Source organism: Bradysia coprophila (genome assembly GCF_014529535.1).
Source record: "Bradysia coprophila strain Holo2 chromosome X unlocalized genomic scaffold, BU_Bcop_v1 contig_173, whole genome shotgun sequence".
Taxonomy (NCBI): domain Eukaryota; kingdom Metazoa; phylum Arthropoda; class Insecta; order Diptera; family Sciaridae; genus Bradysia; species Bradysia coprophila.
The window spans coordinates 309,188-381,276 of record NW_023503302.1 but is presented as its reverse complement, the minus strand read 5'-3'; the positions used below and the strand labels follow the sequence as shown (position 1 = coordinate 381,276).

Sequence of the window (72,089 nt, the reverse complement as noted above, 5' to 3'; positions counted from 1 at the left end):
CAAATTTCGTTCTAAATATCTAAATTTTGAGGTTTCAACGATTTTAAAATCATTCTAATTGAATAGAATGGTGACACAAGCTGTTTAATAATCTCTAAAAACATATCTTTAGTTTCCACTAAAATTGACTGAATCAATGCATAATATACTTCACTGAACACACTGCCTAGACATCGTTTAACATCGACAAAAATTCTACGCTGCAAGCGCATTTCATCTAATAATAATGAACTTTCAAGACTGATTTCTTTAATTAACATTTAAATGATTTGCACTCGATATAAACCTCACACATTATGCATTTGTTATGCATAATGTTTATATTGTGTATCCATATACCATCGATCCTCGCACAGTGGTATGGCATGGTATGGCACTATGGTATGGCTGCGATATATACCGCTCTCTTCATGAATAAATAATGCAGAGCTTTCGAAATTATGAAATAAATTAGAGTTTATAGCTGAGTGAAAATTGTTGTGCTTAAAATAATGTTCGACAGTAAATGTTAAAACTTTATGTTTTTGCAACAACTCTGCAATATGAATGTATAAACTAAAAACGAAAATTTTACTATACAAAGCTGACATTACAACCAGCCAGTCAGTGTATAATGCATTATGGCTGCGATGTATATATACTTCGAAGTTTTGCATCTCATCTTAATATTTTTCTTGCTCGGCTCTTATGGTTTATACATTTTCTCGTCTTTCGCTTTCCAAATTCGTTGCAATAAATTACTATCTGTTTCAACGTTTTTCTTTTTTATTTTAAGAATTCAAAGCCAAGGATCTAGGCGCATTTGAGAAGTCGCCGGTCGATACCATGGTCTCAATGTTATTTTCCGGCGGTTGGGATTTATGCAATCTTACGTTAACCGATCCAGCTGTGAGAGCCTTATTTAACCATACCTACGACTTGGTTATCGTTGATATTTTCGGCACCGAATCTTTGATAGTATTGGGTCAAATATTTAACGCACCAGTCGTTGGTTTCTCAGCATACAGTACGGCAAAATGGACAAATCTGCTCCCAGTGTCATACAAGTTGAACTTTTCGAACAGAGTAGCTTCATTGTTTCATCGTATACATTACAGTATATTCCATATGTACGAATCAATTACGTTAGCATACTTGCACCATCCATTACAGGTAAAGGAATTTGTGAAACAATTTCACAAAATTGAGTTTTACATTCTTCTTTCAGCGTTCCGTGTACATTAATGCATTTCCGAATGTTAAATTATCATATGATGACGCTAGAAATAATGTTGCGATAACATTTGTGAGCTCACATTCCTCTTTGACCGAGCCAACGACCAAAGTCTGTATGAGCTTACCGCTTACATTAATCATTTAATTTTAAATTCTCGTTGGTAGGTACCGAATGTAATTGAAATCGGTGGAATCCACGTCGAATGGAACGGGTTTAAAAGACCAGAACGTCCATTATCTCAGGTAAATAAAACTACAAAGGTCGGTCGACACTTGTCGATGAAATCAAATATTTTTTCAAATTCAATTTCGACTGGAGATCGGAATGTCAGAGGATCGAACATCATTTGCGACTTTTGTAATAATTCTCTTATCTACGATGGGAACAGAAAATTACACCTCATAATCCAGTCAAATTGGGGAGTAGCAATATTTAATCGACATCAATTTGACTTCAGGATATCAAACAATTCATTGACACAGCCACTGATGGTGTTGTGTACCTTTCATTCGGTTCCATTTCGAAAGGTAAAGAACTTCCAACGAATAAACGAGACACTTTCATCAACACCTTTGCCAAGCATAAGCAAAAGTTCATTTGGAAATTTAGCGAACCTACAGTAAAAATGCCGGAAAATGTTTTAGCTAAGAGTTGGTTTCCACAAGCAGGTGATTATTTCTATAACACTCACTAAACCAGAAGCTTGTACCGAATCAGCTACAGCTGAACTTCACCAGCTGATCAACAAAAACACTCTACTTGTATAATATACAATCAAAACACATTCTAAGCAAAGAGTTTACTACAGTCATACGTGTTATGTGCGCACACAGATGACATCAACATATGTATGCACTGTAGCTTGCCTTTGAATTGTTTTCAAATGAAGTTGTTCAGCTGTAACTGATTCGGCAGTAGCTTCTGATCTATGTAGGAAAAATATTTTCGCTTGTGCTCAAGTTTCTGCAACATCTGCTTCCAGATATTCTTGGGCATATGAATGTGAAGGCATTTATATCAGACGGTGATTTGTTGGATTGTATTGAAGCTGTTTATCACGGTGTACCTATCCTAGGAATACCTCTCTTCATCGACCAAATAAGAAATGTTAAACGAGCCTCGGAAACTGGGTGGGCTGTGACACTGGATTACAGCAATATCACTGCAATTTCTGTCGAGTGGGCTTTGAATGAAATTTTACAAGACAAGTAATTATCAGATCTGAAGTCCAGTAATGTACCGACGGTCATGTTTATTTCATTATTTTGTTAAAGATATTTGGAAAAAGCTCAATCAGTGTCAAAACATTATCGTGACCAGCCGATGACCCCAATGAACACCATGGTTTATTGGTCGGAATATGTGATTCGGCACAGAGGAGCACCTCATTTGCGTGCACCGCGTATCGACTTGAACTATATCCAATACCATAATGTCGATGTTTTCGTGGCAATATTTTGTTTCATTATGCTTTATGTATATGCGGTGAAATGGACGATGCACAAAGTTTTCTGGCAAAAGTCTAGACTACGAGTGAAAGTGGAAAGAAAAGAGCAATAAAAAGATACATTTGAAAGTTGCAATAAGCAAAAGATACGAGGAGGGCATCATAATCATTGGAATGATAAGAAATATAGCGATTTACGTTCGCTGAATCATTGTAGGTAAAATGAATTTTGGAAAAGTTTTTTTTTATTTTGAAAATAATAACGACAGAAAAGAGGTGTCTTTAGCAGACACCCAACCTTGAATTGTGTACTGAGTAAATATTTTTTTTATCCCCATCAACAAAGAACGCTGACACTTTTGAAGATATAAAATAAAAATGAAATTAATGTTAAAAGAACAATTTGTAATTGGTTTGACTTATCCCTCTTGATGAATGCGTAACTGTGGAGTCTACAAAATGTAGACGGTGAATTAACGGTTTACAAGCAAAGCTGTATCGGCGTCAATGATTTTGAAACTTGATTTGACAAGAAGTGGTTACTTCATGTCGTGAGATACAGTCTGCCCATCGTTGTTGAAAACTTTAATGGGAAATAACATTTTCAAATGGAACGAAAACTTCGCGCTATACTCGCATTTGAATAATTTTGCTGTAAAACAAACTGAATGCAGTGCAGAACAGAAACACCACAACATAAAATTCGAATCTACCAACCAACGTACACATAATACCAGCATTTATCAAATTGGATATATTGCCAGAATTTGTTATTACATTAGTATGCAGAAACCATTGCCGTTGCATTACACAAAATGGAAATCTCCAATGCATTTGGGCAGCGTCTAGGAAAACCGATTTATATCCTTCAACATTTAGACTCGCTGGAACGAAATTTAATTAATTTAACTGAAACTCTATTATGCTAACCATCGTTTATTGAATTCAACTTTAAATTGGCTTTGAAGTAGTTGCTTGTAGAACATTTTTAATGTACTTGTAAACAAACAGAGCGATTCTTCTGAAAAACAGAAGACCGAAATCGGACGCATTTTCTATTGGAATTTTTTTTAAGTACCTAGAAAGGTATTCGACCCCAGAAGCCAAAACCACTTTCAAAAAAATTCTTCGAAGATTGTGTGACTAGTGTGAGGTGATCGAAAAATGAAAACTTGCACTTTTCTTACAAAAATTTCTCCAGTTACACGAGCCGTACAGGATCGTGTGGGGTGTCATTAGAAAGTTAATTACATGTACTTCCGGGGCAAATAGGGTCTTATTTGGTTTGAAATTCATCTACACTGAAATATGTACAGTTGAAGTTTTCAACCGAAAAAAGACTGAAAACTTACACTTTTTTTACAGAAATTTCTCTAGGTACACGGAACGTGCATGGTTGTGTGGGGTGTCATTAGAAAGGTAATTGCATGTTTTTTCTACCAGCCACAAAAGCTTCGAAGAATTTTTTTGAAAGTGGTTTTGGCTTCTGGGGTCGAATACCTTACTGGGCACATATAAAAAATGCATCCGATTTCGGTCTTCTGTTTTTCAGAAGAATCCCTCACACTGTTGTCGCATATATACTGTAAATAGTGGTAAGCTGTATTGGTGGACGTTCAGTATCATTCATTAGTTCAGTGAGTGGGTTATCCAAAATTAAAAGGAACCCGACCCGAAACCAGACCCGCTTTTACAGTTTCACACTTTTTTTTACCGTTTTTTTCTTCTTCCGATGAAAGAAAAAGTTTCCTTCTAATTCTGAGAAAATTAACTCATTACACTACTTTACCGTTGCTAACACAATACAGTTATTCCCTCAGAGTAATCATACCTAGAGAGGAAATTACGAACAGAATTACGTAAAATTTGTGGTCCGACATGAAATACGTAATATTTGATAGTGTGAGTTTTTCCCTACTAAAATTTAAATGTGCCTAGTAGAAGGATTTTAAATTTTTTTTTAACAATTTTACATACAGTTACCACCGATATCAACAAACACAACGAAAATAATAGAAATTGACCCGTGTTGTTTTGTGCAGCAAATCAGTTGTACAATTTTACATTACACAACCGAAAAGAAATGTCTGAAAATTGCTTGCATCGAAAGATTTAAAGTAATAGATTTGATATGATGGGACTATAGTCTTGGGAACGTTTTAATGAAATAAAACAAAACTTTAGTGTTACTTGCACGCACAAATTTCCTGTATATTTCGTCTTTTACTTGTTACCCGAAAAAAATGAGCAGGCATTTCCCTTGACTCCTTTACTTTGGCATCCCTTAATGAAGCATGTTTGCACCATATTTTATGTATAATAATAGGTAATTATTGCGAACGAAACAAGAATTTCAAAACGCGTTTTGGAAAATACAAAACTGACAACTATCAAAATTTTCAACGCCTACATGTGTTAGTGAAAATCTCTACGTAAAATTGTACGAAATGTGAATCTTAGACAAACTGATGTCGAAACCACATTTTATCGTACGAAATACCTGTCTAGGTATGATTTCTCTAAGGTTATTCCACACAATGTCGCGACCCTAAGTTTCCCACTATATCTTTATAACCAGTATAGTCACTCTAGAATAGCGGGGTTAGTTTAATTTATCGTCTACAGCTATAACGTATGGCAAACTACTGACATTTCTAGCACCACAGATATGCTAAAATTGAAATTTTACGAACGGGACATTCAAGTGTGGAATGACTTTAAAAGTAAATCATTTTAACACGTTACGAGTCCTCAGCGACCTTTGACACCAGAGATAAATGATTATTTCAGTGCGACAGTTTTTAATGCATCTTGTGTAAGAGTCTCTGTACTGTATGTACGTTTACATAAAATAAAATGTAAACATTCCCGTTAAGGTAATAAATTTTCACATTTCATATGGCACGGGAATAGTTGGTTTTATGAGTTTTTAGTTTGTTTCTTTATTGTTCAATGTGCTTTTAGTATCATGTCGGTAACACAGAAGAGAATCTAGAATTTGACAGAATTCCGTTTTTGTGATTACACACTAGGGGGTAATCATTTACTTCTTCTTTCGATTTTCTGGCTACGATGGAGTAATATAATCTGAGGTCACGGAATTATTATTCATTTAGTTGAGCAACATAGAATTGACTTAACTCGTAAATTTTAAATAAAATAACGAAAACAAAATATCTAAGATATCGTTTGAAAATTCTCTAAAGCCGGATGAGATAGACAGTGCCAGAATGCTTTTCAACAGTGAAAGAATTAATAACAAATTTCCTATACTCACAAAATAAGAATTTTGGTTTTCTGATTGGAGAGCCGGCTTTGAAGTGCTATCTTAGGGAAAATTTTTAATGAATAATAAGTCTAACGAAGTAAAAGATTTTCCATCGAACATTAGACGATAATTTAAACTAAACAATTGGCAGTAGTAAAATGTTGCGATTGAGGGATGCCGCACTTATTGGACTAAATAAAGTAGACCTCTCGATGACGATGCGCTTGTCACTTATTCAATTTATGGTTCCTCTGAATGGGATGTTCCAAGGTAAATATAGCGTGGATCAGATGTGCGCTGGCACGAAAGTTCGATACAAACGTCATCTCATCCATTCGGTAAAAGCAAAATAGGGAATAGAAAGTCGGGCCATCTGTTGTCAGATAGCTAAAATATTTTGTGAATCGTAGTCAACCATTTCAAAAAAAGATGTCACGGGCATCGATCTTATGTGCTAGGCCGCGTGTCTGAATGGCATTTCCATCGCCCATATATTTAGTGGAAATTAGTGGAATATTTCAGGTTTTTCTTCCAATTTTTGCGAGAAAATGTCACGACGGATAACGCGTGCAGATCGTAATGGCGGAACATGAACATTGCCAAACAGCTTTTTGAGTCGTATATGTTTCATTCTCTCGAACTATGTATATTCAAAGCTTCATCTTAAACTGTACTTTAACTTTCAATAAGCCATACACTTTATCATAATCATGGGTACTATACATTCAAAATCAACAAGTGTTTCAATATAAAAAAAATTAAAATTTCTATTCTATAAACTTTAAACATTCGACGTTATATTGATTCAAGCATATATTTTAAAAAGAATCGATCACTGATGGTACGACAGGTGAAGAGAGCTAGCCTTTTGAAGTAGTTCCAAAAAACAGTGTATCTTTAGTGTAATTAGTAATACAACCTTCATTTTTCACACTAACTTTTGCAACTACTTCAGCCCTTAGACTAAAAATGTTGCAAAATCAAGAGGTTATACCGAGTTCTTTAGTAACTACTTCAGGCCAATTAGAGAGCCGATGTCATTGCATTTCTAGTGTTTCATCTGTTAGACAAACTGATACGCGCATTCAATTGTTGTGTCGGTATACTAAGTTTTGCCTTACAGTTGAAAATTTCCTATCTCATCCCCTCGCACATCCCCTAAGAGCAAATATAAATGTCAAATTGACTTTGTTAAACAATTGTCGTTTCAATCATATAGCAAGAGACCGAGAGCTCATCTACGCTCTGTTAAAGCAGAACCAAACGAAACGAAGTTTTGTGTTCAACTTTATGTTATCCACTGTGTAAGGAAATTTTTTGAACAACTCAACTATCTATTAGCTACTCAATTATTTACATAGCAATTGTGAAAATTTAACTTTTAACCCAAAACCAGCTCGGAAAAATGTGTTCTACAAGCGTACGGAAGCAAAGAGACACAGTCATTTAGCTACTTTGGGAAAATGTTTATTTATGCAAAAATTACTCAGGGTTAGAGAAAACTAAAATGGTAATCATTCATGAAATTCTAAACCCATCTGTACGCACAAAGTTGAAATAATTTGCAAAATTTGTGGATTCACACCTTTACGTGTTCTGGTAATTATTTTGAAAAGTGTTAAATGTCTAACATGTGTAGCATTTATAAATAATTAAGTGGTTAAAGGTATAATGAATAATGATTGACAAGGCATAATGAGAACGCGTAGTTAGCATTCAATCTTCAGCGTTTTTTATATCGAAAATCTGTAGATTTTCTGTTATTTAGTTTATTGATAGGATAGGATCAGTCGATTTACGAATAAGGAGCCCATTTGAATCATTCGTCCCATCGATAAGTAATTGAAAGAATTTAAGAACTCGTTACATTTGGCTCTCTTTATTCTTCACCTTAGTTTTGCCTTACCAATTCAGATGTGTACGATGTAACCAAAATCCACCACAACAATCCCAGAGTCCAGAGAGGAACACAAAAAAAAACTTGAAAAATCCATAAAAATCTTGATTTTCTAGAATTAAGAAGATGATGGACAAAATGGGAAGCTGAAATTGTAGGAACCAACCTACTATCACCTCGATAATCCCAAAATTCCAGACGGGAACCCGGAGAAACCTGAAAAGTCCCTTAAAATCCTTAAGTTTGAGAACTGGGAAGACTATCGGGTGAAGCTCTGTCAAATACATATTTTAATAAAGAGAATACTATGCAAATCAACAAAAACCAAAAGTTATCGGCATTATTCAAGGATTTGGAAGTCTCACCTGAAGGACAATTAGCAAATGCCGTAGTTTACACTTTTGATACAAAGGGAATACTTATACTTGAAAGTATTGTACTCCATTCAGACTTTTGATTATTATGCACAACTAAATCCTTTTTTGTTGTTTTTGCTGTTTCAACTTGCGCTTAAAGGGTTTTTGACTGTTGCTATACAAAAAAAAATATTCAAAACTTATAAAGTATTGTTATCAGTGTGCTCAGGAATAAGGGACAGACATTACAGTTAATCTGGAACTATCGGAAGGAGTAATTTTCCATATTAAAGTTCTGAAAGTTCTCGCTGTAGGATTACGTAAGCACCCCTTTCTCGACATGTTGTTCGTTATATTTTTTTTTGTCTTTGTAAAATTGTTTAGTCTGTTTACGTCTGCCACATATTAAACCTATTTCCACAACACACATCGTACTAACGCTAGCAAACAATCTCGCGTTGTGTTATGTTGTTTATAAATGTGGGGTAAAAATAATCTTAGCTTTTTTCCATCTTTCACATCCTAAACAAAACAAAAACAACCAACAAATATCCGCAGGATACGAGAATGAAGCATGATTTTTTGACTCAGTGAATTTCTAAATAAAGTGATAATATTTCACCTGCTCAATTTGTCTATCCAAACACTACCTCAATATTTCAAATAAAACTTATCAGCCTTGCGGATATTTTGGGTGAAATGTAACATTCATATTTCAATTTTCGTTTCGTGTATATTTAGTGAACGAACAGTACGCGTTACCACAATGTACATGTTATTGCGATATTTGATCGACTCTCATTCCGAACTGTATTTTCGATGAATTTTATTTTTTAAATATTTATTTGGTAAAAATATGCAAAACTCCTAGTATTATTAAAACATTTTGTCTTCGGAAATGAACGAGGAATAGTACGTGGCTCTGGTTGTTTCTCCGGAAACAAATCACCACTATTCGACTGTCTCTTTCGTGAGGTTCACTTTTAGAATCTGGTTGTAAGAAACCCCTTCTAGCGAGAATAGGCTTTGATTGGCGTATTGGATGAAACCACAATCAGGCTCACGAAGACAACGATCATAGCGGCCTCGGTATACTGCGATGTATAGAAAATCTGGACCTCAATTGTCACATATTCACACCGTAAGTGGACTTCGGATTTTAAATTTGTAGCTAAATCAATTTAAAAAAGAAATGAGTGTACTAACTAATATGAGAATATCGTGAACTGGAGTAAATCGTGAACTGATACCAGACTAAAACGCAACTTCAAAAATTTAATTTATGTCGAAAGATTTGTAACTTTTTCCCTTAATTTGCAACCACTTTAAGTTTCCCTAAAAGTTTTGATTTAAAGAAAGCGAAATTAAACCGACATTGTCGGATGATAGCAAAAAAAATAACACGGAGAATTATTTTAGTACACGGTCGTATGGACAGATACGAAATAAAATTATTTATTAATTGGATCATTTTTAATTATTTATTTTGTTTGTTTGTTTATTAATTTATTTCCAGCAATTGTTTAAAACCGTTCTTTTCAATTAATTCACTGTGTATACCTCTGCACCTGGTATTATAACAAAATTCAATGTGTTCAATTAATACACTCGTAATTTGGAAAAATAAAAACTAATTAAACAAGACAAAAAACTGAAATAAAGCACGTAACGCTTCAGACTCACGGTGTGGTGAGTCTAAAATTAATTTTACTGAAAGTATTTGCGCATGAAATGTCTTAACGGATTTGTCTTTTCGTATGCGCGAATACTGTATTTTCTGTGTTCTTCCTGTATAAAAGTACTCTTCTCTATACTTTCATATTTTGTATACTTACTGCACACTTTGTTCCGATAAAGTTGAAATAAGGATACATGAACACGGAGGTTCGAAATGGAGGGGATCCGCAAAAAAATATTTCCTTTTCGCAAAATCAAAAAAAAATAAATTTTCGAGTCTTTGTACTCTGACATATTTGCATATTTCGATTTGACCTCTACCGAAAGGCAGTTTTGAAATATTTATTTCGTTAGTAAGAAGTCTTCATTTAATCAGAAAATATTGAATTTTCAATCTTCAACTTAATAGTCTTTACATGCTTTTGAGCTTAAAGTCAATTCATTTTTCATCCACATGCGTCTAAAATCGTACTTTTCATGTTTGAAGCACTACTTTCGAAGCTCTCAGCATGTTAATTCCATTACATAACTCGGGATAAAAATGAAAAGTCTCGTTTTCGTGTGTTTCTTGACCTCGTTTAAGCCTCGGATCAACAAAATTCACACGAAAACTCTACTTTTCTTCTTTTTCAGAAAAATACTAATAGACCGATGAAGAAAATTGGTTCATATGATCCATGTGGAAGAGGAGGCAAATGCAGAAATCTTGTGCTCAAAAATTTGCAATTAAATTCATTTCAGGCGCACCGTGTACACGAGCACATTAACCGTTATAAATGTTTCCCATCTCTTGAGAATTACTCCCATCTCATTACTCCAATATTGCCCATCTACAAACTTAGCCTCATGATTTTCATTCTCCGTCGATTAAAACCAAAATTTTGAAAATCGGTAAAGAATTACTCGATTTAACAATTGAAGTTACCTCAAGCAAACTTTTGACCGTTTCCTTTGATTGCTTGTAGCTGTCAGTAACTTTAATCAAATCTTCGAGTAATGCAGACACAATTGACATTTTCTTCACTAAATTCAACAGAATCGATCAATTCTGTTTTCACAAAAAAATAAATTAATTTCTTCCATGAAGACTCGCGTGCAACGTTATGTTTACCTCCGATTAACTTTACACCACAATAACCAACCACAAACTGTCAAAATATTAAAAAAAAAAAAATCAAAAAACCGACCAAATTTAGAAATCATAAAAATTATTAATCGCTACTTCTTCTCATAGAACAGCTATATAAAGGACATATAATATTTTCATACTGGCATACTTGTTCACTGAGTTCTACTGAACAGTTCATCGACTGCGGTAAGTAGAACACAAGGGTTCGAGTTGTTGAAGTGGATAGGTTGTTCGTGTAGCGGGTGTTTCTTCGGAAACATGTGCCGTAAGCTTACAGCCGCCACTATGGGAAGTGTTGTCGAGTGGATAGGTTGTTCGTGTAGCGGGTGTTTCTTCGGAAACATGTGCCGTAAGCTTACAGCCGCCACTATGGGAAGTGTTGTGGATTAGGTTCTTAGAAGACAGGTTTTGGTTCTTCGGAAACATAACCGCATTCTACCAGCCGCCACTATGGAAACTATTCTTGAAGTGGATTAGGTTATTCAAGGATTGGTTCGTTAATATTAACTGTCGCAGGAAATATTAAAATTCTTTAAATCTTAGTAATCTATACATTTAGATGTTAGTCCAGTCGTATTAATTTTTCAATTTTCATTAAATCTCAAACAATTTCTATACATTTAGCTACTAGTCCAGACGTGTAAAATTTTCAATTTTCAATTTTCATTAAATCTTAGTAATTATCTATACATTTAGATGTTAGTCCAGTCGTATTAATTTTTCAATTTTCATTAAATCTTAGTAATTATCTATACATTTAGATGTTAGTCCAGACGTATTAATTTTTCAATTTTCATTAAATCTCAAACAATTTCTATACATTTAGCTACTAGTCCAGACGTGTAAAATTTTCAATTTTCAATTTTCTTTAAATCTTAGTAATGATCTGTACATATGCAATGCAATATGCCGAAAAATAAATTAAAACGCACACGGAACAGGAACAAACGACGACGTATATATAACCAAAGAAAAGAAGAAAACGAACTTCGAGACAGCATTCTCAACGTAGTGCAGAAACTAGCAGCCAACGATGATGAATCTCATCAGTATCCGGATGGCTATCAATGGTCAGTTGTTTCACCTACGAACAATGATGAAATGATGTCTCACAACAAAAATGCACAAAAAAAAAATTCCAACGTCGGCTGCAAATAAAAAATATGAACAAATCTGTCAACGGTCCTACCATGGTAAACAAAAAGAAATTGTATTGGTGTGGAACACAAAGATAAGCGACTTGTATCGAGAGCCACTAGACGGGATTGAACCAATATTCAATCAACGACTCAACCAAGAAAGACATGCGACTGAAAGACTGCATACACAACACCGTTTATCATCAGGTGCATCATCTACACGAAAGAAAAAACGTTTGGGTGGAACATCTGAACGAATTGAACCATTGGCATCACAGGAAGACCCAGTCGAACCATTTGAACATCAAGATTCAGTGGAAATAATGGCGTCATCATCTACACGAAAGAAAAAACGTTTGGGTGGAACATCTAAAAAAGTCGAAACAATAACGTCACAGCAAGACCCAGTCGAACCATTTGAACTGCAAGATTCAGTGGAAATAATGGCGTCATCATCTAAACGAAAGAAAAAACGGTTGGGTGGAACATCTAAAAAAGTCGAAACAATAACGTCACAGCAAGACCCAGTCGAACCATTTGAACATCAAGATTCACTCGAAATAATGGCGTCATCATCTACACGAAAGAAAAAACGTTTGGGTGGAACATCTGAACGAGTCGAACCATTGGCATCACAGCAAGACCCAGTCGAACCATTTGAACTGCAAGATTCAGTGGAAATAATGGCGTCATCATCTAAACGAAAGAAAAAACGTTTGGGTGGAACATCTGAACAAGTCGAACCATTGGCATCACAGGAAGACCCAGTCGAACCATTTGAACTGCAAGATTCACTCGAAATAATGGCGTCACAAACATCGAATGCATCCGATGTAAATATAGAGGTAAAACATTTTCATTATTTCAATCTGTAGGATTTCAAGTTGTCCTGTTCAAATAGAATAACAACATAGTGTGCATTGTATGCTTGACTTAATTGAACTTCTTACTTGCATTAAACGTTTCTTATAAAACGGTCGTGTTTCTTTACTTTACTTCACTGATTCCACTGTGAGAGGAACTCGAATTTCTACACAATCAAATTTTATTTTAATAAAATAATCCGTTTTTACAGGAACCATTGGCGTCGCAGGAAGTTCCACCAATTCCACTATATCAAATCGTGTGGATGGGTTCGCTTACATTACTTGCTAGTAAAGTCAAAGTTCAATTTCATTATCTTGTTGGCAACATAGATTTAGCAAATAACTCGTTGCCAGTCGGTAAAGATGAATCGGAACCAGAAATATTCATAACTGAATTAATCGATTTAGACAGAGATACATTTGATTTTGTAGTGGAAATATTTAACGTAATTTGCTCAAATTTGTATGGTAATATTATACTTAATAATGAAACATAATTATCTTTTACAGGATCGACAAAATTTCTGTTTGTTGTTAGCCTTCCCAACCGACGTAGACAACTATCTCTTACGACTTCAAGTGAATATATTGCAGTCAGAATTTATAAACTATCTAAACCACCACGTATCTGGTGGAGTAATCAAAATTTATGGAAGTAAAGATAACAACCCATATACAATATTTGTATTCCCATACAATCATGTTGCCCCTTTTTTAACTGCCTTACCAAAAGAAATTAAGAATAATAGCTTAGTATTGCTTATTATTCACGGATAAACTTGTTATAAAAATCACTAAATCTTGTATAAATCACTTATACACTGTTAACTATTAATAGAAGAAAATTGAAATAATTAATTTGTTTTTGTTAAAAATCAAATGTGATATAGTTTACTTATACACTGTTAACTATTAATACAAGAAAATTGAAATAATTAATTTGTTTTTGTTAAAAATCAAATGTAATATAGTTTACTATTACATTGTTAACTATTAATACAAGAAAATTGAAATAATAAATTTTTATTATAATAAAAGAATTCGTTAAAAAACTCTTCGTTTCTTTAACTAAATCTTAAAAAACTTAATTTTTAATTGGGTAAAAGAATTTTAATATTTTATTTCATAAGAAACTGTTTGTTCGTTTAAACATAACCGCCACTAAAACAACCGCCACTATTAGAGGAAGGTTGCGTGAATAAGTTCTTCGAAATTAGGTTGGTTCTTCAGAAGTGTAACCGCCACTAAAACAACCGCCACTATTAGAGGAAGGTTGAGTGGATAAGTTCTTCGAGATTAGGTTGGTTCTTCAGAAGTGTAACCGCCACTAAAACAACCGCCACTATTTTTCACAATCCCTCATTGATTCTGATTCTCGAATTCTAGAAAACAATCAAACCAGTGAAGATGGGTCGCCGCAAAAAATTGGTGCCGCTGCCGGGACAAACAAAAATTACAACATTTTTCAGTAAAGGTGCAATTGAAATTTTCTTTTAAATAATTGTAATTTTTAATTTCCATTTTTACACTCATCACAGTAATCAGTATCAGTAACTCAATGAATCCTAACAACGAAACTGAACGTATGCACACATTGCCAATCTACTATAACAACGTCCGTAGTATCGCAAACAAACGAAACATCAGTATGAAAATCGAACTCTGCGTGTACTTGGTGCTTATCTTCGTCGAAACCTGGCTAGACAATGGATTATTCTCCAGCGTATATTTTCCGGACAAGTTCAAAGTATATCGTTGTGACCGAGCAAATCAAGCATTGCGGCGCTCGGGCGGTGTGGCAATTTTGGTTCATCATTCGTTGAACAGCAGAACAGTAATGATAAATTCGACAATTGGACCGGATGACGCAAGTGAATTTTTGGCTATTGAGATATGCATCAAACCTCAACCGTTAATACTGTACGTTTGCTACATGAGTGTGTTCGACCCAAGCATTGCTGCGAAACATTATCATAATGTGAAACTCGTCGTAGAGAAATATCGCAATCACAGAATAATTGTCCTTGGCGACTTCAATCTGCACGACATTAATTGGTCTCTCGATGATGATGACGAAAACGCCTATTTACCGTACGCTCCAACCGATCGCAACATCAATGGAAATCGTTCGTGTTATCAAACTGATGCGCTCGACTTCTTGGACAGAATGCTCAGCCTGCCGATGTCGCAATTATCGAATTTCCGCAACAATGCACTAAACGTTTTGGATTTATTATTCGTGAATAATTCTGCTGCAGTCAACGTAGCTAAAGACCGACATACTATTATTGAACAATCACAGCAAGATGACAGACACATTCCGTATGAAATACAAATGGATTACGACGCCAAATCATCGGTCAATGTGGAATATGTTACGTTTTATCAGTATTCAAAAGGACATTATGAACGAATGGCGCAGCAATTGGAAGCGATCAACTTTCAACACGAATTCATGATTAGAGATGTGGACTCGGCTTACACATTTTTCGTTCAAACAGTGAAATCTCTAATTGAACAGAACGTACCGAAGAAGACCATCAAAAAATACTCGAACAAACCCAAATGGTGGTCGGCTGAACTGCAACGTTTGAAAAATCGTCGAAACAAATTGCATAAAAGAAAATCTGAATCGTACGACGCAGCGTACGAAGCAGCAGATCAAGCATTCAGGGATGAAAGTGACCGCCGTTTCAACGAACATATGCACAATGTTCAAGAGAACATCAAACTGAACCCTGCCGAATTTTGGAAATTTGATAAATTGAATGGTGGAACCGAAAAGTATCCTGACACAATGAACTTTGGTGACAGAGTTGGTTCGTCTACGGAAGAAAGTGTGAACATGTTTGCAGATTACTTTGAATCGCTATACGTGCCCGATACAGAGAACTGGAGCTTCGAGGAAAGATACGTTCCGGTGAGTGATGCAGAAGATATCAACTTGTCACTATTTGACATCGAAGCAGCAATTCACTCACTCGATTGGAGGGGCGGTGCAGGACCAGATGAGATCAAGCCGATCGTCATAAAAATGTGTGCTTCAGCAATGGCCTGGCCAATGTGGCTGCTGCATCAAAAATCATTCGACAGTGGGAGAATATCTGCAGCATCGAAAATGTCGCGTATTGTTGCTGTCTACAAAAAGAAAGGTGCCAAATCCGACGTCAAAAACTACAGAGTAATCGCCATTCAAACCATTCTGATGAAAGTCCATGATATTGCCGTCAAACGTGAAATTAGTAAATTGATTCAGCCTCAGTTGAAGAGCGCGCAACATGGGTTCAGAAACAGGAGATCCGTAGTAACGAACTTGCTAGCACAAACAACACTTGCACATAAAGCATTCGAGCGCAATTGTCAACTGGATACGTTTTATGGGGACTACAAGGCAGCATTCGACAAACTGGTGATCATGTTATTGATTATTAAGCTAGCAAGATTTCGAATTGGCAAGAAAACGGCAAGATGGATATGGCAATACTTGATCGGCAGAACCAATTTTGTCCAGATTGGGAAATCTATATCCAGGCTATACGAGTCACCATCAGGAGTACCACCTGGAAGTTCACTGGGACCTGTATTGTTCACCATTTTCATTGATGACTTGGTCGACGTTGTGGAATTTGCTCGCACGTTACTGTTCGCTGACGACATGAAATTGGCATCAATCATACGCGACTTTGAAGATACGGTAAGGATGCAACGAGACATCGACAATGTGATCAGATGGAATGAGAGAAATCGTCTTCACTTCAACAATGACAAATGTTACATATTCAGTGCATACCGACATAATTCATCGTTCATTAAGGCTGATTATACTATGGGCAATCACGACATTGAGAGAGTTGAAGAAATTAATGATCTGGGTGTTCGGTTCAACAAATCCTATCATCCTGGACATCACATAGAACAAATGACGATCAAAGCTCGACAGATGGTTGGATGTATCAAGCACTTTTCGAACGGAAATTTCACGAAAGAAACTCAACGTATTCTATATGTGGCATATGTGCGTTCAAGACTGGAATACGCATCGACCATCTGGAATTCAACTGCACAAATATACATTGACGACATCGAGTCCGTACAGAAACAGTTCGTTATATATCTGTTGGAAAGCCGGAGCAATGCAACGACTTATAGACTGGCACCGTACGAGGATCGTTGCAAGTTGCTGAAACTGCAAAATTTGGAGAAGAGACGGACTGTAGCGGATGCCGCGCTTGCTTTCGACATCTATATGGGCAACATCAAGGATGACATCATTTCACCAAATTTTGTCCGGAATGAAAGCGCCTACAACCTTCGACAATCTACATTACAGCTACTGGTTGAACCAAGGGTGACGACCGAATACTTATCGAATCAACCAATAGTGCGGCTAATTAGATTGATTAATGAACACAAGACGGTCGTGAGTGAATGTGTTAATGTGATTACGTTTAAGAATAAAGTTATGGAAAGGCTAAATGACAATTGACAGTGATATTTTGTAAAGTTTTCAATTTTTGTATTTTGTAAAGTTTTCAATTTGTGTGTAATAGATATAAGATGTATGTAATTTTATACAGCCAGGCTTGGCGGTGAAATAAATTCAATTCAAATCAGTATCAGTGATTCGGATTCCGAGACAGACGAAGAAACGTATTACAACAGCGAAGTAATCAGTATCAGTGATTCGGATTCCGAGACAGACGAAGAAACGTATTACAACAGCGATTGGTCGACGGAGACGAATCAAAGTTGGAAAATTTACGACGGCAACTCAAGGCTGACTCGGATTCGGATTCCGAGACGATGCCACCATCGAAGAAACCTACGAAGTCAATTGCATTCCCAATGGGAATGACTGTTACGAGTGCTAGAACAAATCAAACACGTCAAATACAGCTGCCAGCCGAAACAAATGGTAAGAATTACTGTTCCACCAACCAGCTCATATCTGTCTAACGATTTTGTTTTTAAAATTAAGTTCCAGAATGCATTCCACACATTCCTGCCGCACAATCGCAAAGTGCCATGGGAATGGCTGTTACGAGTGCTAGAACAAATCAAACACGTCAAATACAGCTGCCAGCCGAAACAAATGGTAAGAATTACTGTTCCACCAACCAGCTCATATCTGTCTAACGATTTTGTTTTTAAAATTAAGTTCAAGAATGCATTCCACACATTCCTGCCGCACAATCGCGAAGTGCCATGGGAATGGCTGTTACGAGTGCTAGAACAAATCAAACACGTCAGGCCACCACATCCAATTTTTCGAATACACCATTACGAGAATATCCAACTCGGATATTCTACAGTAAAACGAGAGTGTCGTCGATATCGTCTAAACAACAGACAAAATCACCAGAGTCTGGTCCATCGTCACTACCTGCCGATTCGATGCCATCACTGAAACGGTCAATAACAATTTCATCAGAGGATGAGGATCCGCAGCCTTCAAAGGCACAGAAAAGAGCAACTCAAAATGGAAGTCAACAATCCGGAGGAAATGATCCGCAGTCATCGAAGTCATCTCGCCCTAGCAAGAGAAAGGCACAGAAAAGAGCAACTCAAAATGGAAGTCAACAATCCGGAGGAAATGATCCGCAGCCATCGAAGTCATCTCGCCCTAGCAAGAGAAAGGCACCGTCGACACCAGCAATTGAACCGTCCGAACCACCACGAAAACGAGCTGGAAGATACACAAAGAAAGCAAATAAGAGGAACGAGTCATTCACCAACGTAAAATGCTCGTTAAATTCAATCGTGCAGGCAGATGCAAGATCCAAATTGATCGTGGAAGTAATAAACGAAATGGCAATCAGAACGACGAAGATCCGCTATGTGGCTTCTTTGATGGTGTTGCATATGGTAAACACGAAATTCGATGAAGCTTGTCGAATTCGGAATTGGTCATTTTTCGGTGCAGGCGACTCAACAACATTTGTTAACGAATGCTTCAAGGCGATAACCCAAAGTTCTTTTCGAAGAACACTAGATCATCCGTTCATGACCGCAAATTTTCGATCGTTGATGACCCAATATGGTATCGCTTTTGAGGACACAGCATTACTAAATAATGCCCTGAAATACGTTATTCAGCTTTACGAAACCAACTTCAAAAACAACATCGTTGTCCATGCGAAAAAGCGACTGTTCGCATTAATAAAACTACAAATGATTCGAGTAAATGGTGGTATTCCAGATGCAACAATGAAAAGGACGATAAACAACACACTGAATTTCATGTTCAACCCAAAATCCAAGTGCGGCAAAGATCAAGGACTTATAGATTTTATTCTCTGGTATATACCGAATCCCAATGACATTGAACTCGGATGCACAGAAACTCGCGGTTTCATGAGCCTTTGCGTGAAAGTCCAGTGGTTTGCGTTTGTACCATTATTCATGAGAATTCAGCGAGCAATTGCAGCTTATCAACGTGACTGTCGCCTTAATGGGAAAACAATTCGAGTACGCAACTTCAAAGTGGTTCCGTTACACAGTCACAGACGGAAACATATCAAGATCGACAGTGTAAGTTTTAAACGAATAATGGAACATTTGAAAATACATCCATCCAAATTGAACCCGGCAACTGGGAGACAGAAGGTACTATCGGATGCAGAATTCATAGATGCGCGAATTAAAGATCCAAAGGAGCCAACCAGAGAATATAATCCGTATTGGTTCAGTTTCTTGAATTGGAATAAAATCAAACACATGGAAAGAAGAAGCAAGGAATTTCATTACGAAATACTCACGGATGGAGTTTCGGTGTCAATTGCATTTCGGCGAAAAAATGCCAAACCATTACCAGAATCGTTCGAAGAATTAGCGGCTCAGCAGGCGCAAAAGTACCGGCAATTCGGTTGTAATTTGGAAAACAAGTCGTATGATCTAATGGTCGGTGTCGATCCGGGGTATAAACTTTACATCGCGGCGCTAATCAAGGATACACGAACGAATACGGAGAAGCACATCAAAATCTCGTCGAAGAGCTTTTATTCGATGACTCGCCAAAATTACCGTGACAAGAAGAGCAAGAAATGGACGGCTGAATACGAAACTGTAGCGAAATTGGATCGAGAAGATGTCAATGTGTACGACGAATATCCGTCATCACTCACTCCACAATATATGAATTACATCAGTCACTGCATGAAGTTTTTCCATCGAGGCCATGAAAGGCCATACACTACGAGAAAATACAGCCGTTTGCAGCTCGATCAATATATAAGGACGCAGCAGTCAATGGATTCCATCGTTCACACATTGACCGACAATGTTGGAAATGGTCGTATACTCGTTTGCATCGAAGGGAAGCCGTTCAACCCATCAAGTCCAATTAAAAAATATCGAAGATGCCCCGGCATACGTAAACTGTTCCAATGCCTGAAAAAAGTACCAGTTTGCGATGTTATGTTTGTGGATGAGTACAATACTTCGAAAGCTTGCGGATGTTGTTACCGTAGTTTCGATCAGCCGAAACACAAACATTGGGACACAAGAAAAATTCGCCATCGAGTGTGTGACGATTGCCATCCGGATGCTGAAATTATCAGTCTGCCGAACACAATTATAGCACCAAAGTCTCAACGTCAACTGCAAACAGAGAAACGAGAAGTGCGCCATTTGATATATCAAGACAATCCGTCCATCTCCTGGAACGAATCAGCGCAGTTGGCCAACTTAAAGTTCGCATTTCTACCCGAACATAAAAAACACAATCAATTCCAGAAGGTTCCATTCAATCCAGCAATTCACAAGGCCGTACAAAAAACGGTTTGGAATCGAGACATATCGGCGGCGCGAAACATGATTGTCAAGGGAGTTTGTGCACTGAGCAATATCGCGACACCTGCATCATTGACCCGACCCGCCACTGCACCAGTTGCTGACAGTGACACGAGCGATGAAGACTATTAGGTAAATCCACAATATTTGTTAACTCGGTAGAGTCAATCAAAATTAACAATATTTTCTTGAAATTTCAGCCACATCACGCAAATCCCAACAAAATCATCGAATCCAAGTATAAATGGCCTTCTGTTGTAGTAAGTCACAAAAATTTGCATTCGCTTTCACTCCAATAGCTTCATATTTTTTCTTTCATTGCAGTGTATCTATATCTGGAGAATGCTCATAGGATGTCCGAACAACAAAATTTCCAACATGGTCATCACATCAACATGATCATCACATGAATTTATAAATATTTTAAGCTAACCATTACACTTAGACATTATTCTACACAGTTTTAATGTTAGCAAAACAACTAGTTGTACTAGTTGTAGTACAGTTCTTGTACTAGAGCCTGAAGATTCGGTTTTTCGATAAAATTTGAGCTTTGCTTAATTAACATTTTATGAATTGTATTTATAATTGATTTAGCAATTTTCTTGCAACACAGACCTATGCTAACAAAATATCTGATGTTGGGATTTTCGTGGAATTCTTGTATTAAAGTTCGCGTGCTCGTTCAGCTGCTTGACTTTACACTTTGCTTGTAGCCACATACACGAACGATTCCGGTGCATTGGTATTTTTTATGAAATCGAAAAATCTTACGGGTAAATTATAACAGTTGTTGCTAACGTGTCCGTTCCCACTGCGACCATTATTATTTTTGCAATTGAACACCACAATGACGAACCACCGAAAATATATTTCTCGCATCACATAACATGACGTAAAATTATTTGATAAATGCGTGCATCCACATCTCCACCATCAATGTACACATTTTATTATATTTATATTTGTCGCTTTTAATAGATTTTGTAACTAAAAACATAACATAACTGGACTCGTTATGCAGACAGTTTTGAGATTCGTTTGTGGTAACGAATCTGAATAAATCAAACCTGATAAAATAACAAATTTAAATAATTTTGCATTAAAATCGGGAAGAGGAATTGATTTTGTAGCAGTATTGCGTCACACATAATGCACATCGACTAGACATTTTAATCGAAATACTTGAAAATAGTAGTTTGTATATGACCTTGCGCAATGTTGATTCTTTCAACGCGTCAAAATTGAATTTTTCTATTGCTAAACAAAGCCTAAGTCTGAATTCACATTCATCCGTTTTTAATCCGTTTTGCCTCTGTGTTTATGACAATTGGCATTTCATACAATAGGGCATATTGTTTGAAATGACAACTGTCAGGTAAACGAAGGCAAAACGGAATGAAAACGGATGAATGTGAAGCCACCTTAATAAATGCCTCAGATACGCTAACAGACAAAAAACTTTTGCTCGGAAGCCAGTACTGAAATAAATTATCATTTGTAAAAATTGACGCTCAATTTAAGCCTACAACCTTATGAGGAAAGGGTTCCTCGTTAAATCAGCCACTGACAGTGGAACCCTTTTTTTCCACTGGCTCTTGGGAAACGTGCATTGATTTCTCAAATTACGTATACCAAGAAGAGCCATTGTGCACATTTACTCATAGACATAGACGAACTGCAAACATCAATCTTTATATTATAGATGGTAATTAGCGACCAATTATATCGTCGGGATGCTACGTACGTATTTTTTATTTCATTTTATCAAAAGTATCAATTACCAATTTTCAAAATATTTGTAAAAGGAAAATTATAAAGCGGTAGACTGGGAAAAAAATAATCCCTCGAGTATAATTACCCATTTATGAATGTAGTCAAGAAGTCTTTGGTGGCACATTTAGCCAGGAGGTATGACACTTTTTTTGGCAAGTGTGAATAATTTCGCATCGCATTATTCGCGTGATTTTTTGGCTGCCAGAAATATTGCTCCATTCGTTAAACTGCTGCAAAGACGTTTTCACCTGTGCCACTCAGTTGAGACTACTAAGGAGCAATTTTGAATACTTTTGAAGCTTTTTTTGTGAACTTTAAAAACAAATTAATTTGCCTGGAAAATTAATGCAAATTTTCCTCGGAATATTCGTAGCACTACTCTCTATTTTAAAACGAAAATTAAAATGTTTATGTAGTACGTCCGAGTCAACCTGTTTCGCCCGTACCATTCCATCTTTGTAAATCCACAATTTATATATTTAGTTTTTGCACACAAATTTCACATTTAAAGCTGCAAAGAAAACATAATATTAACATTTCCCTTTAAGTGTGTTCGCAACCATAAATGCTTTTTTCCCGGTGTGGGAAACTGAAAATATACGAGTAAATACAACACACAGCAAATTCTATCAACTCTAATATTTATTTATGGAAATTGTAGCCAAAGTGGGTTAAATATTTTTGATCAAAATTTCAAATTGGATCAGAGGGGCTTAAAGATATAAGTTAAGTTGACATTGGCAATCTTTTAATATTTGTGGTGAAAACTCCTACATATATCCATTAATACATCGTATCGGTTGACATCCTATACGTCCTATACATGTACTGTGTACAAATGTCGTATCTTTTATATCGGAACCTGACTCTCATATATTTTTGTTTTAAGCGCTCATAAAGCCATGTTTGAGGGAAGAATTATCGCTGTGGTAAAATTTCGAATTTCCAGAATGTATTTTCGAAGTTCAATGGAAAAATCAAAGGCTTTATACTTGAACCAAATTAAGTCTATACCTTCCTTTAAACAGAATTTATATATTTTGTGTGTGTGTGTGTGTGAAAGGGGTATTGTGGCATAATGTTGTTGTGCACACAATGAATGTGGAAATTGAATGTGTGTCTACTCAAAACACGTTTCGGTTTGGAATCAAATATAGTTTTTTCTATGCTTTAATATATTAATCGATTTATCTTTAGTTTTTCATTTTTCTGACGTAACTGTAAAAAATCCCACTGTCGTATCTAAGCTATTCTTCTTGATTTCTTTCGTTTAACAGTTGAAATAGTAAACGAAATTTGAAAAGAAACGGATAGAGAGGAACAGCAGTAAGAGCTTAGATGCGAAAGTGGGATTTTTTACTTGGGCAAAGCAGTAGATTTCTAGATTTCATCAGTTCATTTCTGATCAATGCACACAGATCATGGGATCCTTTGTGCTACCCTGTCATCATTAAAATCTTGAAGCCCTTTTTAGGACCTCAACTCCTTCTCAACCTATTACCTTACGCTCTACACGAGCCACTCCAGGCGAGCAAACTGATCCCTATGATTAGGTACCAAAATGATCAGCTAATCTCTAGGGCAGAAAGCAAAGAGTGACTGGCGTCAACCTCGCTTCATTAGATTGTGATTGTCAGAAAGCCACTGGGAGGACGGCTGCGTCTCACCCCTTAGGCCTTACACTAATGAAAGCAAATAAGGCAACATTGTCGCCCGAATCACAGTCCTTGTCATTGAGATTGACAAAGCCTGTGATTTACATTCCGCTCGATATTAACCTGGTCCAGTCTCATATTTCATCAGACTAGCCCGTTCGAACGTAAGCTTTCTCTGCAGTGAGCCAATATAAAAGCCGAGCCAGGCAGAAGCGTCACTCAACAGTGTGCCACCAAATGGCCAACCGCCAAACTTTACCACTATTTAGCCCAAAAGCCCTTACTTCCAAATTAGACTGACGAACCAGCCACCTTTGAGAAGAGGGCCTTCGGTGCAAAAGGTAAGATGACAGCTTGTCCAGATTATGACACACTACTGAATAGCACAACGACCCGACACGGCGACCATATCGTCCCTTTGCAAAGAGTTTTGCACAACATCGAGTACATTCCCCGGATATAAATTCAGAGAGCTGTACACTGATTGAGTGTATGCTGTCTCTGCGAGGAATCAAAATAAAAGCCGGTAAAAACTAGCATCTCTCAGCAGCATAACACCACCAATCCATCCGTCGACCTTGTCCACTCTATAGCCCGAAAGCCTAAGCTCTATGAATAGTCCGGATCATTTTACTCATATAGAAGCAAAATAGGACCTAGCCACATCATTGAGTAAACTTTTAGACCATAAACCAGCCGAAGGACAAAACTGGCGAGTGAGGCAAAGCAACTAAGAGTCCTGGTAGTAACACACCACTAAGAAGAGTACCAATCTCGACAAGCCTTCCTAATGTCTCTCCGCAAAGAAATTCCGCTTACAGCGTCCAAAAATTCACTGAAACACGTTCTCAAAATATTCGTCGTGAATTTCTGGTGGATCCAGCTGTCACTGTCTTTCACTGGTATGCTTATACACGTACACTGTGAGGTTATGACGAGCACCGTATCATTAGCCGCACGAAAACGCTGGTTTATTGGATGATTATACGAGAACTCCAACTTTACCGGCGACCGTGGCACTTCATAACTGAGATTTAGTCAACAGAAATGTTTTTCTGGTCAGTTCTGACTACAAAAAGTATAATTAAATTCAGACACAGAAACAAAACACAGGGCAAAGCAGTAAGAATCAATGACATGTTAGCATTAGTATTGAAAGGCACTTTTGGTATGTTTTTGATAGGAAAAATGAAGAAAAGGTTAACATACAACAGTGTGCGTGAGTACCATAAATATGAATGTGTTAGTGAAATATGTACTTTAGCTTCAGTGAAATTTGTATGGAGGACCGGTCTATATTTACTATGTCATTGGTAAGAACCTTTTCTTTCTAATTTAAGAAATTTGTGTCAAAACTGTAAAATATTCAGTTTTCGGTCTTTCAAGGACTCCTTGGAAGACGGAATTTTAAAAAAAAGTTTCCAAAAATATGCTAGAAATGGGCGAATTAAAAAAATTCTTAGAAAATGTGCTGAAAATGCGAATTTGAAACTTTCAAGAAGATCTGCAAAAAATGGAAATTTAAGAAAGTCTTAGACGGCACTATTATCATTTAGCCTTTAAAATTGTTAAATGTGCTACTTTATCCATTTAACGTATGGTATATCCTGGTGTTTAACAAAAAGTAAACTTTTACATTTTAACCAATACTTACTTTTTTGTTTAACCAATAATATTTCCCTAGAAGAGCACATGATTTGTCTACAACAGATGACCTCTGATGTATCTCCAGATAACGTTTAAAAATTGGTTGCCATCTTTTCGTTGAATTATGAAAGTGGCACGAATTGGGTGTTTTTTAACATCATCCATGTCCATGTCCATGAAAATCCTCATATTTCTCCAAGATAATCTGATGTTTTGATCAGACCATAAATTTCCGTTCTAAGTTTTATTGGATTATATACAAATCTTTAATAATTAGATATATCTCTGTATGACAAACCATAAATATTTCGTAAATTTATTTCAAAGATCATGCCTGGTTGGAAGAACCCTTTGCAATGGAATTGCCGGTTTTGTTGCTTAGTGTGGTACATTTATAATTTTATGATGAAATGGAAAATTAGATTACACTGCTTTGCTATCCATTTATAATCCTGTAATACATTTTATCTTATGCCATAAAGAACCCAAAGATATATCATAAGAGCAATTCAACTTGTTACATTGAGCGAGTTGTAATCCCTTTGTTTTGAGAATGAAAGAAAAAAAAATTTCCCTTTATATAATAAAAAAATATTATTTTATGTGAATGATGCCAAGTGCTAGAACAGAAGAATAAGTGTCGAACAACGAGTTGAAAAAGACGAGTAACACACAAACACAGCACATTTGATAATATTTTTATAGCAATATTGCGCATGACTGTTGAACTGTAAGATAGAAAGCTTCATTTAATACAATTTGCCGTTAATATTTATGTGCGGTTCACCTTTATTATTTATTTATGTCTCCTAATCCATTGCAACGTAATTTTTAGGTTTTGTACAAAAAAATGTTTCATCTTTTATCGATAGGAAATTTAAGTCGGAAGCCCATTAGGTTGGATGGTATATTAGTTCGAAATTTGTTTATGTTTCGACAAGTAAAATGTGAAGGCATTGACGAAGATTAGATCAAGGTCGTATACTGTGGGGGAAGTGGTACAGATACGCGAGTGACAACCGCTTTACATACAAACACCTCATTTCACCTCATTATAACAGTTGGGAAAAGTTGGGTGCCATCGAGTATCTAATAAAATGGCGATTATCCTTACCTGTCCAACAGTAATTAACCTTGGATAAGTACAGCAAATCGTTGGACATGAAACTTAGGACTTACGAAAAAATTAAACTGAAGAGAGATAAAACCACAATCTCCAGTGTTTCAACAACAATCTACCTCGATTACGAGGGCATTTCATTGTGTTCAGAACATTTCAGAATCCGACATGATCACAGTTACTTGTGTGACATGGAATGAGAAACAGGTGACATTGTACGAATAGTATTGTCTAGTTCGTTATGGGGTGTTTTAATTGAGAAAGAAATAATCATGCAAATCTATGATCTCTCCGGCTAAACGGTTCTCTAAGTTGCACAAAAATTTATTCCAAGTTTTTACATGTGTAGGGTACGACAAACGTCTTTGCGTTTTACTATATCTTAACAATTCACGCCGTAAGTGTGCCTTAAATTTGAATTTCAAGTGAACAAGCTGATGAAAAAGTGAACCAAAACGTACATTTCAACGCTTCCTTGTATGAAAATGACGCTGCGTTAGAAAGACTTGCATGAGAAAGATTCTGAATTTCGACCGCACTTACGGCGTGAATTGTTTGAAATTTACTTGTCAAAACGAGCAAAACAGTTTACTCCTGTTTTGCTCGTTTTGGTCAGCCCGAAAGGATAAACACGGTGTCGTATTGGGTGTAAAAAACCGTTGAAAATCATCCATAATTCATTCAACGGTTCGTGAAAGCCCACAGTCGGTTCGGTGATTATTCACACCAAGGAGCCGATGACTCCGCACGTTTCTCGATGGGAGTGTTATGAGGGTATGGGTATAACAACAAACGTATTGTCCATCCGAATTAAATTTTACTACAAAAGCTGTGTCATACGCAAATATTGTGTTTTGTTACAAATACAGCATTCATCAGAGCTAAAATTAAGAAAATATGGCCTTAGAGTAACATTCATTTCAATAAAACTTGCCCCGGGGATGATATTGCATTCAATGGTATTATTGTTATGTTTATCATTTGATTTAGACGGTTGGAACAATATCATACCATGTATTTATTGCACTGTCAGAACCATTGTTTGATGTTGGAGAAGCGAGACATCAAGTTTATTCAGCCCTTCATCAGTAGCGTCCCGTCGAGTATTTTGTGACATCGCAGACAGCAATTTCCTGCATTATGTAAATGCAAATTTGTTATTTATATATTTGCATTTGGTACAATATGCTGTTTACGATGGTCGCAGAGTATAATGTCTCTTAGTTTGAATCAATTAAAATGATAGTCAAAGCTGTATTGTGTTATTTTCTCCTCAGAAAGTTATGAATGATTTTGTGCAGAATATGGTACAACTACTTGGACTCCAAATCAAAACTTTAAAAAAAAATCGAATAATCAACGCACTTCAAACAAAAGTGATTCTAATGACAGTTGCCAAATAGAGTACTATTGTATAAAAACTGTCTCCAAATTTTTTTACTGTGTCAAAATTTGTTTGGGGCGAAACTGTCACTAGGTCAAATTCGCTTTTTCACGCGTCAAATATTTTTCACATGTCAAAAATACTATAACGCGTCAAAAATTCTTCGATGCGTCAAAAATAAATGTTCCCCAGAAAATATTTTCACTCGTCAAAAGCAAATTTCTCTTTCAAAACTATTTTCCTTAGCACTGGCCAACCGTTCCCACCAACAATTTCCTCAAAAGTCACGTAGTTATTATTTCCCGCTATTTCTAACGAACTTCTCGAAGGCTTCGACTCCTCCATTTCATTATTAGAAACAAGAAACTTTCTACTCTAAATCAGATCCATTTTGTATAGACAGTGGCGTTAGTGGCGGACATTTTTCACGGTGGAAGTTGTACTTGATGTCTAGCTGACATTCAGCCCTACCATCCCATAAATCGTAGTATGAGCTCAAAAGATTAACAAATTCTTCAGATCTTAATTAATTACAATAAAAGAGGAATTCTCACAAAGAAATGTATACAGTCTGGACTATAAATGCATTTAATGAGAAGGTGAGACGAAATGAATGGGTTACAAGTATGTCACTTGAGGGCGCAATCTCGCTTCATTAAAGCAACGAAATTTAATTAGAAAATATATTTTTGTCACATCTTATTTTTGGGGCGTACCAGTCATACATAGGATCTGAATTCTTTGAATGCGTTATTATAAACTTGACTCTGGTTTTTCAACATTCTTTACGTTCGAGTCACTGACAACATCACAACATTTATAAGTATAAGTTATGTCTGTTATTATTACGATGATATTATATACACTCCAAATTAATTCTTTAAATTATAAATAAACTTCGTTGAAATAAAAACAAAGCTTAGTAACTGAACACGGTGAATATTGTTACACATTAAACATTTTAAATGTATTATTAGATATCTTGCCCTCCAGCGATAAGCTGACAGTTTCCAGGTAAATTGGTGGAAAATTCTTAATCAAAATTTCAACATTTTCTCAAAAACATTGTAGCTATATTTTGTCATGGTAAAGGAAACAGACGTTAATGGATTATGTCAAGAAAAATTAAGATCTTCCGTGGCATTGCTGGTGATGTTATAGTACTTAACGTTAACAAAATAAAAAAGCTCCCTGTACTATACACGTGTGAGTTATGTTTTGTTAAAAATACATTTTAAAATATTTTAACACGACACAGCACATAGAAATTGAAACGAGCTTTAAAACTGTAAATAGTTCGTTTTGTGAAAGGTATAATCCAGAATTGGAAATACTGAGTTTTATCGAGAAAAAAAAAAACAGCAAATCGTAGTTATGGCATCAACGGTGATAGGATTTTTTTTAAATATTCTCATTCGTAAAAGTGTCAAGGTAAAACAAAGGGAATTGTTAACTGAATTCATCAGAGTTATGCAACAGTTTCATATTCTCTTGTTCGTGGAAAAAAAAGTTTGCGGTGTCGTTCATTAGGAACATCAGTTTTTTGAATATACTCTTGCCTACACTTTTCCAACGGCATAAAATTGACTTAACATTCCTCACTTGTGTGAATGTCTTTTATGGACGAGCTCTTTTCGAATAGTTTTTCAATGAATTTCTATTAATTAACTAGGTGAACTGTATATTGTGTTTTGTTTGAGTGGATTTTTGAAATAAAATAAAATTCCCAGAACTGATCAGACGAAAATTTAACTTTTTGGTTGACTAAAGCTTGGTAATCCTATGGTAATTGGTAATTAGAGTAAAGGTAAAAAGTAATGTGGACTTTGTGTGCTCAAGTGCTCAAGTCATCAGTTATAACTAGCAGGGACTATTTCTGGAAAAACTTTTTCCCACATTTTCTTGAATTTTCCCATACTTTCCCTAATTTTCCTAAAAAATATGTTTTGTAAAATTTGAAAAAAATGTGGGAAAAATCGGTAAAGCGTACAGCGGTACAGCGTTCAAAATAAATCTGAATGCACGTGAAAATAGTGTTCGTTCAAATATACACATTTTTGTTTTGAGCGTAGAAAATCGTTTGAGGTTGGTTTGTCGAGGCTCCCTCAGAGCTTTTCAATTTTGTTAAACTAATGTTAGGAAAAAAATGGGTTTAGTTTGGGCAATCGGCCTCCAATTATTAATTTTAATGACTTCTATGTTCGTTTTGTAGAATATCAAGAAAGTATGATTAGAGATTTTGCTTTAAACAAACATGCAAAACAAAACGCCCTCTAGTTACATAAGTCCTATCCCCTATTTCGACAAGTTCCATTCGATCGAATATTTTTTATTCTCACCTCGTATTACGATAAAAATTCGAATGAAATTGATTCTTTGAGGACATCGCACCGTAAAATATTCATAATTTGAATAACAGATGCCCCGTTAAGCCGTTTCCCTTAATTCGATCCTTCCAATAAAAAGTTTCGGCAAGAACATTCCCTCCTGACATCAAACACATTTTAATCTTTTCCCCGCGAACAGCAATTTCAATTAACATAATTACACGAAATGCCACCAGTTTTTGAAATACTTGATGGCTGTCGAATTTTCAATAAAGCAAGTCCTTATTTTCATTACGTTTTTGTACTAATGGTTTTGATACAAAATGTAATGGTTGCTTCCTTTGCATTTATAACTTGTTTCAATGTTGGTAACTAATAAATGAATCAGGTATTGAAGAAGGATAAACAGCTAGCGGCTGCTTTACCGACTGAGACGGTAAATATCAATGAAAGTATACTCTATAATAGGTATGGTCCAATGTCAAAATTTGTATGGTGCGGAGGAAATAGCGATTTCATATAAACAAACTCACCTTTCAATTAAAATCATTGAAAGGTGAGTTTATTTAATATGAAATCGCTATTTCCTCCGGTATGTATGGACATACCATACCTGGTTTGTACTTTCATTAGTAAAAATTCTATTGCGGCTACAGGTATACTGGTACAATAGCTCAATAGCTATTTTGATAAGTAGTAAACTAATGGGATCTTTTGCGTAATAGATGTGAGATTGTTGATACGGCAACATATCGCATGCGCAAAACCATTTCCTAACGTGTTAGCAACAAGACTTTATGTACAGCAGTGGGATCCTCATTTATTTGAAATTCCATTTACGCACTTCTTTGATCGCTGTACATAAACATTTTATGTAAAAAAGGTTGCAAAGCAAAGTTTTACTGCCACACAATAAAAAGTACCGACGTATTTAACATGCTTTCGGACTGAAAACCATTCTTCAACATGTAATAGTTATTTGTGTGCCTGACCAGGAAGATTTTAGGCCGTTTCGTTTGTTGTAGCCTTGGCCGAGTAATAACTATGTATCCAGAAATACACAAATTGTGTGAAGAACGAAACCCCAGTTAGAATTTTAGATCATCCCTCACTTTTGAATCATGTAAAGTATAGTAAGTAATACCTTGAAAGTTCAGTTGCTGTCTTCACTATAACAATTTGATTAACAATTTTGTAGGCAGTTCCTAATTTTTCAAAATACCAAAGGTGGATTTGCTTTAAAAAATTCTTTTGATCTATACACGGCCTTACATCACACATCTTACGAGAACAACAATGTTGAGTCCAAATAGGGATGGGAGACCTTTTATTATATCGATAATATCAATCAAAACAATTTATCGATAATTGATATATCAAATCGTTATCGATAATTTGATAATTATCGAATTATCGATAATTTGATAATTATCGAAATATCGATAATTATCAAAATATCGATAGTTCAATAATTATCAAATTTTGATATTTCCGAAAATAATTGATAATCATAAAGTTATGTTACTGTGAAGAAATTGAAAACTGTTCTAAGCAACTTTTCGAGATCTCTGTCTAATTTATCATCATCCTAATGGAAAGATGGAAGAGTTACAGCTGAAAACTGCATGCATTTGTATTGGTTTATCTAAATATTCATATTCATAGTAGCTATCAAAATATCGATTTTTCGATAATTATCAAAATATCGATATTTTGATTATTATCGAGATATCGATATTTTGATAATTATCGAAATATCAATTATTATCGATTATCGATATTATTTTTGATAATTTTCGATAGAAAAATTTATCGATAATCGATTATCGATAATCGATAATTATCGATTATCAATATCAATATCGCCCATCCCTAAGTCCAAAAATATTCGTACGTTGGAGATTTTCTTTCTGACAAAAATCACGTCGACATTTCATCGACTTTTGGGCCTCTTCTTTCTATTTTTTTACACAAAAATACGGATCTGCCTGGAACGACTTATTTTTGTCAGTTGGATTTGTTGTTACATCGAACGAAGTTAAAGTGTAAGAAATCAATCGGGAAAGCCAGATACGTGCATAACTTTCCATGACCAGTAATATTACGGGAAGCAAACTCGAAATTGATTTATAAGACATAGCTAACGCCGACCCGTACGAAACACCTATTCGTATCAAAAGTCTTTAATGTGAAACTCTTCATTTCTCTTACTTCATTTTCTTCTCTGCTGAAAACTATTCTCCCTTTAAAATCACTTACATTATCCACTCTTTGCCTTGTTATCGTATACAAATAAATTGCCGGAGACAATATTGACAGCCCCGTACGAAGTCAAAATTTACAAATTCCTAATTAAACAGCTATATACCGCTATATTTACCTATATTTTCCTAGAAATAAACATTTCACAGAGGAATATGCTATTATATAGCTCTATATGGCTGCTAGGAATTTCGCGCCGTGTCATTCACAATAATTGACAAAACGACACATTTTGTATAAGGAAAATGTCACTTTGTGGGTTATTGTGAATTACACCGCGCGAAATTCCTCAACACCCTCTATATGCCTGTATATAGCTCAATATAGGTGAATATAGATATATATAGATGTCCATATACGGAATGCCTGAAACACGCCACACACTTACCAATTACTTCTATGTTAACAGAAACTCTCTAAGTACCAATTTTCCCAAAATATATCACTTTTAATAAAATCCAATATGGCCGCCGGCAGCCATTTTGTTTGTTAGGAGACCGGAAATAGTATCGACGCTTTACATTCGTTAATACCTTTTAAACAAAAAAAAAATCATGAAATTCGGTCAAAATTTACTCGAGATATTGACAAAATACTCAACGTTCACTGTACGGCCGAGTAGCCAGATAAGAGCTCACTCCGGTGAACATAATTTCATAAACTTTTTAGCCCCGTACGAAGTACAAAGGGGCTTATAGGATTACGATGCCGTGTGTAATTGATTGAATTCGAAGCAGACGGTAAGGGCAAAGTGTTTGCCTATGTTCATAGATGACGGATCTGCAATAAACATTTTGTCTGTCCGTCTGTCCATCTGTCCGTCTGTCCATCTGTCCGTCTGTCCGTCACGTCGATATCTTGACTAAATCAAATCCGATTTCAAATTTTTTTTTTTCCCTGAAAGATAGTCGAAATAGTGAGGCTAAGCTCGAAGATGGGTATATTCGGGTCGGCCCTTCGTGAGTTAGGGCAACCTAAGTGATTTAAGGTCTTTTGGTGATATTTATGGCAAAAAAAACGATGGAAATGGAATGACACGGCAAATGATAGGTATTGTCAATACCAATCCAGGAATTTTTTTTTTTTTTTAAATCGGGTGAGTGGACCGTGAGTTAGGGCCTTAGAAGTGAAATGCTACTAGGGCCCTATGTGTATTTTACATAGAACTCGAGTAAATTTCATTCGTTTTTCGTAATTTTTGTTTCATTTGGAAGGTAATCAAAGGCCGAATAGAATGTTGTTGAAAAAAAATTAAATTTGGGTCCTTGGACTAAGGCCACTACTAGGGCCCTATGTGTATTTTACATATAACTCGAGCAAATTTCATCCGTTTTTCGTAATTTTTGTTTCATTTGGAAGGTAATCAAAGGCCGAATAGAATGTTGTTGAAAAAATTTTAAATTTGGGTCCTCGGACTGAGGCCGATACTAGGCCCTTCAAAAAAATAAAATTTTTAGGGCGATTTGAAATTTTTGTTTCATTTGAAAGGAACGTCGTACGGGGCTTCGTAATTGCGCTATGCGCAATTTATAAGATGTACACGTTACATAATAATTTTACTTTAACTACATTAACCGGCGCAATAGGCTTACGGTCAAAGTAGGGTGACAGACGCACTAGGGTCACGTACGCAATAGATATACGGGTTTGTACGGGGCTCAGTCGCAGCAAACGCTCCGACTGTTCTGATGGCTCGTTTCCCTGATAATAAAGCTAAAGCTAAAACAGACGAAATATGTTCAAATTTGACCGACCTACAAGCAAAAACTACTTGCCGCCCTGTGCCTGTTTCACACCAGGGGGTCTAACTCACGAGTCGGTCATCCGATTTTCATAAACTTTCTTTTGTCGATCGGTATTGTAAATACCTTTTATTTGACGTATCACTGACAAGTGTAGTACTTGAATGTCTGGAGATATCGTCGAAAAACCCTTAGGCACTTATTGGACCCCAGCTCCGGAGAGGCCGATCCGAAATCACCCATAATATGATTCAATCCCGTAATAGCCATTGAGAATTTCTGGTTTTATTCTATTGCGTGGTATGGTCAAATAGTTATTTACATATCAATGGATAAAAATTTGAAAAGTCCAGTTTTCGTTCGAATTTTGTTTATCCGAGGCGAACACACGAAAACGAGACTTTTCAACTCGAGTTATGTAATGGATTTTACATGCTACATGAGTCGAAAACCGTACTTTTCATGTTTCAAGCACTACTTTCGAGGCCCTCAGCATGTATAATCCCGTTTGCGTGTATTTATTGACCTCGGCTTCGCCTTGGACCAACAAAATTCACACGAAAACTCCACTTTTCATCTTTTTGTCTCTAGTCATGTAATAGTATTTTACATGACTAGGGATAAAAAGATGAAAAGTAGAGTTTTCGTGTGAATTTTGTTGATCCGAGGCAAAGCCGAAGTCAATAAACACACTAAAACGAGACTTTTCACTTTTATCCCGAGTTATGTAATGGATTTTACATGCTGAGGGCGTCGAAAGACGTGCTTCAAACATGAAAAGTACGGTTAAGTTAATTTTTGAAAATACGATTACATGCTGTTGAAACCTGAACCAAATTGCAGGTTTTTCCTAGGTATGTAATAGGCCACTTTCGACCCTGGGCAAAACAAAAACATGTAAAAATAATTTATCTTTTGTTGGTACGTTTTGTTTTTCAGCTTATCTTTATCAAAATATCGTAATATTTAATGGCTCTACATCATCGACGTAATACGAAAAAAAAAATTGTTGTCGCCGAAAAGTTGTGAATATTTTTGAGGAAAAAAATTGTTTAATTACTTCGGTAATACATAGACCATTATTATGAATAATTTCTGATCTATTGCCTAGAGAAATGCCCTAATTAAGATATCATTCTTGTATTATGCATGAAAGAACAAAAACTTTACGTCAATTATTAAATTCTGGGTGTAATCATTGAAAGATAGAAGTTCCTGCCGAACATTTCAGTTATAGACTTAAAATTTATCGACGTATTATTATACATATGTATAACATATAGACAAGAGCTGCTGAATGTATAGACACAAAATAATATAACCAGAAGTTCTCGTCATTTACAATTTCCTCAAATAATTTGCTTTGTGAAAAGTTTTGTTTTCATCGATGCGCAAACAATGGTTTTGCACAAGGTAAATTCGGGTACAACATTAGCATACAAATTAAGCATTTGAAGTAGAAATAGGGAAAAAATGTGATTTTGTTTTTGTTATTGGCGATACAATAGGAAATTTTAAAAGAGGTAATTTTTATATATCAATGTAGACATTGTTTTCTTCTAAACGGAACGGAACGTGAGTTCCATCAACGATTGTAGTTGTTTTTCTTCTCGTCTTGTTCGGTGTTTGTTTTCCTTTTTTTTACTATGGGTAAAAGTCAAAAAGAAAATTTAAATCATTCGACGTATAGTACCATGGCAGCATCAAAATCGTGAGTTGTTTTTAATTTTGTTCGCGTAACTTAACATTTATCGCGTATAAATAAAAAGTGGGGTGTCTACCAGCAATGTTACACAATCCGAAAGATTTTTTTTATTTATTTTTCCACCCATTTCAATTGTATACAATAAAACAACATGCCACAAGTAGTGATTTATTTACCCACTGCTTGTGAATAATTTAAATTGTAGGGTACACAGGTCTCTGACCAGACCATTAACTCTGAAATATAAAAAAAGGAAGAAGTTGACGACGATTTCGGAAAAGTATTCGCTTCTGCACAGAATATAAAATCACTTTCTATGGAAATGTTGAGTTAGTAGTGTGATTGAAGGTAAATACTTTGTCGAACAAAAAAAGAAACTTAATCGTAAGGGCTGCAAAACAAATCCATTGGACTCTCTGGTTTGAAAATTTAATTTTTAAAACTCAGGCTGGTCAATTATAGAACCGCCCCATCGCATGTAATCTTTACTTGATATATTATCAGTATTGTCAGGTCCCTAGCTAGACATAAGTTCAGTTGAGTCTGACCCACCTAGACTCATCAGTAGCTACAGACCTGAATATTATCGACAGCGAATACTAACGTGATTAGTACTAGCAATGGCTAGTTACTGGTAATTGCGAGATAATGTGACTCAAATTTTTGAAATAATATTTTGATTGCTGAAATTTACTCTTCGTGCATTACAATCAAATCAAATTCAATTCGACGCATAAAATTGTCTTTCCCACGACAAACATAGACTTTAACACACAATGTGCCTTCATCGGATTTGCCTTTTTGCCGTGAGACCGACGTAATATTGAAGTTTAGACTAAGAGGTATTTTGACTCTATCAATCACATTACAGGAAAAATTACAAATTTTTCCTTCAAAATAAAATCAAAAATACAAAACTCTAAGAATATTATAGAACCGAACTTGAATATACCGATAAATGCAAAAAAAATCTAACCTAGTGATTCCAAAAACTCTGTCAGTTCATTTTTGATTTTTTTTTTAATGGCTTTCATGTACAATTTTACCATTTTCTTGACAGAGTGTAGTTAAGTAACGATGTTGATTTTCAGCTTAGTACCAGAGACTAATTTTATTAAATTTATTTCTAAAAATTTCTGAAAATCTGAAAGAGTCCGAAAAATTCTGAAATTCTGTGGTTTGTAAGTGATTCCACAATTTTTTTTAAAGTTTAACAAATGAAAATCTAGATTTTTTTAAATTTTAGTATTTCACTCTTGTTACGAGGACGTAACGAAAATTCAGAAAATAAAAATCGAAATTTTCATTTGTTCAACGAAATTTTTATGGAATCAATTACAAACCACACAAACTCCGAAATTAGAGAACATGTCAAATTCCAATTCTGTCTCTCTGTAATTTTTTAGAATTTTCAATAATATGTTCTGACAGAGCTAGGAATTTCGCTCCGCGTCATTCACAATAATTGACAAAATGACACATTTTGTATAAGGAAAATGTCACTTTGTGGGTTATTATGAATGACGCGGCGCGAAATTCCTCAACACCGATGTGAATCGTTGGCTGCTAGGAATTTCGCGCCGCGTCATTCACAATAATTGACAAAATGACACATTTTGTATAAGGAAAATGTCACTTTGTGGGTTATTGTGAATGACGCGGCGCGAAATTCCTCAACACCGAATCGTTCGGTAATCTGGGTGCCATCCGGATGTGCTGCCAATACGACCGACGCAAAGCTTTACCCAACTTGTTACATAAACAGCTACATCGACGAGTTGTCGGCGAATGTATCAAGATAATAATCAAAAGTGTGTATGTTGTTGCTTGACTCTAAAATAAGTCTTCAACAAGACGGCTTGAATATCGGTTAGAGTAAACTTGGTATGGCGCCGCATATTGCATGCTTGCCTTTTTGTCGGTTCGTTTCACATTTATATACATTACACTGCACACTGTAATTAATTGCAATATTTTAAGAGCGATCGAAACCATTAATTTGAATAAAACAAGACGATTAGGGCGCGTTAAGCACTTCATCAGATCCGAATAATATATGTGCGTTGTGTTGAGTATACACCCTGGGCGATAAGCACACACCCATTAAGATTCATCCAATCATCCATGCAACCAGACATGTTACCCAGTATCCTATACCGCAAGACATTTTAAAGTACTATCTGCTAAACTAATAATAACCCACTGTAAAATTAAAGCTACATTCGACTATAAAGTTGTGGATACAGAAATCGCTCATTACAAAGTTGAATATCAGTCGTAATAGACTCAGTTTGCAAAAATGATTTATACTTATCTTACCATATAAAAAACCTCTTCTTTTTTTGCATATTTTGTATACTCCAGGGAATATTACGCGCTGATTTCTTACCTTCATAATCAATTTTAACTTTTTACATACTTATTACCTCTTTCTATAAGATAAAAATTAACTTCGATCAAAATATGTCCACTCACCGAACTTTTGTGACAAAACGATTTCAGAGGGGTGTATGAAATTTTATGAAATGAAAAATTTTGTATGGGGAAGGAGCTGGTCCGATTTTACTGAATGCTGTTCTCAGCTCCCAAAAGGTCCCTGAAACGATACCCGTTCTTAGTTTTAGGGTGCATTTCGGAAAAACTTCTTTTTTGTTAAGGAGGGGTGTGTATAGATCAGTTTCATGACCTTGTAAACGTCAGACACGATCCCAACTGTCAGACATGTCGAAAAATATCGAATGAATTGAACGAACGATTTTCATATAAAAATCAGTAAATTGAACGCAGGTAACGTCAATTGATTGAGGTTAAGGACTACTTGACGAAAAATTAAGTGGGGTTATATATATATTGTTCTTTCATTGATAAAAAAGGATTACTGGTGCCCGTACCCTATATAAGGAAACATCATCCAGGATTCATTATTTATTTTTGCCGTCGCTGTCGATAGCAGATCCCTTTACCATACTCTGTTTTCAGGGTTGAGTAAAACTTGCATTCATTTTTGAATTACTGTGTGAGAAAATAGAGGTACAAAAAATGTATTGAAATATTCCGTTGTTATGATCAAAGTATGTAAACACTGAAGGTAATGCAGACCCTCAGCGGATCAGAGAAATTACGGATCCAAACTTTGAGGTGAATTCATTTTCGTATGTTGTCTAACTTAGACTTGTGTAACATGACGGCCCTAAATCCTTTCAATTCACCACTAAATACAACTTGACGCAAACGAATCTTATATGTGTGCAACATAACGCCGCTAAATAGTTCCAAATTTACCACTAGATGCAACTTGACGCAAACGAATTCAATACATGTGTAACATGACGGAGCTAAAATTCACCTGAAAGTTTGGATCCGTGTCTAACTGTGGATTTGCATTACCTTCAGTGGTTATGATTCTCGAGTATCCATCGATCCAAGAAACGCACTTCAAGCAAAAGTGCTATTAATGACAGCTGCCAAATAGAGTACTATTTTGTATGAAATTTTATCCCCACTCTTTTTACAGTGTAAAATTTTGTATGGAGCACTGTCAAGTTTCAGTACCTATTTAGAGTACCACTTTTGCTTGAAGTGCGTTGATCCAAGTCAATAATTTATTTAGATTTCTAGAAATAAAATCTTCAAAAATTAACAAACTTGATGAAACAGGTGAAAATTAAAGTAACAAATTAAGGTAAAATACTTGGGCATTGACCCATTTCGTTCCCATATTTAGCATAACCATTTCACCGTCTACCAGCTGTTTTTTATAAGCCAACGTTTACTGCATCAATGCTAAAACACTATTACGGCATTACATTCCTTGGAATGATTGAACAACATGCAATTTGTTTTTTTTTTACATCATTCTACCAGTTTACCGAGCTAAGAATGAACACAAAATGGGATGAAATACAAAATTGAGTTGTAAAAATATTGAAGGCAATATTACTTTTGATTACATTGTCATACTAAGCGTGCACTATGCCAGAAAAAAATGTGCTCCCTCCTACACTATACATATAAGTGTGAGCTAAATCTATAATAACGACCAAGTGTTACTTCGTATTGTATATGCTGGTGCTCTTTTCAAATTTTCCTTAGTCCCATTTGCTGAATATTCATTTAATGTTGTTCAATTATTCACAAAATTATGATTATATTTTGGCCTGATCCTCTTGTATTTCAGTAGAATTTTGAATAAAATTTTTTCTTCGTTGTGTTTATCATCCCAGAATTGTTGACTGATTAAATCAATTCATTGAATATTTTACAGAAAAAAAGTTGTTTTCAAAATAAATAAATTTTTTGCCGCTTTTCATTGTGGAATTCACCATGGCAAGAATTTTTGCTTTGTTTTTGTCCGACCATTTATTTATACCGTCGAGATCTAAAGATATTCACAACGCTGACATCATAATAAAACACTGACTACGTTTTCGTAAAAAATTATAAATTTTCCGAACCTAATTTTCAATTTGTAATACTCTAAATAGTAATTTGAGCAGCAAGTTTTCTATGATTTCGGTCTTATTCCACGTTATACCAGAGGAAAACGGAATCAAATCGTTGAAACAGGTTTGATATAACAAATTTTTAAGACTTGACACGCTTCTTTAACTCAGCGTTTTTATCTCATCTCTCGACATTTGTCATGAATAAGATAATTGGTGGACAACGTTCATAAACTACGAAAACAGGGCTTCTTTTAGACCACATACCCCAATGTATGAAAATTTGACGAAACATTTGCATTCTCAAAAATGTAATACCATTTTCCTTTTGTGTTAAATTAATTTATGGATGGTGGACAGCTCTGTTAACTTAAGCCTAAGAGTGGTATATATACTTTCCGCACTGCTAAAGGTGACAACAACTTTCAATATTTAAGAGTTGTGCTCTTGTAGTTGGATACAATTTTAACATTCACCTTGGAATGTTCTGATAATTTAGCAGCTCGGGCATTGAAAGCTATCAAACATGATTGTTCTACCCACGTCTGCTATACACTTACAGTGCTTTCAATGAATTAACGTTTATCGAAATACAATTACTGCACGCGCTACGTCTGACCTACATTGTAGGTGTAACAAGAAATGATTAAAATTTTCATAAAACAAAGAGCGAACCCTTTAATTGTTTGAACTGTCGCTTAAAACGCTACTTTTCTGATGAAAATTAAAGGCGTTGTGAAGTAAAGTTGAACATCTGATACTCCATTAGAAAATACTGCCTTGAGCTCTATTTCTTTCAACATGTTTACACAGTCCGTATACCTTGAACAGGGATAGTGTTGGTTCATATCGACACTCAAGGAGGAGTCATTGCTCTTAGTGTCTGTGAGCGTGTATCACTTTCTTTATATTGCAGTTTTTAATGATTTTTTTTGTATTGAACCAAAGCTTGATTCACCAGACATAGAAGCCATAAAACATTATTTTGGGAAGAGCTTTTCAAAAGTCAACAAGTTTATACATTATGTTACAGTTTACACAAACCGATATGTATGCAGAGAATTTATAACAAAATCACCATTTTACGATCAAGATTATTTAGTAAAAGCATATGTCGGTTTGGGGAACAAAATAAACAACAAGGGGATTCGCATTTAGTTTGCTCAAATCATCAAAAAAAAATGTGGAAAAGCAGATGATTCGGATTTATTATATTGATGAAAAACAAAAAAAAAAAAACAAAAAAACAAGAAAATATTTGCTGTATACAATTGGTGCTCTGCTATTATGAGGTTAACGAAACAATTTTGCTTATTGCTAGCTATTTTTTCTCCAATCCAATTTCATTCCGCTTCGTTATATTATATTATTTTTCAATTGAATAACAACGACCGTATCCCTTCACCCATAACCCATACCGTATGTTTGGTGCACGCTCTACAAACGTCGACTCAAATCGGTACAGAATCTTTGCCACTCTAAATAAAATTTGCTGCAAGTCAAGGATTGTAGCGTATACATACCTACAGCTCGTTTAAGAAAAAGAGAAATCAGTTTGTCTGTAATATAATGTAAAAATGCAATCCCTGTCGCTACTTGAAATTCTCATGCAATGAATGCAAATCAATGTTGATTCACTGATCCAATTAGAATAAATTTTTAAAGTTTTTTCAATCGCTGACGACACTTTTGTCACTTTTATGTTTGTGATGGCTTCAGTGCTGTACCTAGGATGCTCTGGAATGCGTGAGGTGTGAATTTTTTTAGTGTAGTGTCTGTAACATCTAGGACGAATAAAACGTTTTAACTTGGAAATTTGTTGTTTTGAGAAGTATTTGTAGTTCCGGAAACTAGCGGTCTTGGTATAAATCAAGACCGGTTACGACAGCCCCTACATACATTTGATCTCTCTTTGTGTGGCAAGTCTCTGCTTTGACAGCAACCATTTTAGTTTGTCTACGATGTAAGTTTACGAGTTTTTGAGAAACGTTTTCCTATTTATTCCCACTTTTTCTCAACACTTTTATCAATATTCCCATATTAAAAAAACACTTAGGGAAAATAGAGAAAATTTTTAGAAAAGTGGGAAAATGTTGGAAAATTTGGTGTAAATTTTGAAATTGCTCTCCCAAAAATAGTCCTTGCAGTTTACTGAGGTTGCACACTAGGTCTATAGGTACCATAGCTCTCAAGAAACAAATCCCAACCGGAATATATGACATTAGCTTCAAACCGTTGGCCTCACAGTCTCTCGTGATACATATCTCGCTTACTGCAGAAAATAGTTATTACTGATCTACGGATTGCAGACAAAATATGGATGCGGACGCGCTTTTAGAATAATAATCAAAACTAAATAGAAAATTGACTCGTAAATGTGTATTCACAATGGTCGCTGAGGCGTGGGGTAATTTGGCACACGGTGCTAAAACAACGCATTTTTCGTCGATGACCTGACTAAAAAGCATTTGCAGCAAAAAACTTGCGTGTGCTAGTTCACCTTTTACGTAGTTTGAAAGTGCGTTCTTTTGGCACCGTCTGCCAGATTCCCCGATACCTATTTTGACGGGGCATTATTGTTGTAAATTATCGTTAGTGGTTGAAATCATTGTTAAGGTGACCACAGCCGTCCATTTTCCAGTCGTTCTGCTTCCGGTCTAAATGCCTGGAAAACGGAGGCAGAATGACTTGACTGTTTGAATTAAAACCATGCAAAACTCATATAAATAAAAGAAATGTCAAGTAAACGGGGAGTTGAACGGTGGAAAAACAGACAACTGTGAATTCAGACTTACTGGCCTCGTGTCTATTGATATGATTTTATTCAAATAAGCCCTAACACGGTACAGTGAGTTTGAAACGACCAAGGTAAATAAATAGATCATTTTCATTATACGATACTCGTCTACATAGCCCCACTTAATTTTTCGTCAAGTAGTCCTTAACCTCAATTAATTGACGTTAACTGCGTTCAATTTACTGGTTTTTACATGAAAATCATTCGTTCAATTCATTCGATATTTTTCGACATGTCTGACAGCTGGGATCGTGTCTGACGTTTACAAGGTCATGAAAATGATGTATATATGGGAGGTAATGCCATTGAGACGCGCGGCCTAGCACAATAGTTAGTTGCCATTGACATCTTTTTTTAAACTTTTTTTAAGTTGACTATGATTTACTTGTGTTTCACAAAATGTTTTGCCTATCACAAAACAGATGGCCTAGGTTTCTAAGCAATTTTGTTATTTTAAAGAGAGATGGCGTTTATAGTGAAAAAATATTTTGAAAGTATGTTGTTTTCATCATCTGCAACAAAAGTGTTAATATGTCGTTCAAAAATACCGCGGTGTTTTTCGTTACTTTGAGCTAGTACCACATTCAAATAATGACTGGCAACGCTCGCAACCATATGAATGCAGCATTTCAGATGCGTACTTACTTAAAGTATTGCCAACATTTCGACAATAAAAATACGTCTCAAAAGTCAAGACCTTATTTTTCAATTTCTAAAATCTAAAATTTCTCTAATCGATTTGTCATATTTTTATATTTAAAACAAAAACGAAATAATCAATTTAGAAATAAAAGGAGAGTGGGGTGCTACCTATTCCGACAATATTATTAACTATAACTCTGATCGACAGCAGGTAAGACCATTGATTTCCTAAAAGTTCAAGTTCAATAAAATTAAGTTTACATCTCTGTAGTCGATGTCAATTAAAAAATTCGATCGACGGTCCACTTAACTCTGAATGAACTGAAATCAGTCGTATTTCCATATCAATGCGACATAATTCACGTAACGAACCGTTTTCTCGCACTACATCAAATGCAATTTATCATTTTAGGCAGACGTACTGAAACCTTGAGCAAAACATCAACATGTCCGATGTATCCAAGCAAAATAATTGCAATGGAGGCCCCGATCAGGTAGCAAACAATCAAAATTCGAAGGAAAACCAAAGCGGCCAGTCCAACAGTCAGTCAAATGTTCGATACATTCCAATTACACTGGACTACGATGACAAAACTGTAAACACGGATAACAACAAATCAACGGAACAGCCCACAGCCAATCCAACAAACACCTCAAAACCATCATCAGCCCGATACCAGCATTCAAATCATTTCACCAATGATCCGCCCAAACCAAGCAGTATATTCGATCGAGTAAAACATTTTCCAGTAAACTTAAGGTCAACACAACGGAACGAATCTCCAGGCCGAACAATTCCCATAACCGTTCAAAGTGAATGTGGCAAGAGTGCAGCGCCATCGGCCCCGTCACCCAAACCAGCTACTCCACAACCGGCTGCAACATCGCCGAAACCATCACAGCTCCACGATGAGGTCGATTCTGCGCCACCGACCGATGACAAATTCAATGCAGACGCCAATGCAATACTGAAGATTCAGATCATTCAAAAGGAAATCCAATGTCTCATGGATCAAGTAGATAGTTTCGGTGGCACTCGAAAGGATAAAGATTACATGTACCTGGACGAGATGTTGACGCAAAACTTATTGAAATTGGATACGATCGACACCGACGGTAAGGAGAAGATCAAACAGGCTAGACGAGAGGCTATTAAGTGTATACATACGTGTATTTCGGTGCTGGAAGCTAAAGCAGAGGCGGCTGTAGGAAATGTTAGCACTCAACAACAGTCCAACGATAAATCTCAAGCGAAATCCCAAAATTGATGTGCTTATAGGTCTAGTCAATGCAATTAGAGTAAACAAAACAAAACTAATTCTGAATCAAACGAAAACAAAATTCTTAAAATAAACTTAGCACGCAACCGCAAGCAGAATTTTACCAGTTAAAAGTTTTAGAAAAACTAATTGTGACCACTATCTAGCTACATTTCTCGATTTTTCTTTTCTTTCCCGATTTGTTTCATTTTTGTTTTTTGGTAAACTTAACTAAAGAAAGACCAAAATTTCTTGTTTTGATGATTCCATTTTTAGTGGTGAGGAGGTTTCTATGTGAAAAAAAAAGGTCTTAATAACCGTGTAAACTAATTAACAATAATTGATTGCTGGTTAGTAGTGCTATGCTATTTATTAACGATTTTACAAAACTACTGTTCTAATGGCTTTGTATATAAATGTTGTATAGTAAAAACAAAACCGTTTCTGAAATAAATAAAAAAAATCTTTCAATATACTCTGTGTGTGCAGTGCAATGAAAATGTAATATTACAAACGCAATGCTCTTTCAATGCTAAAGGAATCCGAACATTACCTTTTGTGTAACAGCGTGCGTATGGCGAACAGGCATTGAAATCTTTTATTTCGAAAAAAAACCTTCGCATTTTTAGTGTATTCAGCGAAAGTGCACCAGATGCAGTTAGCTTTTTATTACCTATAACCACTTCAATTGGATTCAAGTGACTTATTCGTTTGTCATATATGCGAAAAGACTTCAAATTTGAAAAGGAATTATAAGATTTCGCTTGCGTGGTGTGCCAACCAGAAGCGTGGTGTGCCGACCGGTGGCTGAGAACCGTACTAAACTTTTAATTGTGTAAAACATATAAGAAATAGTCCAATCAACCGTCCACGACTGTTTATGCAAATATTACAAAGTGGCCAATCAGTACCCTCTCCAGCAACATAACTAATAAGGTGTTAAAAATGCGACGTATCATTAATCAACACTGTGTGATTCTACAAACATAGGAATAAAAAAGTATTTTGACAGCGTCAAAACGAAGTTTGTTTGCTAGAGACGGTATTGAGTTAATCAACAAAAAAAAATTACCTCATACCATGGACCTCAGCAAGATAAATCCATTACATGAACATGAATCTCGTTTTCGTGTGTTTATTGACGTCGGATCAACAATATCCACACGAAAACTCCACTTTTCATCTGTTTATCCCTAGAAATCTAAAATACTAATATTGTGTTAAATTACAGCCTACGTCAGTGTAATTTAGACATGTTTCAGCTATTTTGAATGGTCCACTAATACATTTCGTTACATGTAGTAAAAGGGCGCATACTATGATAGAGTGTGCCAGGTTCCCCGATGCCAACAGCTGAAACAAAGTTATGTCTTAATTTTACTGACGTTTCCGGTAATATAAATCATACAAAAATCAACAGTTTTCACCATATAAGGGAATATAAGGCAATTAAAGGACGTCTACTAGGCATGGGCGATAATGATAGATAATGATTTTTTTTTCGAAAGTTATCAAAAAAATATCGATAATCGATATTTATTGATATTTTGATAATTATCTAGATATCGATAATTCGATATATCGTTATTTCGGTCCGATATTTATCGATATATTATCATGAATTTTCGAATAAATTTCAAAATATCGATATTTTGATAATTATCTATAATTATTAAATTATCGATAACGATATGATTAATCGATTATCGATAATTTCTTTCGATTGATATTATCGATAATTTTGAACGTCTCCCATCCCTAAGGACATTTGGAAAATTGTGGTTTCCCCTGTTCAAAATGCCTACAAAAACTCACGTTCTTTTATGGACGGAGAGCATGTACAATATTGTTATCGAATCAGGAACATGATTTCATCTATCAATTATATTCACCGAAAATCTTATAGTTTTAACATACATTTTGCACATAAAAGACCAGAACCAGAGCTCATCGTTTGTTTTGTTGTCGCTGTTCTGTGATATTTTATAGTTCTAATAGAAATGCCTAGGCCATGAAGCACTTAAAATTTACCACCCGTCTGTGTACTACTCTGTTCTACTGGTTCGTAAGAACATAAACTCACGAATCGAAATCACAAAATGAAAAGTTGTGTGCGTTTCAGTTGTAATTATTGTCAATTTTTACCATCGAATCTAGTTTATGTTTCGATTTTGTTTCCGCCTAAAATTAAAATCGATCTGACACTAGTACTTCACTCATTGTACATCCAGCGACATTTGTTTACGATAAATTTAACAGCGCTGCACTTATGTCAACAATTTTTATCTTGTGTGTTTATTTGGGCCTCTTGTCAGACTGACCTGGTATTTATTTATTGATATTTGTGAAATTCCCCATTATTTTGCACTACTATTCCGGACGAACCCACCATCCGAATTTATCACCAACAATGGGCTCCCCATTGGAGAATCTCGAAACCAATTTGGAAATGTTTATCGAGAATGTGCGCCAAGTCAGGATTATTGTTAGCGACTTTCAACCTCAGGGACAACAAAACGTTTTGAATCAGAAAATGTGAGTATAGTGCGACCATGCTCATCCAAGCGAGCCAGATGACACAAAATTTGTTGTCTTCAATTTTCAGTCAAGGCATCGTAACCGGTCTGCAGGAAATCGACAAACTGAAAAATCAAGTGCAGGATGTACATGTTCCATTCGAAGTCTTCGACTACATCGATCAAGGAAAGAATCCACAGCTGTACACAAAAGATTGCATAGAGAAAGCGCTAACGAAAAACGAAGAAGTCAAAGGTAAAATTGACGCGTACCGTAAATTTAAGACAAACATGCTGATGGAACTGCAGAAAACCTTTCCCACTGAGCTGAATATGTACAGAGCATTGCGCCCAGATGATTAACGGCAGACAAAGAATTTATTTTTAATAAACCATTCAATTGAATTCAGTAAGACAACCCAGCTGTTTCCTAAGTTTTGTAATAATTTATTGCTTGGGAAATTCTAACAAAAATCAGATGTATACACAGACCGACGCATGCAAGTTTCTTACTTGTTCTTTGCATTTACCACTTCTCTACAGGCCTCATCTACCGTTGGATAAGTGAATTTAAATCCCAAATCAATCGATTTTTGTGACGAAATTTTAGCTCCAGTTGTCAGCAGTACTCCTCTTTCCATACCAAATATCAATTTGACCACGAATTCAGGCATAGGAAATAGTGCTGGACGAGTTAGGGCCGATGCAAAACACTGCAAGTATTAAATGAAAGAAATGGTAAGATTCTCGGCTGGTGGATGCGTAAAAGAATGTCAATGAGTCATAGAGTTGAAAGGTTAACTGGGGTAGGCTACAATTCATTAAACAGGAGCAATAAAAATAAAATGCCAAAGCAGAAGCCGTAAATGCGAAACGATTCGTCCCGAATGTTTGGCTTATTCTCCCTTGTTAAATATAAATCTCGTTTAATAGAACGAATGATGGCAGCTCCAAGAACACCATAAATTGTCCGTTTAACCCCAAACACTTGTCTCAGTTGTAGATGAAAAATATGAAATGAAACGGATCACAAATTGCATCTCTGTAAGCAGTCTTTAAACAACTGAGACTTGTTTTCTGTGTCCCAAGGCCCAGGACAAAAGGCTTAAGCTTGACTATAAAAGTTGTTTCTTCCCCTGAATTACCTGGAGTAAAAATTTCCTCCCCCTCCCTTTTGCGCAGTTTTTTATTCATATGATTTCGACTTGTTGTTACATGGCCATGGAATGAATGAATCAGCATCTTATCACCAAAACTACAGAGTGTGTTGCTAGTGCCTCATACAAAGATTTGCCAAATTCCCCAGCGCCCTTCAGAAATCTTGCGAGATGAAAAAACATTTTCCTAGATTTCCAACAAAAAAAAGCGAAACTTCCGAAAAATGTAAGAAAATGTTTAAGCCCTGCCCTATAGTAATACAAAGGTTTCTGCTCTAAGAAATCGGTTTCGAAATCGAAGATAAAATTTGGTTCGATCCTCACCTTAGAAAACTCACGATTCGTAACAATTTGCGGTGCAACACCATTTATCACGCCCTTAGCTTGATTCTCTTCTATGCAAAATTTGATGAGATTACAAATATCCGTTATGTGAATCCACGGCAACGGTTGGTCTCCTGGCTGTACTGGTCCGCCTAATCCCAATTTGAACGGCAAATAAAGCGATTTGATCATACCGCCTGTGCGACCTAGTACTACACCGCAACGTACTTTCACCTTGAATGCAACTGGCGATAATAAGTTTGTAAAACCGATAAACGTTTTCCAATCGGAAGGCCTACCAATTTTGTGTCCGATTCGGCTTTCAAATTGGCCGCTTCTTCCCATTTCAAACAGAGTCGCGACATGAAATCATAATCTGTTCCATTATCATTTTCCGTGTATACCTTCGGTCCCGGTTCGTATAAACTAACGCCGGAAACGCTGACAAACACTTTCGGTTTTGTTGCCGCTTTTTCAATTGCATTCACGAGATTTTTGGTTGTATTTATCCGGGAATTCCAAACATTTTGGCGGAAGCTGTTTGGGACAAATGTTGACAATAAATTCGATTGATAACAATCTATTTCAAATCATATTCACCCGGGACTCCATCGTCTGCTCGGATCCAGAACATTTTGTCCAGCAAGATTGACTACGGCGTACGTTTTTTCCGGTATTCCATTACTTTCCAGTTCGTGCCATGTCATTCGCTTCAACCCGGGCATTCGAGAAATTGTCGTCACATCGTATCCCTTAGATGTGAGTAATTTTTTTAAATTTGATCCAATGAATCCCGTTCCGCCACCTAATCAGATCATTTTTTTCACTGTTTAATTGGTTATGATTGGACACAAGTTTTTCGTTTACCAATTAAAATATGCTTGGCCATCACAAATTTGGTACAATTATCGGATGACAGTCTTTTCGCTTTAATAAATTAATTAAAAACCTCGACGTTCCATCTTATTTTGGTTCTGTTTTGCGATATTTTTGCACGTCTATTTTAAGAACGTCAAACTCTGGTTTTCATAAATTTTTTGTACACGATTTTGATGATAAAATTAATTGTAGTAGAATTGGGGTGAATGTGCAACCGATGCAGCTGATGCAATATGAAAATAAATGACGGAAATCTCCATTACAGCTTAACAAGAAGGCGAATAGTTATATAGTCTAATTTATAGTTAAAAAGAAAAGCAGAAATATTTTCCTTGCTCAAAAAGCGAAAAACTCAAGGCCATGGCTTACCATTCGGATGATCAACGTTCTTTCAAAAATAGTCTTCTAATTCTTAAAAATATTTTTAAAAATTTCCATAACATTGAAGTTGCGAGTTTCCGCTCCGCTCCGACAATAGAAAACAATACTAAGCATATCGAGATTACGCGTGACTTCCGTTGTAAACTAATTATATTCTTTAAAGTACTCTACAGCGTCTACAGCCAAAGTAGAAGTCAAGGAAAATTTCACCTAAAAACCACACTTAGTACTCGGCCTTAAAAATCTTGAAAAACCACCTTGACAGTAACCTTCACTTATATCGTTACAATGTTCAATGTACTCTAATTCACATTCATTTGCCCTATTTTTAGACTGTTAGTTAACATTTAATTATGAAACACGGCTAAATTTGGCATTTCTACTGAGATTTTTTACTTATCATGATAAAGTACATCAAGGACAGTTTTAAACATGTATGCTCAAGACAGGAATGAAGGCAGAGACATAGTAGTACAATCAAAGACGATGATTTAGAGCAAATGAAAATTTTCGAGTTTATTGTGATGTCTGTATTTGAACAGGTGTCCTGGCTAGACCAACTAACGCCACAGTACACTTGGAAATGTTTTAGGGGCGATTTAACAAAACTTGTAAACGTTGGTCGTTATCGACTAGACTACTAACTGACCGCTGACCTTCAATTTTTTTTTCCTCAAAACATGATACCGAGCTTTACACGTACTCTTATAAAGTGTTGTAAATTGGCAACACACTTTAAGCGTGAGTGGTACTCGATGATTTGTCTTATAGATTGGATTTTTTAACTGTGGTCTTTAGACTATTTGGTATGTCTAATAGACTGTATTTTTCTCGATGATACATTAATAGGTTGGATTTTGTACCTTTCTATTTGTAATTTCGGATGATTATTTATTCAGGGATTCCATGAAAAATTTATAGTCAAAAAGTGGAAAAGTGAGTAAAAATAACGAAAATAGTTGCTAGAAATAATTGATTTTCTGGTGAAAAAGTTGGTAAAAAAGTGAGTTTTTAGGAAATTTTGAACGCTATTTTACGCCAAGTCAAAGATTATTCGAGTAAGTTTCTCCGGGATGAAACAATGGCTGATTAGAATTGCAGATAACTTTATTTTAACGGATTAGTTTTTGACGACTTAGCAAAATATTTTCCAATAAAGGAAAGTGTGCATCCAATGAATTTCATAGACTATTATCAAGCGTGGGAGAGGAGGCAGGAGGATACGTCCAACTCCTACGCTGACAAATAAGCATTTTCAAGAAAAATTCGTTACTCAAAGACTAAAAATTCGGTTGCGGAACGTTGAACACAAATCGGTAGATAGAATTAGGAATTTTTGTCAATTCTATTTTTGTTTTTAAATCTATCTACAAAATGATGTTAACACTATTTCAAAGACTTTCGGATGCTGACTACAGACGAAACTACAGTATTCAGTTACAGGTCAATATACTGAAACCTAACGTTCGTTACGATTAGTAGAAGGATTGCATAAATGACTTAGTGTAAGTTATACGTTAAACGGTTTCAATTTATAAGTCATTCTCATAAATTACGTAACTCAAAAATCTGGATTTTGTAGACGCAAAATGTATGAGAATTTCCAAAAAATGTACCCCTTCCCTCCTAAATTACAACTAAATTTTTGAAAACTTAAAAAATATCAAAAATGTTGAGGTTAATAAAAGTTTTTAAATGTTTTGTATATTTACCTATAACTTATAAGAGCACTATACAGTTTTTAACTCTTTCAGTTGGCGATCTCTCTACTATCCACTGTATTGTATAGAAGATTTTCATCCTCCTTGATAAGGATTCCAAAACGGCATATTAAAAGAAATTTCAATAAACTAACCTTTTACCTGAAAGGTTACCTGAAACTTGACCTGACAGGTTTGAGCGAAACCATACTCTACCTGTACAGATTTTAACTTTCAGGTCGAACAACATTTCAGCCCCTGTTTAGCCGGTCGACCCATTGGGAGCTATATTTTTCGCATAAGAGTGAAAGCCACTCAAAATATAAAGGTTGAAACCATAGTTAAATGGTGATGCACTAAAATGGTAGAATAGACTTGTAAAATGTTTTTGCAATGTACTATACTACACTAGAAACTTTTAGTAGGAGTTTTCTAGCGCCGCAGGCGAAATTTTACAATTCTAACATGTTTTCTACTCTTCTTTGATTGATTTAAAAAAAAGTAAGTAAAGGATCTGAAAATAGTTGGAAAAAGTAAGAAATCAAGCAGATAGTTCCTCACTTTTTTAGATGTTGAAAATAGTTGGAAAAAGTGAGAAAAGTGAGTGCGTGGAATCCCTGTTATTAAATTAAAAGCTTATTCGTCTTTAGAATTGAGGGACTCAATAGAATTTGAGAAGTTGATGCTCATTTTGACACTTTGGATACCCCATCGAACAAGACATATCATTATTTTTAAACTGTAAATTAAACTTTAACCGCGTGAAATCCTCTTCTGCATCCGGGCCTGATTAGTACAAAGAAAATTGTTTTGCATTATACAGAATTTCACCAATTAAAACATCAACAACAATAACAAGAGAACAACAACAAATGAGTTATCACAGGCCGGTGCGTGCATCGAATTCTTCTTCATTTTCACGAAGGATGGAATGCGACCGAATGTAACGCATTTAAAAGTAATTGAGCGATTTCATTGTACAGTTACGCTGGTAGGCTAAAGACTTTGACTCGACATTGAACTTTTCCACAAGGGGTCTACGTTTTCATAAAGATTTTTTTGAAATTTCACACAACTCATAAACTTAGATCTTTGTTTATATGGACAGGTGACGTCACATTTAAATGGCTTATCGTGTGTGTGTAACTAAAGAAGAACAATCCGACCTTTTTTGGTGTATTTGTTTACGTTTTCCATACAATTTCGATCGTGTAAATAAGATTAATTTTAATATCGTACAGCAATGGCAAATGATGTAAAGCTTTTGGAGTTAAAACCGAATCAAAAATTACTTGACGCCACATTTGACGGCTATAAACTATCGCTGGAGCCGATCTCCAAACTAAAATTTCCACTAACCATTCCGCCGCATAAAATCGTTCCGAGTGAGGAACAGTACTCATCACTTCACGCACAGCTATTCGGTTTACAAAACCATTTAGTTCGAGATCCGTGGTCCATAGACACAACATACTTTGCGGATGCAAATCGAAACATCCAGTGCATCAAATACAACGAGCCAATTGGAAAGTTGGATCCGTTGTCAGTCGTATACAAATTACGACAGGGCGAGCGTTCAACCAATGACTATAACATCAGTTTCGTTTTCGTGTCGGAACAATATTGCCTCCTCACCGATGGTCTGGGCGTCATCCATGTGATAGATACCGGCGATCGGTTCAAAAAAACCGAATGGAAAAGTGCTCATTCCGAAATTGGTTTGGATGGTTCGCATCGATTTTACATTGAAGATGCACGATTCGAAATTGCCAACGAAACGAAATTCATTTACTGTGTTCTGCTGCACGTGGAGTATGTTGAAAATTCCTTTGAGACATTTTTAAACCTGGTTCAACTGAAGCAGGAGCTGAACGGTGCATGGGCAAAAACTACCCTGAAAGAGATCCGATTGAAGAATCTTCCCACATATTGTTCGCTGGAACCGAGATCGTCTGCAATTGTGTTATGTACCGACCGAGCAGTGAATTTGGGAGGTGACAACGATGAAACGAAAACGTCGCAACAAAACAGTGAACCAGCACCGGAGGAAAAATCCATTCCATTTACATGGACCCAATTGGACGACGATATTTTCATAAAATTTAACTTGACGACGGTTCAACAAAAATGTGATTTCAAAGTTACGTCGAAGGACCAATGGATCAATGTAACCTACCAGAACGAATCACTGTTGGAAGGAAAATTGTTCGGCGAAATAGATTCCGACTTGACGACTTGGTCGATGGAAAGTGAACGTGCAGGTGCGGGTGCACCATACATTCAAGTAACATTGGTGAAAAAGGACACATCCAATTCTGTATGGTCGAGTCTGTTAGCGGACCAGGTTATTTCCGATAAAAACGATGATGAGCCGGCAGAGGCACATAAATACGGTTTGACGTCTGTTTTGCAATCAGAAATGGAGGACTGTGACATGGACATCAATGAGTTGGACAATGATTACAATTTACGTAAGATGGAACTTATCGGATTTCACTTCACATTTTTCTAACTTACCATTCTCCCCTTACAGTTCGAATCAATACAACTACGTTTACAGTGACCCATAAACTAAACCTAGGCTCCAATCGTCCATTGTTCGCTTTGAATCAGAGACCCGGAGCACTTCCAGCAATTGTCATTCGAAGCGATGTCGATGCACTGATTTGGGCTCCAAAGTTTTCCCCCGCAAATCCATCTGATTGGTCATTAAGCCACGAGGCAACATTAAACGCCTTCGGATACGTGCAAGCATCAAAGCAACAGAAAAAGTACATTCAATGTTCGCCGAATGCCGATTATGCCATCATCTGTGAACCACATCGTCACGTATTCATCTATAAGATGAACAATAGCTCTGCACTTGGACTGAAGAAACGCGGCGGCGGAAAGGTGACTATCGGCCAACAGAAATTGTTTTCGATGGAGGAACAAGATGAAATTCTTGGTATGGTGGTGGAAAATGAAATTACGATTTTGTTGACCGAGAAATATATTTTCGTTCTGCAAATAAACGCTTGAGAAGTGACGAAGATAGCAAAAAAAAATTGTTTCAATGTGCTGTATGCACCTGCAAACAGTAGAAGGTCTTACTTCCGCGACATCGACATGAAACACCATTTACTTAACTTGGGATGAAGACCTCGCCTTGGACCAGTTGAAGTCACTCAGATATCAGACTCCAACGACTCCTACCCTACGATCTTAATAATTACTAGGTTCGCCTGAAAACTATCCTCATCAAAAAACAGAAACTGTTAGATGGATCAACATCTATGTTGGAGGTTAAACCGATCATTGACCCAGGTTTGCGACTTTCCTTGTAATGAAGTTGTGTCAGTGCTCTCGGCGGACGCAGAAGTCAAGAAAATTTTCACATTAGGACCACAGTGATTTGGCCGTAAAAATCTTCAAACCGCGAATTTGACTTATATACCGTTACTATGATCGTGAGGAGCCGCTTTAAGGAAGTTAGAATCTTATGTGCTGTAAGCCAGAATGAAAGTTTTGAATAGTGTAATCAAAGACGACGATTTGGATCTCAATTTTTTTTACTCTCTTCAATATGAAAATGTAAAATCATCACAGCCTTAACTCGAATTATATTAAATTAAGCTTTGGGACTGATCTGTCTCCTCCGTACTAATTGGAACGCTTGAAACTGTCCCACATTGAATCGAACTCTCTTTGGCTTTTCTTAACTACATCATAGTCCGAGTCGATGGTAATATTGTCCCAATTGGAAGTGAAGGACTACAATTGAACAAAAAAAAAAATCAGACTCAATGATTAGACTTACTGTTGTCATTAAACTGTACACTCATTGTCCAATTCATTGATCCGCTCAGTAGCACCGGCACCGATTGTTTTGACTGTCTGTACTTTCGATCTTCGCCGTCAATAATGCAAAGTTTGTGATGGAGTAGTCTTTCTGTTCCGTGAAGTGGGAAGCGAATAGCGATACCGGAAGTTGACAGCCGTGTAAAATCTCTACTTAAATTCTTCATTGACTCCTCTGTGGTGATGATTCTTATTTGAACGCCTCGGCATTTGGCTCTCGTGAGTGCATTCTTTACGTCGTCCAAACTTAACGTATACAAAGCCAGACAAATCGAATTCTGGCTCTGATCAATTAACCGAACTATTTGCCACAAATTATTTTTGAAACAATATTGATTGGGACAAGTGTTAACGGTTGAAAAGTTAGTGTCGCTGCAACAACCCGAAATGTTATTCGCGAATAGCACTTGTTTTAGTGGCTTTGGTTTTCTTATCAGTCTGTACAATTTTATACAGACAAGCGGCGTCAATGTAACAGCAATCAAAGTGTTTAAATAGAGAAAATAGTTCGGCATGACCGGTTGAGAATTTTACTCACGATGTAATGCAAAACAACAAATGGTATGAAAAGCCAGTGCATCAAAACTCTTCTTCATTTTCGTAAGTACTATACGGAGTGTATCCGTACATGACATATGACATACGTAACATACACTTGTAAACGTAATTCGGTAATGCTGAATGTTTCTTATTGCTAAACATAAAACTTTGACTAGGCATTCTGGCCTGGGGGACATACGTTTCAGAAAACCGGTACCAGCCGTGCCTTGTTCGAGCTATAACTTTTTATTTTGTACTGAGCCGATCAGCGCAATCTTTATAATATGATAGCTCTAATCAATATCTAATAGTTCACCTAAGACTCAAAGCTCAACAACGGCATTTACACCCCAAGTCGAGCTCCAGCCGTTATCGGAAAATCACCTGGGCTCTCATGTCTGGGAAGACGTAATGAAACAAAGAAAAATACTGGAAAAACAAAATGTTGCATTGTCAACAGTACAGTATCAGAACAGTAAGGGAGAAATATTGATTGTCATTTGAATTTTATGCCTGTTTTTGTTATGGAGATTTCACTTCTGGGCTAAACAAAACAAGAATAGTACCGGCTAACGCCTAGTGAGTCTTTTTTCTTTTTCTTTTTGAACCTCACCATCGTTTTTGAATCTCACCATCGTTTTTGAATCTAACCATCATTCCCAACCACCTATCCCTAATCGAAACTTTCCTAAAGACTAAATGTCACTACTTTCGAGCAATAAATTATGAAAATAGGTCGGGTCTCGCATTAAGTATAGATTAAGAGCATTAAGTATGATTTCTGTTTATTGCCAGCTTGGTATTTATTCAAGTACCACTTCGGTATTCAACTAGCAAATTTTCGATTTATAAATAAGCAAGCGAGCCGATTAATATCATCAGTCGGTGTGCAGCTTTCAAACATTAAACATCTCTACAACCTCCGTATGAGTTTGGTAGTCAACTACCACTTTGGTAGTCAACTACCACTTTGGTAGTCAACTACCACTTTGGTAGTCAACTACCACTTTGGTAGTCAACTACCACTTTGGTAGTCAACTACCACTTTGGTAGTCAACTACCAAATACTCGATTTACAAATAGACCAGCAGGCAGAATAATTTCATCAGTCGGTGTGCATCTTTGCTACTAAATATTTTGGGGGTCCAACTACCAACAACTACCAAACTTTCAAATTGCGATGTCTGCTATGAGCGATCGGTTACCAGATAACAAATAATAATTGATTTGCCTGGTGTTGGTTTGCTCATAGTAGCATTGCAATTTACCAACGTGGTAGTCAACTACCAAATATTTGAGTTATAAAAAGGCAAGCAGGCAGAATAATTTCGTCATTCGGTGCGTAGCTCTCAAACGGTAAACATCTTTGCTGCAAAATATTTTGGGGGTCCAACTACCAACAACTACCAAACTTTCAAATTGCTATATCTGCTATGAGCGATTGGTTACCAGATAACAAATAATAATTGATTTGCCTGGTGTTGGTTTGTTCATAGTAGCATTGCAATTTTAACTTTTATCAATCACATTTTATTTGTGACACAGACGGACGGACGGACGGACAGACGGACGGACGGACGGACGGACGGACGGACGGACGGACGGACGGACAGATGAAGTGCCCACAACAGGTCTTTTTTTCCTATGGAAAAAAGACCTAAAAAGCGTAATTTAAGCCAGCACAGCCGCTTGCCAAAGCCAAATCAGGTGTATGGTGATAGGCCTTGCTGAGCTCTATACATCCGTTATGGTCGTTGTTCTAATCAACGCGTTGACTTTTAACTTTTATATGAAAATTCTGAATTCCATCACAGCCGCTATTATAATGAATAATTTTTAACCATTCTTTTTCAGCATTATAAAACATACCAACGTCCAAGTTGTGCCGCCATTCAACCAACCAGCCGAAGAGGAAAAGGAAGATGATTACGAAGGTGATGATGAAAATGATCAATTAGTAGATCAATTTAGTCGAACATCAACACTTCGAACCACACCCCTCAACCATAAGAAAAAGGTTATAAAAAAATACGAAGACGAAGTCGTATGGGAGAGTATGCGGAACGGGTGCAGAGGGATTTTTGTTAACTTTCCACCTATGTAACTACCATTGATTAATGGGAATCGACGAAACGTTCTCTGATAGATGCATTTTTTTTTACAAAAAACCAGATTCCGAAATTCTTTTCAAATATTTCTATATTTCTCCTTCCAATATATTGATTTGTTAAATGTTAAAAGTTAATTTTAATCTACAACAAACTTAAATTCTTACATAAATAAACTATATATTTCAACTACAACAAACGTTTGAGATTAATTTAAAAAATTTCTGGAATAAAATTTTATATTTTCTTTGCTTTTTTTAGATAAAATGATGATAAATCTGTTATTATTGTTTTAGTATTACAATCCGACAACACACAATATCGTCTTATAGATTCGGATTATATAGATGAAAATTCGATCGATTGATTCAGAGAAATTAAATGCCCGCAATAAATGCCTGGAGGAATCATACAAAATGCGACAATTTTCAAACTTAACAAATCGTTGTAATGCTTGTATGGAGATGAGTAAAAGATTTAATTCCTGTCAGCCGTAGGAAAAAAAATGTCAGTGATGCATCTTGTTAAAGCACCGAAAACTATAGTCTTTTCTCAAACGACCGTGGACAACGCAGGCCACTCCGCTGAAACTTCGGAAGCCTTTGTTGTGAAAAACGTTGAGTTTAGCTCGGTAAAAACGTTGGAAATCGCGTGAAACAACATCCCAGAAATGCAGTTTCCGAATTTTCTTTCCTCGTTGAACAAAAAATCACTCGTTACATGTGAATTTACATAAACAAATCACGGTCAGTTTTTTGCGTTTCCAAATAATTACTTTACTTTTGTCTATGGTCTCTTACTATAATGTGTAACTGTTGAGAGATGTTAAGTCAACAGTTACTATAATGTTTGAGAGCTAAGCTTTAGAACAAATCTCTTTAGCTAGTTAACCTAAATATCCCCAAGAAAGCTAGTGAGTGAAGCAATATAACCTTGCAGAAATGACTAGACATCTATTATCGTCAACAACGACAATACAGCTTGTAGACCAAAGGCTTATGCAGAATCAGCAACAGCGGAACTTCACCAGCTGATCAATGCCTTTGAATTGTTTTCGATACAAAGGTATTGTCTTTGTCGACCAGCTGGAGATATTCAGCTGTTGCTGATTCTGCATAGGCTATTGGTTTAATAATTGTAATAATAATTGATAAGGATTCATTGAATATTAACACCAATACGATTTTATCGCGTACGGAGTACAATTGTACATAAGACCTCTGGGGAGACAATAGAAATATGCAAATGCAATTAAAGTTACGTTATTACTGTGGTATGTACTAGTAAATTACTGATAGAAAGTATATAAGAGACTAACACTCGCGCAAGCACTCGTATTCGGACACATCTCCTTTATACTTCCTTATAACATGTACTATTGCATCACAAACGCAAAATATAACAATTTTAATGATATATGTACGTATGTATATGTACGTATATATTCATTCGACCCTGGAAAGGTTTCTAAGTTTTTTTTTAACTGAAGGCTTGCAGATAAATAATCAGAGATTCTGCAAGATAAATCTCCTGAATTTCGTATTTTTTCCTCAATCGTCGAAGATTGGGAAAAACATCCACGGCTGATATGCGAACTTGACTGCATCAATAAGTGCATCTACTTGAGCTGCGATAAAGTTTTTAAATATAATTGTGAGTATTATACGTTGATTCGAGGTAAGGAGAACGTGTGATTTTTTCAGCTGTTTTGGTTGATTATATTTTTCAGAGAAGAATAAAATTTAGTTTAACGATTGTGCTAGTTTCGGAAATAATTTTTTCTATTTTAAAAATTGAATCCTTTGGAATCGAATTGTTTCGATATAAAATTTTAAACCGGCGATAAAATTTGCTTCAATTAATTGTGTTGTTGTGATCGTAAAATATCTTCTTTGTTTTAAAATGTTTTTATTGTAAAAATGAAGACTAGTTCCACAGGTAGAGTGAATTTTAAATTCTAAGCGTATCGGCTATTTTTTGCTTGAAAATCAATTAAGAAAATTAGTTTTATCCACAGAGGACGACCAGATAACAATTGTCCAAAATTTTGATTTACTATCACTAAAGATACACACATCCATCCATCTGACTTTCTAAAACGAATCATGCCTTCCTACTACAGATTCATTAAGAGTTTTTGGTTGTTCGTTCGAGAACACAACAAATACCTATTACGATCAAACGACTAATTTGCAACAAAAAAATAGTTTCTTCTTTAAAGTAAACTGTTCATAACATCAAGAATTTAGACAGATATAATCAATTATAAATATCCACACGAAAAATGGTGTTTGAATTGTAATTTAATTTCGGAACAGAATTTTATTTACAAAAAAGCGTTTAGTGATTACGATTTTACCCATTTATCGTTTTACTTGTTGATGTTCAATTTATTACTTTGGTTTTCTTAATTTTTCCCTGCATTTGAGTAGGCCCTAGCGGAATTCTATACATTTATTCAAATATGTCTCTATCTCTCTCTCTCACACACACACACACACTCTTACTATATTTAGAAATTAAAGGATCGATTTTGGAAATCATATAGCTGCAGTAATTGGTGCCCTGGTGTACTCGTCATGTAGGTCACTAATTTGAAAACTAATATCAGAAGCATAATTGGTGACTAATGTTTATGCGGATATCGGATTGGAACATCTTAAGTGCGTCACAAAAATTATGGAATGGTAATCGACTGTTATGCAAGACGATTTCTAAATAATTCTAGTAGGGCTGGTCGATTTTACCAACTTTAAAATCCATATCCAGCTGGAAGAAACTAAGCTTGTGGCATCATTTATTTTTCGTTTCCGTACACTTTTGAGAATTAAATCCATTTAATTTTCATTCACAAAAGTGAGTTCAGATATTCCGATATGACGGGCCCAATCACCCAATTTAACAAACGTTTTTTGAAGGTCACACAGTGGTCTAGAAAATTTAATTGGGTTCACAGCTTGGTGGTGCAAGACGAGGAATCACTGAGAAGGTCAAGTCACAACAAACTTTCGGTTGGATTCTTGAACCTTTCAGAAAGGGCTAGTCATCTGTTATCGATGACGATCAGCGACGAGCAAATAGTAAGCTAAAACTAATAAAGTTTTCCATCCAACACTTGAATATCCTTATGATTCAATGATTATGAATGTAATGCTATGCCACGCTTGCTACTTCGTAAAATGATAACATGGGAAATTGTTACAATGATACTGTTTCTGAGAAAGAATATCTCGTTGCAGTCAATTAAGAACTGTATCTCATGAGAAGAAATTGCTATGAAATGGTCATTCGTTGTTGCAATACAATCGAAACGGTAAAATCTCCTTGCATACCAATCGGTTCCTGCATCTCTAACATTAACCAATGCAGACGTGCTTGATATTAATTTTCATTTCAGTCACCAACATACAACGCTCAAGGTTAACGATTCACTGTGCCGTAAACAGTTTTGATTTAATAATACGAATATGGCACGAATTGCAAAGTAAAATTCACTAGGCAAAACAGGTTGGGTCCCTATCATCCCTGGCTTCAGCGACAGCTACCGTAAACGATTTTATTCTTTCTTTAAAATTATGGAATGGAGACCTCGAGTGACTCGACAAAGCGCTCGGAGGCTGTGCTGTCAAACATCAACTTTATTGATCTGTTGTGCAATGTCGAGGAGGTTATTTTCACACACACTTGAACATCGTTTTTATTGGAGAACTTCCGTTGAAGCCAGGGGTGTAAGGGACCAACGGAGATATGTTCCACCAGTGAACACAGCAAAAGTTTCACATTTTTTTTACCTAGTGATTGATTGTATTGTAAGGAGGCACGTCCTCACTTATTAAAATCCGTACAAAGCATTTGTTTAAAAATCAAAAATTTACTCGTTCATGCAAGTAAGTTCAGTTATTTACAAAAAGAAAAGCACGACATTAGCATGGTTCCTACATTAAGTTACCAATTGTATCACAAAACGGAAAAATTTCTTTTTTTCTTCTTCTTTAAAATGAAAATATTTGTACAGGTGACGAGAAAACAACAGAAAATTATTCAATTTACAAGTACTTACTCGAACCGCGGGTCTAAACACAACAACAAAACTACCAACTTGCTTTAAGCTTTGAATATTTGCGGAAACTCGTTCGCTATTTCTCTCACTAATTTCTGGTCCTTTAAGCTACACTCCGTTTCTTCGCAGAATATTCTTGTGAAAATTTTCATCAAATCGGATTTTCGGTGCGAATGTTCGGCATAATTTGTGTTCCGTACGATGCGTCGACATAGTTCCAAATACCAACGTCGTAGCTGTCGAAGAATTTCGTTTATTCAAAGCAACAAAAAAAAAATCGAAGTGAAAATACTAACCGGATCTCCGGCCGACAGATCAGATAACTGTCTTACTAGAATGTCAATCAATACTTTGTTGTCGTTTGTGTAGAATAGATTCGCCGTTTCCGGTGCAATGAACAGGTCGACAAACATCTTCAGCACCGAATTGATCGGCGGTGTTGAATGGTCGAAAATATTCAGCGGATCCTCTGGAAAAATTGTGGGCGAATGTGATACATATATTGTAGACACATCATCACAAGCAACGACCTACCTTCTCGATTCAGTAGAACCAAAATCTTTTCGGTGAATGTCTTTGCTGATGATATTTTCTGCATCGCATTCAAAATGAAATTGTCAGCAAAATGTTCGAATTGCAGATTCAACGATAAAATCAGGTTGATCATAATGTCAGGAATGATTTCAAGGACATCCGCTTCGGGCGGAATTTCAATTATGTCCAGTATGAAGAGAATGAATTCCGTTCCAATGTGCTCTGTTGAATTCAACGAACAATTAAAACGGGATCTCAACAAAGGATCCATTTCCATTCAAAAAAACCTTGGTAATTACCTGGATGGGATGTTGGCATTTTCAGTCCGGTGGCATAGATCATTGTTAGCATTAATGACAGGTCTTTGAGACGGTTCAAATCCGACGAGTTGCATTTGATGTCGTTTACCTTGAATAGATTACAATCTCAAGCTACGGCGCCAGTACAAGTGTTCGTATAGGACAAAGGAAATTACCAGTTCTAACGGCAGTACTGACATTAACAACACTTCAATTGCGTTCTTATCCAGGTAGCACAGTGCCTTGAATGCTTGCAGAATCAGAGTTTTGATGCGCCATCGCGTCTCCATTTGATAGTACTGAATTAAATTGTAAATGCTTTGGTACTGGTCGCAGGACAATTCGAATCGACACACCTTTTTGTCGGCATTTTTCTAGGAAATCCGGAATGGTAAAACACGAAAGCACGAAAGCGGCAATGTCAACACTCACCAATATATCAATCAGTTCGGTCAGAAACTGCACAATATAATCTTCATCCTCGTGCAACATCCAGGTCCGCTGCTCCGAATCGTTTTTACACTCGGCCAACTGGCCGAATATCAGTTTCAATCTGTGCGAATCGTGCGTATGCTCGATAAATTCGTCCGGTGCCGATAACTGTTCTGCGGTGAAATGCTTCGCGATCGGTTCAATGAACTCCAACACCGGAGTGGAATAAATGGTTTCTATTTCGGACAGCACCACTTTCAACGCCACACACGACAGTTCGTGGCTAAGGTTGGTCGTTTGACGGATTGAATCTGAAAATTGAGTTAAAAACGATGACGTCATAACAAAAGTTCCAAATTTTGTTTTCCGATTTATCGCATTCAGTCAGTCCATACCCAATATTTGATACACTTCGATTTGGCTCACTTCCAATTGCTGCACTTGCTTCGTTTTGGCACATTTTTTTGTCTTGTCATTTGATTCGTATGTGGTTGTGTCCTCATTGGACGTGCTGGGCGATGCTGTTTTCGGTTGACTTAATTTGACCGTCTTGATCAGAACTGTGGCATCGTCGCTAATCGTATTTGTCGCTTCAGACGGATCAGATGTGATGCTATTGTCATGTGCTGTCGATGGTGTGACCAGCTCTTCGGGTTTCCCCAAACTAGATGTGACTGACGGACTTTCCTTTATTATTGGGGGTGCATTTGTGCTTGCGGGTACTTCTGATTTGGCAACTGACTCACTCGTTTTTATTTGACCGTTTGGTATGTTCTCATAACTTCCCACACTGTCATTATCACTTTCAAGGGCCTTAAATCACAAAACAAAATTAATTTCACAACAAGAGCTGCAATTCCACCCTCCACTCACTTTGGCAGATAGTTTGACTTGCGTTTTTTTGGCTTCTAGTCTTTCGATCAGTTCTGTTCTAGTAATGATTCCGTTAATATCTTCGTCCTTGGACAATTTCAAAAATTCTAAGACCGATTCCAGGAATCCCAGTAGAAAGGTTGGCTTTACCTATTGCATTCAACAAAAAAGCCTGGTTATTGTCCCAAAAACATTGAAGATGCAATGATCGCATACCTTAATCTTATTTACGTAATTTGATGGCACAAATCCTATCGACCCTTTCATGTTAATGACTTGCCACCAATTTCGCTGTTTCACACTGGTTTGATGTAAGATAAAATGTTCACCTTCAAAGAAACTTATAGTTTTTGGATAAACTGCTTGGAAATCGTACAAGGCCTTGAGCATCTCGAAACTATCTGCAAAACAGGAGATCGACATTGATTAGGCAAAGCATGTCCTTCAAAGAGATTTTTCTTGCACATTTTCCATGCACCAAAATTTTTTTTTTATTGTTTTTATTTCCACTGCTCACTTACCATCTATAACTAAGCTACTGCATTGTTCCATTTTATTTTGTCGGTTTGAGTTTCACTCAAATTTATTACTTGGATTATTTGGAAATTGTCTTTTTTTTTCTTGTCCGAACCGATTTTGTTGTACGAAGGGTGTTGTTTATTTATATCGATCATTTATATGCATTAAGTACACAGATAACGTGCTTAAGTATACTCATGTGATGTCATTCACATACCCTGCCGCATACGTACAACTTGTACCGCAAATTCTTTTAATGTTTTGCACGAAGCCAATGGGGCAAAACATTAACGTATGCTATTGCGTAATACGAAAAATAAATTGGCGGGAAGATATGAAATTGCTGGAGAAAGTTTCATTAATTTTAAGTAGGTTAAGAGTTTTTCCAAATCATTGAGTTATACATGCAAAAAGAAAGTCCGGTCAAGAAATATGAAGGGTGCTGCGAAAATATTTTGAATTTTTTCCAAACGATATAAAAGGACATAGTGTGAATTACCTAATGTAAATGTTGAAATCGCGACAGAGTAAAGTTTATCGCCTGGTTTATGTTACTCTGCCGTGGTTGAAATGTATTCTTTAGATGTTGAGCGAGGGACACGTATACTTCGCGGACGACAAAAAGAAATCAATGATTGTCAAAGTTAAAGCAGATACAATATGGTTGCAAGAAGAGATCGATAAGTTCGTACCAAGGGGTTTTTTTGATTACGCAAAAATTGGATCTCGTCAAATCAGTGAAATTTCGTTGATTACACTTGATAAATTGCTATTACTAGTTGATTTATTATGATTAGAAACTGATTTAAGACATTTGACTTGAGTATTGAGTGGTTAATCACTTGATTAACAAATGGTTAATCATGTTAATCAGCTAAGTGAGTAACCACTCGGTTCGTACAATGGTGAGACGAAAATTGCCTTGAATTAAACACTCAGAAATGTAAAATAATGACATTTTCCCATAAGAGAAATCCAATTATGGCGAACTACAACATAAAATACAGAGAGTCGAACAAATACCAGACCTACAGGCCCGGACTGGCCATACTGGGCGTTCGGGCGATTACCGAAGGGCCTTTTGCCTTAGTCAGGCGAAGTTCCGACGAGGCCTTTTTTGAATTTCAACCATTTATTGTTCAAAAAAATGAAGTCCATTTTAGCGAACAGAGACAAAGTCTTTAATTTCCCTATCGAAATTTTTCTACTGAGGTCTTTCCGTTAATTCTTTCTTCAATTTCCAATTAAAATTTTCTTACTGAAGCCTTTCTCTCAATTTTTTCTTTGTTTCCCAATCGAAATTTTTCCACTGAGGCCTTTTTGTTTGTTTTCCAGAAATGCCTCCGTAGGAAATTTTCGATTGTAAATCAAAGAAAAATTAACAGAAAGTCCTCAGTAGGAAATCGAAGACAAAATTTAACAGAAAGGCTTCAGCAGGAAATCGAAGGAAAAATTGAGGGAAAGGCCTCAGTAGGAAAATTTTGTTTGGAAATCGAAGAAAAATCAACAGAAAGGTGTCAGTAGAAAAATTTCGATTGGAGATCGAAGAAGAAATTAGCGAGCGATATGAGCGCAATTTTTTATATAACATTTTTGTTAGTTGTACATTTTTACATTCCCCTTCCCCTCGAAATTTTTAGACCCGTACGAAGTACTGGGGTCTTATAGGTTTACGCATACGTTTGTAACACGTCGAATTGGACTCCCTGAGTGAGGGGAAACCTATTGTGGTTGTCTAGAGATGCCAAATCCGCGAAAAAAAAAATGTCCGTCTGTCCGTCTGTCCGTCTGCACGATAACTTGAGTAAAACGCATCCGATTTTGAAAATTCTTTTTTTTCCCGTTTGGTAATGTCAAAAGACAGGCTAAGTTCGAAGATGAGTGATTTTGGATCGACCCCTCCCGAGCTGTGGCCCAATAAGTGCTTTACGGTTTTTCGAAGATATCTCCGGACATTTAAACGTTAAACTTGTAAGTGATACGTCAAATAAAAGTTATTTACAATACCGATCGACAAAAAAAAAGTTTATGGAAATCGGATGACCGACTCGTGAGTTAGACCCCTTGGTGTGGAACAGGCACAGGGCGGCAAGCAGTTTTTGCTTGTAGGTCGGCCACATTTGAACATATTTCGTTCGTTTTAGCTTTATTAGATAGGTATTGACCGTACCAATCAGGGAAAAAAAAGTTTTGAAATTATGTTCTCCGGAGCGTGAGCTAGGTCTCTTGGAGTGAGCTCTTATCTGGCTACTCGGAAGTACAGTGAACGTGGTGTATTTTGACAATATCTCGAGTAAATTTTGACCGAATTTCATGATTTTTTTTTTGTTTGAAAGGTATTAACGAATGTAAAGCGTCGGTACTATTTCCGGTCTCCTAAGAAAATGGCTGCCGGCGGCCATATTGGATTTTAGTAAAATAGAAATATCTTGGGAAAAATGATACTTAGAGAGTTTCTGTTAACATGGAAATAATTTGTTATGTGTGGGGTTTCAGGGATTCCATATACGGACATCTATATATACCTATATACAGCTATATTGAGCTATATACAGGCATATAGTGCTATATAATAGCATATATTTATCTGTGAAATTTTTCATACTAGGTCCCACCTTTTGGGCGGGTCAAGTCCCTTGACTGACAATTTTTTTCAATATATTTTTGACCAATTTCATTGTTGAACTTCCGAAGCATCACTGATACAAATGCCTACATTTAATATATCGATTACTGTAAACATTACAACGAAATTTGACAGAAAAAGTTTTTCAAATAAACCTTCGAAGATCGAATGATCTTTGAGTTCTCATTTTTCTTGTAAATTTGCAGCAAGATTTTCAATCAACCACAAATCGTAAATAAAATGCGACTCGTGTGAATTACGGCCCTCGCTTCGCTCTGGCCGCAAACTTCCCACTCGTATGAGCTATCTATTATTCTGTTTGATTGCCATTTTGTCATATTTAATCAGAGTAGATGCGAAGTTTTACAAATGTGGAACGATGAGAGGACTCTTTCACTTTGGTAAAAATTTAAAAAAAAAAACCGATAGATGTTCTTCTCTTACAGTTTTGTACAAAAAGGAAGTCCCCGGTATTTTACAAAACCGTCACTCGTGAATAAAATGTGGATGGTAATAAACGACCGATAAATTATTTAATTTTTTTTTTTCGTTTCTTCACTTTTGTCGATTCAGAAAACGACAAAACGTCTTTAAGTTACATTTTGTAAAAGGATGAATTCCCTAGGAACGAACAGAACGCCTTCTCATTACATTTTGTAGAAGGATGAATTCCCTTGGAACGAACAAAACGCCTTCTCGTTACATTTTGTAAGAGGATGAATTCGCTAGGAACGACCCGCCTTTGCTTTATATTTCCAAAATCGACAAAGAGTGAACGAAAGACAATTTTTTTTTTACTTTTTACTGATTTACTGAAGAGGTGCCAGTGACATGTACCACATTTCTATCGGTATTTTATTATTTTTATCGGTAAAATTGAATTTTTCTATTGGTCGAATATAATATCCCATAAAATTATTACGACTCGTGAGAATTAAGGCCCTCGCTTCGCTCTGGCCGCAAACTTCACACTCGTATGGGAGTTGTAACATATTTTGTTTGATTGTTGGAATAATGAATTTAAAAAAAATATTCAGAAATTTGTTGAGAATGACTTATGTCTTATATTGCCTACAAAGAATGATGGTTACATTTAACGTTTTTCATAAAATTTCCTACACTTTTCAATCATAGTGTGCTCATGACATTTTTCTGCCGTAAGACCTTGAGTAAAAAAAACATCTTTCTTTGGTAGTAGACGCATTAAATTTGTTAGTCAACTATCAAGTTGCTAGTCAACTATCAAATTTGATAGTCAACTATCAAATTTGATAGTCAACTATCAAGTTGTTAGTCAACTATCAAATTTGATAGTCAACCATCAAGTTGCTAGTCAACTATCAAATTTGATAGTCAACTATCAAATTTGATAGTCAACTATCAAATTTGATAGTCAACTATCAAATTGATAGTCAACTATCAAGTTGATAGTCAACTATCAAGTTGATATTCAACTATCAAATTTGATAATTGGCTAGCAGGAGATGTTTACCGGTTCAAAGCTGGACATCGACTGATGGAATTGTTCTTTTCACTTATTAAATAAACTCTATCGAGAACATACTTATACGATTTACACACACTACGTAACCAAATCAAATTTCATCAAAGTAATCTTTTTCGATTGAGGCTATAATCAACAGTGTAAAATCCTGTTTTTCCTGGATAGCTTCCAGATCCTTCGTCCCACATTGCCCATCTTCGAACTTAGCCTCGAGATTTTAATTCCACATATTTAAAAAACAGATTCATCCAAATTGCTTGAGAATTACTCAAGTTATCGTGCCTTCAACGATTTTTTGTCACCCACATTTAACGTTTTTCATACCATTTCATACATTTTCAATCATAGTGAACTTTTTTGTCACCCACATATTTCGGTATTTTCTGGTGTAAGACCCTGACTTTCAGTCAAGGGAATAATCTTTTTATTCGACGAAAATAATGGAGTTAACGACATGAAAATAGTAATTACAAAATATAAAAAATTTCTTTCATTGACTCTGAAGCATTGAAGGTTCCCATCACCCTAGTTGCGTTAGAAATGTTTATTTATAGTGAAATATAGTTAAATATAGCGGTATATAGCTGTTTAAATAGGAATTTATGAAATTTGTCTTCGTACGGGGCTGTCTATATTGCCTCCGTCAATTTAGTTGTATATGATAACAAGGCAAAGAGTGGATAATGTAAGTGATTTTAAAGGGAGAATAGTTTTTCAGCAGAGAAGAAAATGAAGTAAGAGAAATGAAGAGTTTCACATTAAAGGCTTTTGATACGAATAGGTGTTTCGTACGGGTCGGCGTTAGCTATGTTTTTTGAGCTATTCCACAATCTTCTTTTTTTAAATGTCTTAATTGTCAGTGTGATGTGGCAGAACTGTGTGATTCACTTACACTGTGGAAGTTACACAATATTAATCAGTCATACGAATCGAGGGCTTAATTGGAAAAAGTCGCCCGAACGGAAGGGCCTTTTGAATTTTTCCCCGAAGGGATTTTTTGAGTCAGTCCGAGCTTGCTGACCTAGGCGTTACAACGGATCCGAAGATGAGCTTTGCATTACACAGAGAACTGTTGAAAAAAAAGTAAAGGCGAACCTAGGATTTGTTAAGCACGGAATTTGAACTACGCTAAACTGTTATACGGATCGTTGGTCAGATCACAATTGGAATATGAAAATGTTAGGAATGGCATCAGTAAATCGATGTAGAGTATCTTCGGCGGTACTATGGATGCACCAGCGTATTTCGGGACGTATCGACTCTCCGTAACTGAGAAGTCAATTGAACCTTAATACAGGAGAACGAGCGGTAAGAAACCCGTAATTTATAAGGATGAAATATTCGCGGACTGAATACGGAACGAACTCGCCATTTAACAATGTTTGCCGGGAATTAAATTGTGGTATGACCATCGTGGACCCAACATTACCGTTCAATAGTTTCAAATGCGAAATCATGAAGCTACCAGATGAGGTATTCGGTGACTTGATTGAACTGTGACACGAAATTGTGACTTAAGACTGTGATATGGGGAAGAGGTTGGCTGATAATGCTAAACTGTGATATTATTGAATAGAAAGTTATTTCCTTTAATTGAAATTGATTGATGATGAATGATTATTGACGAAGCTTAAAAGCTGAATTTGATTTATGTACTTTAAATGCTTTGAATTGCGCTGAATGTTGTTTTTAATGAAATGCTTGAATTAGTTAGATGAATAATTGTATGCTTGTATGAATTGAGTCGGCTTACCTAAGTAGACTTTAAAACCAAAAAATAAATAAATATTTGTATATGTTGAGTGCAAAAAGATTTTTTTAACATAAAATCCTCAAAGGATTCTGATTTGATTTTCAAGGATTTTCTTTTATTCTTATTGATTTCTTAAAATGTAAAATAATTCATCTGCCCCTTGATATTGAGGTATCGTGGAAAGTAGATATGTAATTTGACATGAAAAATTGGTTTAGAATTTTCACTTTGGCGGGGCGATAGTCCAACCAAAAATATAGATACCTATGTTCCTTCAATGGTCCGTTGCATTTGCAATATAGGCATGGGCTATAATTTTTGTATTAGCGATAATTATCGATAATTGACAAGTTTTTTTTTATATCGAAAATTAATTTTAAAAAAAGTGAAAATCGACCGCTATTGATATTTTGCCAAAAGCTTTTATCCTACCCGTCGAGATATCAATGTCTAAACAACTAAGTGCTTATTGTGCTAGCGAAGCCCTGCAGAAATGAGTT

At 35.9% G+C, this 72,089-nt stretch overlaps 7 protein-coding genes across 8 annotated transcripts in view; 4 read left to right on the top strand and 3 right to left on the bottom strand.

Moving 5' to 3' along the window:
* LOC119068375 (UDP-glucosyltransferase 2-like) overlaps nt 1-3,033 on the top strand; it is a 3,852-nt gene extending 819 nt beyond the window's left edge. Inside the window, exons 2-7 of one of the 2 annotated variants that reach the window (XM_037171944.1) lie at nt 776-1,152; nt 1,208-1,324; nt 1,381-1,458; nt 1,674-1,884; nt 2,199-2,424; nt 2,491-3,033. In XM_037171944.1, the coding sequence (XP_037027839.1) occupies nt 776-1,152; nt 1,208-1,324; nt 1,381-1,458; nt 1,674-1,884; nt 2,199-2,424; nt 2,491-2,776 (1,295 nt within the window). In that variant the 3' untranslated portion in view covers nt 2,777-3,033. The remainder of the gene's footprint in view (nt 1-775; nt 1,153-1,207; nt 1,325-1,380; nt 1,459-1,673; nt 1,885-2,198; nt 2,425-2,490) is intronic. The other variant, XM_037171945.1, reaches the window with a different exon arrangement.
* Nucleotides 3,034-44,300: 41,267 nt separating this feature from the next.
* On the top strand, nt 44,301-46,017 carry LOC119068017 (BAG domain-containing protein Samui-like). Its single transcript, XM_037171376.1, has 2 exons — nt 44,301-44,496; nt 44,698-46,017. Exon 2 carries the CDS (start codon nt 44,732-44,734, stop codon nt 45,551-45,553), a length of 822 nt encoding a protein of 273 aa, XP_037027271.1. The 5' UTR covers nt 44,301-44,496; nt 44,698-44,731; the 3' UTR covers nt 45,554-46,017.
* Nucleotides 46,018-47,814: 1,797 nt separating this feature from the next.
* LOC119068384 (mediator of RNA polymerase II transcription subunit 10) lies at nt 47,815-48,478 on the top strand. The gene is made up of 2 exons (XM_037171950.1): nt 47,815-48,079; nt 48,150-48,478. Exons 1-2 carry the CDS (start codon nt 47,955-47,957, stop codon nt 48,421-48,423), a joined length of 399 nt encoding a protein of 132 aa, XP_037027845.1. The 5' UTR covers nt 47,815-47,954; the 3' UTR covers nt 48,424-48,478.
* A 6-nt stretch (nt 48,479-48,484) lies between these two features.
* LOC119068383 (epimerase family protein SDR39U1) lies at nt 48,485-50,569 on the bottom strand. The gene is made up of 5 exons (XM_037171949.1): nt 50,409-50,569; nt 50,142-50,346; nt 49,841-50,078; nt 49,542-49,775; nt 48,485-48,773 (listed from the first exon to the last, which is right to left on the bottom strand). Exons 1-5 carry the CDS (start codon nt 50,428-50,430, stop codon nt 48,570-48,572), a joined length of 903 nt encoding a protein of 300 aa, XP_037027844.1. The 5' UTR covers nt 50,431-50,569; the 3' UTR covers nt 48,485-48,569.
* Nucleotides 50,570-53,639: 3,070 nt separating this feature from the next.
* Nucleotides 53,640-55,526, top strand: LOC119068373 (nudC domain-containing protein 1). The gene is made up of 2 exons (XM_037171942.1): nt 53,640-54,972; nt 55,035-55,526. Exons 1-2 carry the CDS (start codon nt 53,745-53,747, stop codon nt 55,520-55,522), a joined length of 1,716 nt encoding a protein of 571 aa, XP_037027837.1. The 5' UTR covers nt 53,640-53,744; the 3' UTR covers nt 55,523-55,526.
* A 508-nt stretch (nt 55,527-56,034) lies between these two features.
* On the bottom strand, nt 56,035-56,936 carry LOC119068079 (mitochondrial cardiolipin hydrolase-like). The gene is made up of 2 exons (XM_037171486.1): nt 56,320-56,936; nt 56,035-56,254 (listed from the first exon to the last, which is right to left on the bottom strand). Exons 1-2 carry the CDS (start codon nt 56,854-56,856, stop codon nt 56,144-56,146), a joined length of 648 nt encoding a protein of 215 aa, XP_037027381.1. The 5' UTR covers nt 56,857-56,936; the 3' UTR covers nt 56,035-56,143.
* Nucleotides 56,937-61,203: 4,267 nt separating this feature from the next.
* LOC119068312 (NCK-interacting protein with SH3 domain) lies at nt 61,204-65,876 on the bottom strand. The gene is made up of 10 exons (XM_037171856.1): nt 65,709-65,876; nt 65,404-65,588; nt 65,188-65,337; nt 64,710-65,127; nt 64,315-64,625; nt 64,059-64,256; nt 63,883-63,991; nt 63,584-63,805; nt 63,346-63,518; nt 61,204-63,285 (listed from the first exon to the last, which is right to left on the bottom strand). Exons 1-10 carry the CDS (start codon nt 65,737-65,739, stop codon nt 63,094-63,096), a joined length of 1,989 nt encoding a protein of 662 aa, XP_037027751.1. The 5' UTR covers nt 65,740-65,876; the 3' UTR covers nt 61,204-63,093.
* Nucleotides 65,877-72,089: the final 6,213 nt, after the last annotated feature.

Bases quoted from the DNA above. Each gene is read 5' to 3' on its own strand.
- LOC119068017 (XM_037171376.1), top strand. From the start codon at position 44,732: ATGTCCGATGTATCCAAGCAAAATAATTGCAATGGAGGCCCCGATCAG.
- LOC119068384 (XM_037171950.1), top strand. From the start codon at position 47,955: ATGGGCTCCCCATTGGAGAATCTCGAAACCAATTTGGAAATGTTTATC. The intron at 48,080-48,149 runs GTGAGTATAGTG...TTCAATTTTCAG, and splicing joins AACGTTTTGAATCAGAAAAT to TCAAGGCATCGTAACCGGTC.
- LOC119068383 (XM_037171949.1), bottom strand. From the start codon at position 50,430: ATGGCCAAGCATATTTTAATTG. The intron at 50,347-50,408 runs GTAAACGAAAAA...TGATCTGATTAG, and splicing joins GGCCAAGCATATTTTAATTG to GTGGCGGAACGGGATTCATT. The intron at 49,776-49,840 runs GTAGGCCTTCCG...GTTGCATTCAAG, and splicing joins CCGAATCGGACACAAAATTG to GTGAAAGTACGTTGCGGTGT.
- LOC119068373 (XM_037171942.1), top strand. From the start codon at position 53,745: ATGGCAAATGATGTAAAGCTTTTGGAGTTAAAACCGAATCAAAAATTA. The intron at 54,973-55,034 runs GTAAGATGGAAC...CTCCCCTTACAG, and splicing joins GGACAATGATTACAATTTAC to TTCGAATCAATACAACTACG.
- LOC119068079 (XM_037171486.1), bottom strand. From the start codon at position 56,856: ATGCCGAACTATTTTCTCTATTTAAACACTTTGATTGCTGTTACATTG. The intron at 56,255-56,319 runs GTACAGTTTAAT...GTTCAATTGTAG, and splicing joins CAATGAATTGGACAATGAGT to TCCTTCACTTCCAATTGGGA.
- LOC119068312 (XM_037171856.1), bottom strand. From the start codon at position 65,739: ATGGAACAATGCAGTAGCTTAGTTATAGATG. The intron at 65,338-65,403 runs GTATGCGATCAT...TGAATGCAATAG, and splicing joins ATTACGTAAATAAGATTAAG to GTAAAGCCAACCTTTCTACT. The intron at 63,992-64,058 runs GTAATTTCCTTT...AATCTATTCAAG, and splicing joins CAGTACTGCCGTTAGAACTG to GTAAACGACATCAAATGCAA.